Below are 60,948 nucleotides of genomic sequence, written 5' to 3' on the forward strand. Positions count from 1 at the left end.
TTTGAGCAGCCTAAGTAAGTCTACAACCACCCAATTAGAGGTCCAAAGCCTCATGGACCATAGGCATGGGACAGGTAGTGCACGCATAGGTCGAGACTTAGAATTGAATTGAATTAGAATGCTTTAGGTAAACAACTTTAACATAGTAATCGGGTAGCAGGAGATGATAGTCTGTGCCCGCTGAATAATATGAGCAACTCCTATTTAAATGGAGTTGTGAAATATTATTTATGTTACACGGGGTGATCCTTTAGGATAAAGAACTTAGGACCCCCCCCCCCCTCCCCCTCTTTCTTTATGTATTTGTTATTTACACTTAGTCATTTAACATAGATAAATGCAGTTGTAGTTATTAAGAATTGTGCCGACTCTCACGTGCCCTAATAAGACTCTTCGACTTCTAAATTTCCCTTTATTTATTTGATCAACAAGCCTAATTACATAATCCACATAGTTTAAAGTTCGATCGGGACCCACAGTTGTGGACCTCGAAGAGTGCCTAACACCTTCTCTTTTGAGGTAATTTGAGCCCTTACCCATTCTTTGGTGGCGTTGACTAGTCAAACAGAGTTATTTGCATAATAGGTGCCCTAACGCACCTCAAAACCTTTAGGTGGCGACTCTTCTATTTTAACACCCTTCCTTTAAAAGAGTTGTCCCATGTCTAAAGCCCGCTTTCATGAGAAAAAAAGGGGCGTGACAATCATTGTAAGAATCACCTTGATCAAATCCACTATCATCTTGCACTAGATTGTCCACTCTTTGATGCCCTTGTGGACTTCTTGTTCTTCTCTTGTTTACCATCATATTGACTCCCTCCATAGCATTGACTTGCCTCAGGTTTTGTACTTGTTGAAGTTGAGCCTTTGCCAATTGGTTCATGGTGGTTGTCAACTCGGCTATGGCTTGCCCATGGTCATGTAACTCTTTATGAAGAAGAATCACATTTGGATCACCTTGTAGAATATTGGCTCTAGATTGCCACGTTGATGAAGTATCCGCCATCTCATCCAAAATATCACACGCCTTTGCATAGGGCGTAGTCATGAAGTTCCCACCGGCAAGTTGGTTCACTACATATTGGTTGGTGGTATTGATCCCCCGACAGAAAGTTTGTTGAATCATGTTCTCCGTCGTATCATTGTTGGAGCACTCTTTCACCATTACTCTATACCTTTCCCATATCTCTTGCAGTGGTTCATTGGGCTCTTGCTTGAATGCTAGAATTTCATCCCAGAGAATAGCCATGTGCCCGATAGAGAAGTACTTTGAAATAAATTTCTCTGCTAGTTTATCCCAATTATGAATGGAATGATTTGGCAAATATTCCAACCAATCTAAAGCTTTTCCCCGTAGAGAGAAGGGAAAAATCCTTAGCCTCAAAGCATCCTCGGAGACATTTGTTGGTTTGTTCCCCCAACACGTATCTATGAACCCATTCAAATGTTTATAGGCATTTTGACCCGGTGCACCGTTAAAGAACCCTTGTTGCTCGAGCAAAGTGAGCATCACGTTGGTTATTTGGAAGTTGCCACCCTAATACGGGGAGGGACTATAGCACTTGCATACCTTTCATTTAGTAATACTCGGTGTGGAGCCGCTCGTGGTGGAGGTGGGGTGGAGCGGGTACATTGTCTTGAGGCGGTCAGCCTCGTCTATTGGCATGAGGTTCAAGAGGGACCTCATCCATTTGATCATCCTCAACATCCACATCCCCCCACGGCTATGTTTCCGAGATCGTTGTTTGCCATGATTGCACCTATAACACTCACACATTAGTAACAAGGAAGAAAAAGAAGATATCCCAAACACACACCTAACTATATAGCTAACACCGTTTTTTTAGTTCCCCGGCAACTGCGCCAAAAATTGATCTCGTCCAATTTCACTCCTCTCTTTGAGGTTATGAAAACGGTCGATGCAATAGTAATACCCAACAAGAATCGGGGTCGAATTCCGCAGGGAGCTATATGAATGGGTGTTAGTAGTATATATCTTAGCGCGTGAGTCCGTATATCTAAATTTGCACTTCCGCAATATTTGGTTTTGTTTAAAAAATCTAAACTAAACTACGATTGAGATTGAAAGAATGAAACTAAGAAATTGTTTTTGTTGTTTTCCAAATGATATAAAAGGCCTAGGGCTATGACCTTCATCTAGGTATTTGCCTAATGGGTTTTAAACTTTAAAGATTATTTTATTGGTCGGGGTGTATTATAGCTATCAACACTCAAGTACCCACTTAATACCTCTCGATCAGAGAGTGATTTTGAACAATTTGGCTTTCTCAAATCCAAAAGGGTATTGAACAAAATAGTTGATAAGAAGCTCAAGTCGGGTTTTACTATCTCTAGGTCCAACCCTTTAATTGGGCTTATCAATCTCTCGATTGACCCAAATTCTTGCTAGCCAAGTTTTTCTTGACTATGTCTCTCTTTCTCAAGTAGAGACTAAGTCAAATAGGCATGAATTAATGTTTGCAACCATTAGTTCTTCAATAAAAATAAGAACAAGGCTAGATAATAAACACCCAAATATAAACAAGCAATAAATCAAACACCCATTAAGTTTACACACTAGGGTTGAGTCACAACTCTAGTGAAAATTTAGCTACTCATTCTTAAACTAGAAGAAATAGGAGAACAAATGATAATTAAACCCATATTGATAATTAAAATGATGAAATCAATATTCAAAAAAAGCTCAAAATAGCAAAAACTACTAAAAAGAGTAAAAGAAACTGTCTACTATAGCAGCTGATGTCAAAAGTTAACATAAAAAAGTGAAACTCTTCTATTTATACAAAGCTAGAATTTTCGGACAAAAATGCGCTTTCGGAGGTTCTGCGGGTCCGGACTTTGCTTCAGCTTGAAAAGGTTGGAAATCTGCGGCCGCATGATAATGAAGTGTGGCCACACTGCCCTCTTTCTGCGGTCCGCACAATAATGTGTGCGGCCGCACTTTATTCTTCTGCAGTCCGTACATGGAATTGTGCGGCCCCGTAGCTCTTCTTCTACGGCCGCATAATAATTCTGAGGTCCGCACTTGTGTTGGTCTGGAGGTGCAGGCTCTCTGAAATTTTGCTCTGACCCATCTTCAGCGGCCGCACAATTCGTGTGCGGTCCGCATCTTGCAACATTCTCTGATGGAATTTCTTCACGACCTGCAGTCGCAGATGATATTCTGCGGTCCGCACTTTGAGCTTTTGTGCCTGTTTTTGTCCTTGAGTTCAGATTACTCCTTCTTGAGTTGGATTTCATCTCGGGAGCTCATCTTCAAATATTCCTGCAATTAAGTACATTTCATCAGTTTTCGGGAACACAATTAAGCGCTTTTGGACTAAAACGAAAGCTAAAAGGCGCTAATAAGTAGTCAAAATTCCCACTTATTGATATCCTAGGCCTTCAATATTCTCACCCTCCAGACAAACAGTAGGCCCAAACCACAAGCTCACAAGACAACTAGAGTGCGCCTGAATCCAGTGTTCAGGACCAACAACATACATGGCCCATTTCCCGGCCCAATGAATAACTTACTTACCCAAATAGATTCTAAATTTAGCTATGCATGTGACACAATACTCATAGAACAACTTAAACACTTCGTTCTTGGAGTTGTAACCATCAACAGCTCTAGCCAAGACATATAAATAGGATCATGCTAAATGGAAAGGCACACAAGATACATATGAGGCAAGCTTATGCTTTGTAATTCTAGGAACAGAGCTTGATAGTGACAAGATTGACCATCATAGGACAGTAAACCATTTAAAAGAGTTTCAAATTAAAGCATTATCCAAAAACAACCTAAAGACCTTTAGATGATAGTCTAACAGAATCATGAACAAGAGGCAGGTAGAGTACAGTCTTTATATGAAGGTTTTAACATGAGAACCTAATAGGAATGTGGTTGCAAACAGCATAACAACATGCTAGTGGGCACAATTTGGCAAACATATCACTTAGTTGATCATGAAATTTAACATGATGGATATTAACTATAGCACAAAGATTCTAAAGAACTCATAGTAGGTAAAATAATATGTCAATTATAGGCTAACAGGATAAGCAAACATTAGGATTCATGTCAGTCGACCCTACATGGGAGAAAAACTACGCGTTTGTGTTTATCCTAGAAGCAATGCTAAGAGTGCAAGATTGATTGGTCAAGGAACACAATTGTCAGAGTTACAAATGGCAGAAAAATATGCTTGGCTAAATGCTATAACATGGGAGAGTCAAAGATCACTTTGTAGGAAATAGTAGATTACACCTAAAGAATTCAATAGGAAGAGATTCATTAAAGCATATTCTGAGCAAGCAATTTCTACAAAAAATCCCTGAAATCCAAGGCATGAATGTGAACTCATAACAGGCAAAAGATATGACATTAAGGTTAACATGAGCATGACCAATCAGGCGAAACCTAAGAAGGCCAGAAACCACTTAAATCAGATACACAGAGTGAAGGTATACTATACATGTTGAAACCTATCAAGTTAGATACTAGAGAACATGGAACTGCAGAACATCATTGAGATAATAGAATTACAGAAAGCAAACAACAATACAATACTAGGAGTTCACAAATAATAAAGAAACTTAGGACATGCTTGTCTAAAAGTTCAAACAGTGTTGGCACGCAGAATACACAAACATGAATAAGTAGAGGAGTAATAATTAAGGTTGTAAAGGGTCAAGAATGCTAACAGTTGCGAAGATAAATGAGCAATAGAGTGAGTAACTCAGAATCTCGGCAGTGACAGCAAAAGAAAGACAACAGTGAGAACTCCAAATCCTAGTGCGTCAGAGTTCACAAGAGCTTCAGTGAGCCCCGGGCAGTTCTCGCACTAGGGAGGTTGATAAAGAAGATTCTGGTGGTCGTGGCTTTCAGCCCGCCACAATCAAGAGAGAAGAAATAATATAAAAGGTGTGAAAGTGAGAGAATAACAGTCGTTCTGAGGTCCGTCAAGGGGAATTAGGGGAAGGTTTTATATAGTGTTGAAATTGAATGAACAAACATGGAAAACAATCAATTAAGCGCAAACAAGGAAAAAAAATATCACATGCAAATCAGAATCAGTAGAGGATATGTAGAATCTCAAACCCTAGTTGGGTCCAATCGCTTAAAAATTGAACCAAAGGTGCAAATCGCTCCTTGTTGAGCGTATATAGACGGAATCATCATCCAAATTCCTAGAATCGAGTCTACTTGACTCATTTTTGTAGAGAATACTTTCCAAAATCAAACAAGTACTTAGGTGATACCATAAAGAAAGTAATGAAGGAACACAAATATAGCAAGCAAATAATGGGTGAATCCCATTGTTAACGGGATTAGGAGGGGATTGGAAAGGGCGGCGATTAGGGTTCTTCAGAGAAGAGAGGAAGGTTCTGGGGATTTTAGGGGCGGCGGATGGATAAAAATGGATTAGGGTTTTTGGGAGAGGGATATAAAGAGATAGGTAGGTTTATTATGGGTCGTTGATCATTGGAGATCAACGGCCATGATCAAAGGGGAAGTGGAGCGGGTTATTTGAACGGGTACTGACCGGGTTAGAGAATTAGAGGGGATCTGGTTTGGGCTGGGGCATTTATTTGTCTAAGGTGGGGTGTCTGGGCTGCCAAATTGGTCCGAATAAATGGTCTGGTTTGGGCCAACTTTTAAAACAAGGAAAGTAAAAGAAATAAAATTAATAAAAATAAATAAGTGTAAAAAGGGTTATTTAAACAAATAATCATTTTAAAATAATAGCTGAAAGTTGTAAACATATAAAAAAAAAATATTTTGACCCAAATAAAATAATAAATGCAATTAATTGTAAAGTATAGGCTATTACTGCAAACAATGCGTAAAATAGTTTAAAATGCAGATGAAATTATTATAAAATGAAATAAAATATTGTAGAGCATATATGTGGTCGTAAATAATAAATTTGGGCGATTAAATTATCACAAAATAATTTAAATGGGTAATTAATATATATTCAAGTAATTTAAATGCAAGAAAATCAATTTTAAAGCTTTAAAAATTATGAAATAATATAAAAAATACTTGTATGACTTTTTTTTGTAAATTAAATAATGATGCAAAATGGCATTTTGAAAGTATATATACTATTAAAAATATGATGGCAAAATTGGGTATCAACAATATATAACATACTTTACTTTTTTATTTACATATTGTAATATATGTCACACCCTTTTTTTACCCCCAAAAGATATATATGTTATGTGTGGGTTAAGGAGTTTTTTATTTTTATGTTTTATCTATCCGCTTTTATTGCTTGATTATTCGTAATTAAGAAATTATCTTAAAACGAGTCACGCGTACGTGTACCCATTTTGTTTGGGGCATTAAAAATTATGTCACGCGTGCGTGTACACAATTGATAACACTTTTATTATTATTAAGATTGTTCTGCAACCAAGCTTCATGGTTATTAAAGAAAATTTTTAATGCAAGCAAATATGTAACACAGGTAGGCCTATCAATGAGCGGGAGTCACGACCCAAAATTCAACTAGTCATGATGGCACCTAACCTAACCCACTAGGTAAACCAATTAACAACTAACCGATTCCAATGAAATTAATAAGGCAATTAATTAAAAGAAAATATCTGAAACTAATACATTTTCCCAAGAACTGGTAGTACAAATCATGAGCGTCTAAGATTAGAATTTACAAAGCTGGTATGAAATAAATACATCATCTGTTCGAAATGTACATAAATAGATTTTTATAAATCTAAGGCTACCATGAACAAGAGGCAGCTATAACCGGAACGCAGGTACGTCTTCAATTCCAGCTCTCGTCGATCACAGCAACATCAGCAACCAACATCTTCACACAAGGTGCAGAAGTGTAGTATGAGTACAACCGACCCCATGTACTCAATAAGTAACAAACCTAATCTTAGGTTGAAAGTAGTGACGAGCTGGAACAAAGGTCGGGTCCAACACCAATAGCCAACAACAGTCCATAACAACATAAAGCAAGTAGTAAAGGTAGTAACTCAGAGATAAAATGCTCAGCTTAATCATGATTTCTGAAAATAGTTCTACCTTTCAAGTGTATCAGTGAAAACCCAAGTCTTTTACCAAAATTTTCAAAAATATGAGTAAGTTTGAAAACAGTAATTTTTCCAAAAATCCTTTCAACAATAAATAAGATATTTCATTTCCTTTCCAGATAGACAGTGACAAATGCATCACTATGCCCATATGCCAATATGTGTGAGAAGTCATGAATGACGTGATACCGTACAACATGAGAAAAATACATCTCTATGCTTGTATGTCATGTGTGCATGTCAATGCAATATATCCCAGTGATAAAACCATATGCATACTCTCAGAGTATCAATTCACTCAGTCCTTACAGTCACTCAGTTCTCCCAGTCACTTTGTCCTTACAGTCACTCAGTCTTCACAGTCACTCAATCCTCCCAATCGCTCGGCACTCGCACTTGGCACTCACACTCAGTAGGTACCTGCGCTCACTGGGGTGTGTGCACACTCTGGAGGGGCTCTTTTAGCCCAAGCGCTATAACAAGCCAATCATGGCATAAATCAGTCAACCATGTTGCGGCGTGCAGCCCGATCCTATAAATAATAATATATATAAAGTCAATATGGCCTGCTGCGGCGTGTAGCCTGATCCCATAATCATCCTCACAATCAGGCCCTCGGCCTCACTCAGTCATCAATATCTCCAGTCTCTCGGACTTACAATGTCATAAAACTAGCCCAAAAATGATGATATGATGTATCATTAAATAAAAATAGAGACTGAGATATGATATGCAATGAATAAACATGACTGAGTATGAAATTGCAATGTAAGCAAATAATTCAATAGCAGTAATGACCTCAGCGGGTCCCAACAAAATAAGCATGTAATCTAGACATGGTTTCAAATACGAATCACAGTTTGATAACTCTAGTACGTAGAGATTTCATGATTACAGATAAGTTTAGGTAACTACACAGTACCACAGAAATAACGGAGTCACAGTTCACACAGTGCACGCCCATACGCCGTCACCTAGCATGTGCGTCACCTCAACACCAAATACATAACACGTATAATCAAGGTTCATACCCTCAGCTCCAAGATTAGAAGAGTTACTTATCTCGAACAAGCCGAATTCAATGCCGAGCAAGCTAAACAATGCTCCAAAAATTCCATTGTATGCGTATCCACCTCCGAACAGCCCAAACCCCGATGATTTCCTTGAAAATCCCTCGGCAAAATCGCCACGAACTGAGCTTTCTTGATTCAACTCTTTAGTGATATTAAAACCTCCAACTATTCTTACATCTTCAATCTACATCAACATAATTCAATTGGACCAATATTAGTAGAAATTTCCAGATTTTTGGCCATTTAGGCATTTTATCAAACACTTAGAGTGCATAGCATTTTACTACCTCTAATAATGGTATTTCTTCATCCAACATTTCTCCTTTCCCATCAATAAGAGATACTAAATCATCCTTTGTCTATAAATTTCCTTTTATAGAACCATTGCAATCATCAATGAACTCACATCCACCCAATTATTACTAATTAATTCATTACAAAATCTCTACAATACTCAACAATCTAGTTTAAGTATTTATGGATTCCAAGCACCATCCAATAAGTGTTAATGCTTATTTCTAGCTCATATATTCACTAACAATCCATGCTTATAGGTTTAAGAGTGAAAGATTACCTCTTGAAGACCAAATCTTGAAAGTCAACTTTTGGGGTGTTCTTGAGATTTTGAAGAAATCTTATGGAATCCAATACAAAATCTTATTGCAACTAGTGATTGAGAAGTGAAATCATCATAAAAACACTCTTAAAAACTCATCTTAAGTGTGTATTGGAAGCCTTGGCCGAATGGGTGATGGAGAGAAAAGCCCTAGTCTTGAAATCCTTTTATTCTTCTCTTTCACCGCTCATGTATTAATAGGCCCATGTACAGTATATTTTCACTGGTGCTATACTTGTGCTATAAGTCTTTAGCCCACTGGTTTGCTAAAATCGGATACAGTATTTTTTTCACTGGTGTTATCCTTGTACTATAAGGCTTTAGCTCACTGGTTTGCTAAAATTTTCAGCATCCCTCTTGTGTTATAGCTGCGCTATGGGGAGATAGCTCACTGTATTTTCTTTAGTCTAATTGGTTTGAAATTAACATTCAAGAGTTTCCCATTATTACATCACTCAAATATTAATAAATAATTATCCCCAAGTATCCAAATAACTTTATTCACTCTAGTAATTCTCATGTGGTTTGTGTCTAAATCAAATTGTATTCCTAAGCTCGAAATTGCTCAAATTAGCAATAAAATTTTTTCGAGGCTAAGACACTTAAAAAGGCCTGTCGGGTCGTTATAGCGAGTTGCTGAATATGGATCAATTTTCTATCATGCATATGTACCACAAATTGAGGGGTGAGTATCCTAAGGTACCTTGGAGAAGACTAGTTTGTAATAACTACGGTGCACTTAAATGGATATTCACACTTAGATTAGTTGCTCGTGAGAAATTATACACAAGGGATAGGTTGGCAAAATGGGGTCTACTGTACAACCAACTATGCCCTTTGTGTAACTTAGAGGAAGAAAGTATAGACCATTTGTTCTTTAAATGTGGGGTGGCAGCTGAGATATAGCACAAAATATTACATTGGCAGGGAATCTCAAGACAAGCAATGGGATGGACTGATGAGAGGAATTGGGCTATAACTCACTTTAATGGGAAGAGCTATAACGCAGAGGTGTTTAGAATGGTGTTAGCTGGAAGCATCTACTATGTCTGACAAGAAAGAAATCAAAGAGTATTCACGACCAATCAAAGGCCTACTGATATCATCACTAAGTTGATTGTCCAGGACGTGATCTTCCGAGGGAGTATGAGGCCAAGACTAGCAAGGAAGCTGCAAAGTCTTAATTTTTATCCATGAGCATGTATTGTTAAGAGTAGCCTAGTAGACATTAGTTGCTATGCTGGAAACTGGGGCTATTTGCCCAACTTTTAATTTTTTTTCTCTTTTTTTGAGCTATACATATCTTTACTTGGTAAATAAAAGTTTTACTTATCAAACAAAAAAAAAGATTGTTCTGTCAAAGTTACACGAACACATACATTGCCTTTACTTTTGAAAATAGTAATAATGTCACGCGAACGTATACATAATCACGATAATTTAAAATTAAGAGCGTGCCTAAAATCATACTAACGTATTAAAGAATCATCTCTCCCCAAGTTTGAGATTATTGTAAGGAAGGAGAATTATGGAATTGGCATTGTGGAAGAAATGTATGATTTAACTAAAAAAATATGAACAAGATCAATTATGTGCAAATCACTATCCAAAGATAAGACAAAAAGTACAATTAACTCTTAGAACTAGTCATGCAAACAGTAATGAAAGAAATTACAAATCAATAATCATGCTTTTCCATAACAAGAACATCCAGCATAGCAAATGAAAATTAAACTGATAAAACTTACTCTCAAAGCTCATTCTTTCTTCCATTGTCAAAATTACTTAAATCATAAAGATACAAAGTAATACTAGAATTTAAAAAAAAATATGAAATTGATTAAATAAAGCACAAGTATAACACATATTCACTTAAATATTTAATTAAACTAAGCTTAATATTACATGGCATTAAACTAGTTTCACATGAAAAGAATAAACAAAAAAGCAATAAAATACTTAATAAAAATAAGCCAAAAGGGACTAACAAGTCAAGGAAATAGTAGAACATGTAATTAAGGGGAAATAAACAAAACAACAATCTTATTGAAAACATAAAATAAAAGATGGACCTTTATATTATGTAATCTGATGCCAACTATTTTGGAACGCAAAAGCAGTGGAAACTATTAACCAAATTTTGGAACAGAGACCGTGAACCTTTGCCGGCGAACTTGAACGAAACTAGCGATCAACGATCGGAGCTTTAACTGAACTCGATCCATAAACGCAACTGTTTTATGAGAAAAAAAGGGTTGTTTTCGAGCTTTTTTTTTTTTTTTGAGGGGGGGGCTATTTTAGGGGGCTGATTTGGAGGTCGTTTTTCAATGGTTTAAAGGTGTTTTGGAACTAGAATTTAAAGCATTTTGCAGTGTTCATGGCTAGACTTTCATGGAGGAAGAAGAAAGTTTCAGATTTGCTTTGTGGTGTGAAGATGATAATGAATCGATGAGAAAGAAGAGGATTGTGCTCTCCTTTGTTTTTGCTTCCCAGATCTGTTTGCTTTGTGTGTTGTTCAAGAACAAAGAGCTGCTGCTTTTGTGTTTTAAGAGGAAGGAGTTACGCAGCTTTTGGGTGATAGAGCTCTTTTTGAATAAAAAAAATCGAGGGAATGGGGTCCGTCCCTCTGCTGTGAAAATGAGTGTGTGTTTTTATAGAGTGTTTTAGGGGTGTGAATTGGATAGCATGAGTCAAAAAGTGTGTGGTGTGCATTGTCTTTTTATGAGTCAAAAAGTGTATGTTGTGCATGGAAAATAAGAAAAATCCCTTAGAGAAAATGTGTGGTCCCCCAGTCCATGTGCACGTGAATTATAACCCATTTTGTCCATTTGTGAGGGGTCCACTTATAAAGAGTAGAAGTAACTTTCTTTTTATTAAGAAACGTTAGTCTAACTACATAACAAATTCATTCTTTTCTTATCTCGATTTTTTCCTTTTTGCTTTTCATCTTATATTTTTTCATTTTCTTAAATAAAATCTAAAATATCAAAATTAGATTTAAAACTATTTAAATACTAAAAAAAAATAGTAAAAAATTTAAATATAGTCAAAAATTAGGTGCTCGTAGCATGCCCCTCTTTGCTTGGAAACATAAAGAGTTTTCAAGCAAAGACAAGGTGAGCCATGTGACTAATTGTTTACCAAAATATTATTCAAAAAAAGGAAAATATACAAAAGGGAAGGGTGCAACCGAGTCCTGGTTGTGGACAACCTACATATCCCGGGTTATAAGGGAATCAGGTAGCATGTAGTTCAAGGAGAAAGATGGAATGATGAGTTGGAGAGTCAGAGTGAGGTTCCGTCGAGGCTCCGGTCCGCAGGCTTGTTTATTACATCAAAAATAAAAGAAAATTACATTAAAGAAAAGAAAAATACAATATTCCATCTATAAATCTTCTAAAACTTGATCTTGTGTCTTCACTAGTTCATCATGTTGTCACGACCCCAAATTCTCTCTGTAGGATATCGTGATGGCACCTAGTCTCTAAGACTAGGTAAGCCTATTAATGCGGAATAACGTAATAGAAAACTAAAATAAATGAAACTGCAATTCAAATACTTTCAACTCCCAAAACCAGGTAGAAATAAGTCACAAGTTTCTAACAGAAATACTAAGTGTCTCTAAACATCAGAGTCTAATGAAGATAAGGAAAAACAACATAATAAAGATAGATGGGGATTCCGAGGTCTGCGGACGCTGGCAGATGTACTTTGAAGTCTCTACGTACTGACTAGTTCACTGATACCTGGTCTGGTAGGAAGTACCTGGATCTGCATAAAAAGATGTGCAGAAGCGTAGTATGAGTACACCACAGCGGTATCCAGTAAGTGTCAAGCCTAACCTCTATAAAGTAGTAACGAGGTCAGGTCAGGGCCCTACTGGAAATAATAAAAGACAGGGCGAAAATTTTAACAATATAATAATAAATAAATGATAATGGGAATGAATCAAGTAAGTAGTATGTCACAATTTAATTACACAGAATAAGGACAAATAATACCTCGCGGAAGGAAAACAAAAATTTACAACTTTAAGGAAAACACAAAATAACCAAAGGCAATTGCAGCCATAAAGAAATATCAACAAGGGCATTTCCGTGGTACCGCCTCGTAGTCCCAAATCATAAATAAATTCACAATATCTCATTTTCCTTCTATCACCGCGGGAGCCTTCACATTTAATTTTAAAGAAAAAAAATTCCCAAAATATCATCCCACGTTTTAGCCACCCTTATCACACTGCATGACTTTTAGTAGTTCTCCTACTATCCACGCGTATCAAGCCACCCTTATCTCACCGCATGCATTTCAACACCTAGACTTTATACCACCGCATGCGTATTAATAACACAATATATCATAATTTGTACCTCAAGTGCCCAAATATTTCAACTTGCCAAAATAAATCAACAACAACATTATTTCCACAATAAGGAGCTCACGGCTCAATCACAATAAATACAAAATCTCACAAAATATTCGGAAGTGAATAACTCAACAAAAATAATATTTAACAAATTTAACACCTTGTCTCAATACCAAATTTTCAATTTCAAATACTTCATATTAATAATAATTCAATTAATAAATTCAACTTTCAAATATTGAGCACAGAATAAAAGAAATAAAGTTTCAACTAATTAGGTAAAGCAACTAGCAGGAAAAATGTCAGGCAAATTAAAAATATAAAAATAGATCAATGATGATGAATATAACCGGATAAAATAATTTAATTAATGTGTAGAAAAGATCTACACAATTTAAAATCAGAGTTTTTCACATTTAGCCCGTGTACATACTCGTCACCTCGCGTATACGACTTTCAGCACATCACAATTATCATATCAATACCAATCCTAAGGGGAATTCCCTCACACAAGATTAGACAAGTTACTTACCTTTTTGAAGTTAGGCCGATATTCCAAAATAGCCTTCTTGCTTGAACTGACCTTCGGACAGCTCAAATGTATTCTAGAAATTAATTGTATAACTTCATTAAAATTCATCAAAAATAATTCTGGATAATAAAATGTCAACTTAAAATTTCATTCTAAAAAGTCAACCTGGGGCCCGTCTCTCGGAACCCGACAGAATTTTCATGAAATCTGAACATCCATTCCGATACGAGTTCAACCATACCAATTTTATCAAATTCCGATAACGAATCGACCTCTAGATCCTCAATTTAAGGTATAGAAAATTTCTATCATTTTCGACCTAATTCACTAATTTCATGATAAAAACAACAATAGATTCATGTATTATAACCAAAATCGAGTTAGAAATTCATACCCCAATATTTTCCTTGAAAAACTCTCGAAACATCGCCTCATCCGAGCTTCCTTCGTCCAAAAATGGAAGCGTGAGACGAAGTCTCATTTTTTGACTTTATTCTGCTGCCCAGGGGTTTGTTCTTCGCGTTCGCAACCCTCCCCTCGCGTTCACGATGAACAAATTCTTCAACAACCATTTCCAAACTCTTCGAATACATCCTCTAGTATAATAGTCATAACTTTTTGTACAAAACTCCAAATGACAAATAGTTTAACTTTTTGAAAATTGACTATCAAGGGCTACAACTTTCACGTTTCACTCATCTCCCAATTCCTTATAGATTTCGAGATATAAGCTTCCAAAGTCAGCCCTGTGCAGCAGTAATTTCTTCTTTGCGATTTCCAAACTCTTCCCAGATAGCTGTGAGTGTATCCATCATAACCTTTTATACACAACTCCAAATGCCAAATGGTTAGATTTTCTGAAAACTAGACACAAAGGACTACAACTTTCATTTTTGGATCATCTCCAAATTCCTTATAGATTGCAAGATATAAGCTTCCGAAATCGGGTGACGGACAACAGGATTTCCTTCTTCGCAAAAAAATCCCAGAAGCCAAATCCTTTTTCGCGAACGCGAAGAACAACACCAGACATCAGAAAACCAATATCCAAAGTAGCCCAAAATGATTCGAAACACACCTGAAGCACACCCGAGGCCCCCGGGACCCCAACTAAATATACCAACAAGTCCCAAAACATATTACGGACCTACTCGAGGCCTCAAATCACATATAACAACACCGAAACGATGAATCGCACCTCAATTCAAACTTAATAAAACTAAGAAATTTCAACTTCTACATTCGATGCTGAAACCTATCAAATCAAGTCCGATTGACCTCAAATTTTGCACACAAATCATAAATGACATAATGGACCTATTCCAATTTTCAGAATCGGATTCCGACCCCGATATCAAAAAGTCAAATCCCCGGTCATACTTCCGAACCTTCAATTTCTTATTTTCGCCATTTCAAACCCAATTCAACTACGGACTTCAAAATAAATACCTAGACACACTCCTAAGTCCGAAATCACCATACGAAGCTGCTGGAATCATTGAAATTCCATTCTGGAGTCGTTTGCTCAAAAGTCAAACTCCGGTCAACTCTTTTTGTTTAAACTTCAAAAATAAGAATTGTTCTTTCAATTTAATCCTGAATCATATGAAAACCAAACTCGACCACACACGCAAGTCATAATATACATCACAAAGCTGCTCGTGACCTTTAGTCACTGAACGAGATACTAATTCTTAAAATCACAAGTCAGGTTGTTACACATGCAGACTCTGATCTGAAACTGGATGCTTGCTAGTTGGGATGCTTGCTAGTTGCAGGTGCTAGTTTATTCTTCTATGACTTTTTCTAATCAAAACGGGAAATGCAATGCTCGTGACTTCAGTCATGTTTTGAGCAATCCACATATTTTCATCCACTTCTGCATTTTGGATTCACTTCTTTTTATTTTATTTTCTTTATTCTGGATTGAGAATTCTTCTTTTGGTCATCTCGAACCCTGTGCCTCGAGGTAAAACCTGCTCAGACACCAAAACAAACAAACAATGAAATTCTTCTACCCCAGTTTTTATTAGGAAAATTTTGTGAGTTATTGTAACAAAATTCTAATCTGCTTCTTTATTAAAAGCACTAAAGCGTCGGGAATAGTGTACCATGGGAAAACATGATAATGATTTATTTTTTTTTGGAATGGTGTACCCTTCTTGTCAAAATGATGTCTCAACTAAGGATTGGTGTACCTTATGTTAGAAAAATGTGACTAGGGAATGGTGTACTCTATATTAACAAAGATATTAGGGAGTGGTATACCCTTCATTTAAGCTCAAATCAACTAGGGAGTGGTGTACCCTATATTACTAAAAGGAAATGTAACTAGGGGTTAGCACCCTGTATTACTGAGAAGGAATGTAATCAGGGGTTGATACCCTATATTACTAAGAAGGAATGTAACCAGATGTTGGTACCATGTATTACTGAGAAAGGAAGTAACCAGGGGTTGGCACCCTATATTACGGAGAATAAAATGTAACCAAGGGTTGATGCCCTGTATTACTGAAAAGGAAATGTAACTAAGGGTTGGTACCTTGTATTACTGAAAAGAAAATGTAACCAAGGGTTGATGCCCTATATTACTAGGAAGGAATGCAACCAAGGGTTGATACCATGTATTACTGAAAAGGAATGCAATCAGGGGTTGGCGCCCTGTAATATTGATGAAGTGCTGAGTCTCTCTAGGTGAAAAAGGTTCTACATGAGTTAAGCAACGTAAAACAGCCTGAGCGAAGAGTACTTCTACCCGAAAATATAAGTTGGATCCCCCTAGGCGAAAAGGTTCTACCCGGGTTAAGCTACGTAAAACATCTTGAGCGAAGAGTACTTCTACCCGAAACTATGAGCTGGATCCCCCTAGGCGAAAAGGTTCTACCTGAGTTAAGCTACTGTAAAACAACAAGAGTACTTCTACCCGGAACTATTGGTTAGATCCCCCTAGGCGAAAAGGTTTCACCTGGGTTAAGCTACGTAAAACAGCCTCGGCAAAGAGTACTTCTACCCGAAAATATGAGCTGGATCCCCCTAGGCAAAAAGGTTCTACCTGGGTTAAGCTACGTAAAACAGTCTGAGTGAAGAGTACTTCTATTCGGAACTATGAGCTGGATCCCCCTAGGCGAAATGGTTCTATCTGAGTTAAGCTACGTAAAACAACCTGAGCGAAGAGTACTTCTACTCGGAACTATGAGCTGGATCTACCTAGGCAAAAAGGTTCTACCTAAGTTAAGCTACGTAAAACAGCCTGAGCGGAGAGTACTTCTACCCGGAAATATGATCTTGATCCCCCTAGGCGAAAAGGTTCTACCTGGGTTAAGCTACGTAAAACAGCCTGAGCGAAGAGTACTTCTACCCAGAATATGAGCTGCATCCCCCTCGGCGAAAGAGTTCTACCTGAGTTAAGCTACGTAAAACAACCTGAGCGAAGAGTAATTCTACCCGGAGCTATGAGCTGGATCCTCCTAGGCGAAAAGATTCTACCTGTGTTAAGCTACGTAAAACAACCTGAGTGAAGAGTACTTCTACCCGGAACTATGAGCTGGATCCCCCTAGGTGAAAAGGTTCTACGTGGGTTAAGATACGTAAAACAACCTGAGCGAAGAGTACTTCTACCCGAAAATATGAGCTGGATCTCCTTAGGCAAAAAGGTCCTACCTGGGTTAAGCAACATAAAACAACCTAAACGGAGAGTACTTCTACCGCGAATATAAGCTGGATCCTCCTCGGCGAAAAGATTCTACCTGAGTTAAGCTATGTAAAATAACTTGAGCGAAGAGTCCTTCTACCCAAAAATATGAGCTAGATCCCCCTCGACGAAAAGGTTCTACCTGAGTTAAGCTACGTAAAATAGTATGAGCGAAGAGTACTTCTACCCAGAAATATGAGCTGAATCCCCCTAGGTGAAAAGGTTCTACCTGGGTTAAGCTACGTAAAACTAGCTGAGCGAAGAGTACTTCTACTCGGAACTATGAGCTAGATCCCCCTAGGCGAAAATGTTCTACCTGGGTTAAGCTACGAAAATGATTTGTATGAACAATAGTGAAGCATGCTGAAATTAAAAAAATGGAGATTTTTGCGGAAACCTACCTTTGATGACATTCGTCCTTTAATAATCGCCATTCTGCACCACTTTGTTCCTGCTTCACACAAAGAAAAATTATGAGTTTTAAAAGTGGTGGTCAGTTTGTGGCCTTGATGTCTTTCGCAGCTTAGCTTTGTGCCCATTCGCTTCAGGAAGACCGACTGTATTGGTAGTTGGCTACACTGCTGGTAGACTCTGTTGTTGCTTTCAAGAGACTTTTGCTCTTTCTACCAACCCTGATTGTGTTTGTGGCTCAATCAGCCTTATCCCAACTGGAGATCTTTGCTTAGGTGACCTTTTCTGATATCTTGAATGGCTTCTTACTTTTTGAGCAATTTGTTTGTCAGAGAGAATCGCAACTGGGTATGCGCCTTTTGCATGATGTGCACACTTCATAGTCTCTGTTCAGTACTACAGGGAACTCGTAATCAATCTTGCGGTCTTTTCTTTTCTTGTTTTTAACAAGTAGGTAGACAAAAATATCTTTTGGGGGAACCTTTGTACTGCACGAATCCTCAAGACCTGTCGACTGTAACAATTGTGTGTGCATGTTACTTATCCGATAATGTTATCTTGAATGTTATTTGCTTTGTGTAACTAAAAAGCTGGTAGCACATTTTGAAATCCTTTCTTACTTGTTTTGACAAGGACTGACTCAAAGCAAAGGATATAATGATACGAAGAAACAATATTTACATGAGATGCCTTCATCAAGAAGGAAAGAAGGAAGAGGGTTTTTTTTTAAAGAAGGAAGAGGCTTTATTTTTTTTAATTTATTTATTTATATTTTTTGAATGAGGTAACTAGCCTTAATGATCATGTCATGCATTTTGGACTCAACGGCCTGATCTATCAAACTGATCTAATCATTCCTTTCGTTATTCTTCGGGCCTTGAAGTCGGGCTTGTTTGTGTTAATTATTTTCATCAGTCTCACGACTTACTTTCGACTGATGGTGCCCCGAGAAATTTTCACTAACAAGTCTCTCTCATTTATTTATCTCTACATACCGTCGTCTTACAGTGCCAGTGAGGGTTTTCACTTGTAAAACTCTCTTTCTTTTCTTTTTTCTTTTCTTGATTCCTTGAGTGAGAACCATGACAATGTCCTCCATATGACAACCATTACTCATTGCGGATTTCCTTTGGCATTCTCAAAACTGATCAGGAGGTCTTGTTTGGAAGGCTTTTGGATATGGTTAGAAAGAAAGGAGGCATGAAGGCTCAAAGTAGACTAAATATGACGGGTTTTATACTTACAACTCTTGGAATCGACTCTTTCAAAAAACTAAAACAAACTCATGCCCCAGTTTTAGATACTGGATTTTTTTATTTTTTTTTGTAATTCTTATTTGGTTGGACCGAACCGTGTAAGGCTGCCTACGTATCCCTTTTTTAAGGAATCAGGTCAAATATAGTTCAAACATCTAACCTAACTATTTTTTTTATCTTTCTTTCTTTTTTCTTTTTTTCTCTTTTTTTATTTTCTTCTTTTCTTTTTCTTTTTTTATCAAAACAAGTTACCCCAACTTTTATTTCCTGGGGGCATGGATCTTTGACTGTTCTTTTCTTACTCTTTTTTCACTTGAACTTTCTAAGAGTTGCCCCAGTTTGTACTCTTGGGTCATGGACTTCTCTTTTCATTTTTTTTTTTGACTTTTGACTCTAAACATGATTCCAAAAGAGGGTGGTCAAAGAAAATAACACATGCTCAAAAGGGGTGACGAAGGATATAAAATGTTTGGATAGCCGAAAAGGGGCCTCCCAACCTCGAGAACACCAAACATAGTATCCTTTCGTGATCATAATATTAATGAACATGTCTGTCTTCTTGGCATGTCGTGGTCAAAAGACACTTTCCATCCATTAATGTCAAATTTTTCACCAAACTTCAATTAATTCTTCCTTAAACCCGATCTTCACAATGATTTGAAGGTAAAAATCATTAACCCCGCGGGTATGACTATTCTAGTTCCACATGAATTTGAATCGAGCTTAATTCCAAAGTGTTTCGACTGTGTATTCATCCTCAAAAATGTCTTGTTCTCAGTTAACCAGTTTAAGACTAAATCAGTTTTCTAAGATCTGGCCAAAATTTTGCATGCATGTCATGACACTAGAACTAGCATGAAAAGAACTATGCACAAAATGGACACAAAATGACTGACTATTTTTTTTAGTAAATAAAGGATAGCAGGGTCCGATAACACAAAAAGAAGAAGGAAAGACGATAAAATAAGCTACCATGTCTTCTTAATGGATAAAAGAAGAGTGACTTTTCAGTTACTAAGCGACATCTTAGCCACGGACTTGCACATCAGTATTGCTACGACATTCAACCATTTTTATTGCTATGGACTCAGCACTCAAATTTTGACTTTTGATCAAATCGCTCCCCATATTAGCTATCGGATTTTAGGACTTACAGCATGGAAACTTTCACAGTAACTAATTTGCCAAAGGACTTGGACGAATTCTGATGTCTCCCTACCATCACAGATCATCTAAGCAGAGCATGTCCTATTGCTCAAAACTGGTAGAAGTCAGCCAACATTTGCCTCCATTTTTATCACCAACTTGTCTACTTGCCTTTTCGTGACCTTAGTTGGATCAACAATAGTGGTTCTTGTTCCTTCGGTTGAGAAGATGCTTTTATTTCTGAGGGATCCTGGACTCGCCATTGCAAACCAACAAACCGACTACCTTTAATCAGATTTTATTTCAAAACAACAAGCATGTTAGAATGAACATTCTTTTTTCCTTTTCTTTTTTCTTTTTTTTTCTTTCTTTCCTCTCTTTTTTTTGTTTTTTTTAAAACCATTCGATCGAACCTAATGTAGGTTGCCTACATATCATGTGGGAACATGAATCAGATCTTTGCGTAGTTCGAGAATATCAGGTATAAAGGAAATAAACTAACCCTTTTTTTGGATTTTGATTTTTTTTTAATTTCCGAAAGAAAGGCTTATAAAGATGAAAGAAAATATTTTTGGATTTTGATTTGCTTGTTTTTTGTTTTTTTGAGAATTGTTGAAAAGAAAAACTTCAAAAGAATAAAGAAAATATTTTTTTTTTGAATTTCAATTTTATTTTCGGAGAAAGACTTCTAAAGAAGGAAAAAACATATTTTTGGATTTAGATTTGATTTTCTTTTTCGAATGAAATACTTCTAAAAATAGAAAATATTTTTGGTTTTAAATTTTTTTATTTGGAATTTTCTAAGGAAAGACTTCGAAAGAATGAATTAAAGGAAAATAGTTTTGGATTTTTTGAAAATTGGGAGCCGGAACCGATGAGGTTTGCCTACGTATCTCACATCCGATAAGAATCAGACCCGGATAGTTCGGTAAAAGTGACTATTTTTCTCTTTTTGATTTTTATGAAAATTAATATTTACACCTCACGCCAGACTATTACAAAATTTTAATAAAAAAATATTATTTGAACTAAACTAGGAGAATGATTTTTTTTTTATAATTCATGCTCAACTAATTTTCTAAAGTCGGTCAACAATGCAAGCAAGCCTTCCACATGATGTAGCAAGTAGCACATAATTGAACATGATGGTCTCAAAGAGGATACATGTCTTATATACCCGACCCCTGTGCCGAGTTTCGCTAAGTCAAATGCACGTGATGCAAATAAAGCGAACCTACTAGAGATATCCGGCATGAGGTTTGTTCTTTTAGGTTTAAATCCTAGTGGAGAAGGTATATTGACTATCTTACTCGGGCGGACAACCCAAGCCGAGGAGCATCAGCGTACCGGCTATAGAACGGTTTCGACTTTACTGGTGGTTCTCCCTGTAACACCCCAAATTTTTACTAATATTTGCATTCTCGATTGAGCATATTTATAATGAGGAGATATTTTACATCGCACTTGCTAAACGTGAAATTTACAATATATGAAAATTTCTTACTTTAGGTTGTGTTAATATTGACAAAGAAGTTCCATGGTGTTGCTATGTATAACACTTAATATTATTTTGATGAATTATTTTTAAATATATTAGATATCTAAGGTTTTGGGCTGCCACCCTTTTTTATATTTATATAAAGATATTTAGTAGTTGGGCGGCCCCTTTTAATTTATATTTATCAAAAGTTCTTAAAGATTACTTTGATTGACTTGCTTTTCCATAAACTCATCTCATATTTTATTCTTTCAAGACAAAGAAAACCCCTACCATCTTTCCTTCTTATCACCTAAAAAACTGCATGAAAACCATCATAAATCTCCACTAAACCAACCAGCAAAACTCGTTCTTGGTGAAGCTCAAGTTGCTCCTCTCTTTTGTGGTAAGTTACTAAACCCGTTTTTACACTAGACAGCTATTAGTATTTGTTTCATGTCTTTTTGTATAGAGCTCTGTTTTAAGTGATCCAAGACTTTCTGGAAAGCTATTTCATATATCTATAACTCTTATTCGGGAACTAAAATCTAGTTTTGCTTATATTTACCCAAAAAGAGATCATAAAATACAGGGCAGATGCTGCCCAGATTTTCAGTTTTAAAAATACTCCCTCTACTACTGTTAGTAATTTTAGCATAACTGTTTATAAGAAACTGATATTCGGGTGATTCAAGATCTTCTGAAATGCTAAGACATATATCTACAACTACAATGAAGACCAAATAGTCTAGTTTGTCCTTTTGTATCTTCAACACTGAGTCACAACACAAGACAGTGATATTGTCCAGAATTTTCGTTTAAAATATTTTGGGTAATTTTCACCAATATCATGTTTAGTTTGACATGTTAAATCACTGAACTTATATAGATATTTTGATTATGTATTTAAGGTGTATATACCCTTGTAAAATCTAAGGGGAAGTGTTTGAGGTAGTGGACGGATTTGGTTTGTCTATGGCGTAGACGATTCGAACGTCCTCAAATTGTGGTTGAACTGTTTTGTGGTAAAACACCAAGGTTTATGTATAAACTTTGTACTCTTTTTACTTGCTGAAATATTTTGAAATAACGTGATATTTTATTTTATTTTTGTTTTCAATTTATATCGTTGTATTCGTGTTATATCAAGTATTGTAAGATATTCGCTAAATCGCCCACTCTTACGGATTGCTTGATCGTTTTGCATTCTTGTTGGGACTTTGTCCTTCTTGTGGTAGTGACTTTGTCACTCATCTTGGCATGCCTCTTGATTTGGATCTTTTGCCATTTTGACTTTGGATTTGTAGTTCGTCTTAAATTATGAAACTTGTCCGTGTTAAGTACGAACTAGGAAGCCATTTTTAATATGGTTCTTTGATTCTCTTGACTATCGGGTTTTGACCCTACTTGATTTGGGACTTCGGTCCATATTGATATATGATTATGCTTAGTGTGATGGCATGACGTACACATTCGAAAAAATGGATATTTGGCAAACTCTCTTGGATTGATAGTATACGCTTTCTCGACTCTTGAACATTGTTATTGATATTTGGAAACACTTCAAGGTTTGATATTTGATACTTTTGATATATTTGTTTACTTAATTTAAATTATGTTAAATTTGAGCTACCTATGACTGAAAAGTGAAATTGGAGAATTTAATGGCTCCAAGCCCAAAGTTTATACGCCACTAAGCTTTCTGCTTAGCGATAGTTATTTTCTATTGTATGTAATGTACGGGATGAAATTTGAAGATGGCCTTATGAAGTAGTCTTTTGGGGAGCACTTATGGAGATTACATTTCCATATGCACCATGGTTTTGTATAGTTTTGGGACATGTACATGATATATATGTCACACTTATGTATGTTATTTGGAGGCTTGTTGGATCTTAAGACCAAAAATCTTGTAACTTGAATATGGTAACTTATTTTGCTGTTTTAAGGTATGTTAAAAACTCAAGTCTTGTAATATGCTGAATTTACACTTTGTCTTGTAAATATGTACAAAGGAGAAAACTAGTTTTTCTTTTTATACCCGATAGTTTAAAATTTATGTACAATATAAACTTGCAGTGATGTCGAATGAAAGTATAATTTTGTTAGGAAGTTGCTTTAACGTGTTGATTGTTCAAGAAGGGTTATATCATCTTTTATTAAAATTTTGACATTGTATTCCATTTTAAAAAATAAAATAAAAGTATTGCACTTTGGACCTCATCGCATGAGCCTATTTCTGCTACTAAATTATTCTGAATATTATTTTTTAATTAATAGCTTCTTAATGTTGTAGTAGTAAATTAGATTTATTTCGTAAGTAGCACCCTCCCAAATAGGGTTGCTACACTCCCCGCCTAAATATGTGTGATTAAATCCTTTACCAGGAGCAAGTCTGCACACTGGCTTTATCTCAGACAGAAAATTTTGTGGAGCTAGTCAGCACACACAATACTAATAATTATCAGAAGACTCAGATGGGGTGCGAGAGAAGACAATTTATATGTACATTTCAAATAATATCAAAACAGTAAATAAGCGACAATTAGCACATTAGGCTCAAATAAATCACAGTATATATAAGATTAATAAAGCCAAATAAAAGTCAACATGTACAATCTCGAATTCTGATTGTCCCTAGCAGAGTCTCCAGAGCTGTCACACCTCATTTTACCCCCAAAAGATATATATGTTATGTTTGGGTTAAAGAGTTTTTCCAACTTAAAGTGACAAATTTGAATAGAGATTATTTTATTTACAGAGTCGCCACTTGAAATTAATTTTTAGGTGTTCCAAGTCATCTTTTATTTGAATCCCTAGTCAAGAAAAAATTGACTCTATTTATTATTGATCTGCGAAAAATAAAGATCGGGTAAGGAATTCTGTTGACCGGAGAGAAGGTGTAAGTCTTTCTCCGAGTCCCATGATTCTAGCACGGTCGTTTTTATTGACTAAAATTGGCTTGAATTAATTTTGGACAAACTGTGATTTATTGGTTTTTATATTTTATCTATCCGCTTTTATTGCTTGATTATTCATAATTAAGGAATTATCTTGAAACAAGTCACGCGTACGTGTACCCATTTTGTTTGGTGCATTAAAAATCATGTCACTCGTACATGTACACAATTAATAACACTTTTGTTATTATTAAGATTGTTCTGCAACCTAGCTTCATGGCTATTAAAGAAACTTTTTAATGCAAGCAAATATATAACACAGACATGCCTATCAATGAGCGAGTTGCTGAATATGGACCTATTTTCTATCAGGCAGATGTACCACAAATTGAGAGGTGAGTATCCTAAGGTACCTTGGAGAAGACTAGTTTGTAATAACTACGGTGCACCTAAATGGATATTCACACTTAGATTGGTTGCTCATGAGAAATTATACACAAGGGACAGGTTGGCAAAATGGGGTCTACTGTCCAACCAACTCTGCCCTTTATGTAACTTAGAAGAAGAAAGTATAGACCATTTGTTCTTCAATTGTGGGGTGGCAGTTGAGATATGGCAGAAAATATTACATTGGCAGGGAATCTCTAGATAAGCAATGGGATGGATGATGAGAGAAATTGGGTTATAACTCACTTTAATGGGAAGAGCTCCAGCGCAAACGTGTTTAAATTGGTGTTAGCTGGAAGCATCTACTATATATGGCAAGAAAGAAATCAAAGAGTATTCACAAGCAATCAAAGGCCTGCTGATATCATCACCAAGTTGATTGTCCAGGACGTGATCTTCCGAGGGAGTATGAGGCCAAGACTTGCAAGGAAGCTGGAAAGTCTTAATTTTATCCATGAGCATGTATTGTTAAGAGTAGCCTAGTTGACATTAGTTGCTATGCTGGAAACTGGGGCTATTTGCCCAACTTCTAGTTTTTTTCTCTTTTTTGAGCGACACATATTTTTACTTGGTAAATAAAAGTTTTACTTGCCAAAAAAAGAAGAGATTGTTCTGTCAAAGTTGCCCGAACATATACCTTGCCTTTAATTTTGAAAATCGTAATAATGTCACACGAACGTATACATAATCACGGTAATTTGAAATTAAGAGCGTGCCTAAAATCTTACTAACGTATTCAAGAATCATCCCTCCCCAAGTTTGAGATTATTGTAAGGAAGGAGAATTATGGAATTGGCATTGTCGAAGAAATGTATGATTTAACTAAAAAAATATGAACAAGATCAATTATGTGCAAATCACTATCCAAAGATAAGACAAAAAGTACAATTAATTATTAGAACTAGTCATGCAAATAGTAATGAAAGAAACTACAAATCATTAATCATGCTTTTCCATAACAAGAACATCTAGCATAGCATATGAAAATTAAACTGATAAAACTTATTCTCAAAGCTCATTCTTTCTTCCATTGTCAAAATTATTTAAATTTTAGAGATACAAAGTAATACTAGAATTTAAAAAAAAATAGAAGACTATGGAATTGATTAAATAAAGTACAAATATAACGTTCACTTAAACATTTAATTAAACTAAGCTCAACAGTACGTGGCATTAAACTAGTTTCACATGAAAAGAATAAACAAAAAAGCAATAAAATACTTCAATAAAAATAAGCCAAAAGGGACTAACAAGTCAAGAAAATAGTAGAACATGTAATTAAGGGGAAATAAACAAAACAACAATTTATTGAAAATATAAAATAAAAGATGGACCTTTATATTATGAAATCTGATGCCAACCATTTTGAAATGCAAAAGCAGTGAAAATTATTAACCAAAGTTTCGAACATAGACCGTGAACATTCGCCGGCGAACTCAAACCGAACTAGCGATCAACAATCGGAGCTTTAACTGAATTCGATCCCAAAAACGCTGCTGTTTTATGAGAAAAAAAGGGTTGTTTTCGAGCTGTTTTTTTGGGAGGGGGTTCGGGGCTGTTTTAGGGGGCTGATTTGGAGGTTGTTTTTAACTGTTTTAAAGGTGTTTTGGAACTGGAATTTGAGGCATTTTCGGGATGTTCATGGCTAGACTTTCATGGAGGAAGAAGAAAGTTTCAGATTTGCTTTGTGGTGTGAAGATGATGATGAATCGATGAGGAAGAAGAGGATTGTGCTTTCCTCTATTTTTGCTTCCCAGATCTGTTTGCTTTGTGTGTTGTTCAAGAACAAAGAGCTGCTGCATTTGTTTTTTTAGAGGAAGGAGCTGCGCAACTTTTGGGTGATAGAGCTCTTTTTGAAGAAAGAAAATAGAGGGAATGGGGTCCGTCCCTCTGGTGTGGAAATGAGTGTGTGTTTTTATAGTATTTTTGGGGTGTGAATTGGATAGCATGAGTCAAAAAGTGTGTGGTGTGCATTGTCTTTTTGTGAGTCAAAAAGTGTGTGGTGTGCATTATCTTTTTGTGAGTCAAAAAGTGTGTGATGTGCATGGAGAATAAAAAATATCCCTAAAAAAAATGTGTGGTCCCCCAGTTCATGTGCACGTGAATTGTAACCCATTTTGTCCATTTGTGAGGGGTCCACCTATAATGTAATGACCCGACCGGTCGTTTTGCTTTTTAGAACCCTGTTCCCCTATATAAGAATCCTCGTACATGCTTCTACTATTTTATGGCTTGTGGTGATGGTTAGTTCGGGATTTAGGAAGGTTCGGATTGAAATCGGAACACTTGGCTCCTTAAGGTTGACGAAAAAGGCTAAGTTTGACTTTGGTCAATGTTTTAAGTAAATGATCTCGGAATCAGGATTTGACGGTTCCAATAGGTTTGTACGATGATTTTGGACTTGAGCGTATATTCGGATCGGGTTTTGGATGACCCGAAAGTATTTCGGCGCCTAATAGTGAGAGTGGGTTCGTAGAAGGTTTTTGAAGTTCTTTAAATTTGGGTTGGGGTAGATTTTGGTGTTATCGAGGTCCAAACGGAATTCCGAGACCTGGAATAGTTCCGTAGTATCATTTAAGACTTGCTCGCAAATTTTGGTATCATTCCGAGTAGTTTAAGTACGTTTTGGCACATTGGGAGTAAATTGAAGAACTTGAAGTTCAAATTTTGATTCAAACTTGAAGTAAATTGAACTTGAAGTAAATTGAAGAACTTAGTTTTGATATTGTTTTGGGTGTTCCGAGAGTTGGAGCGAGTCCGTTTTATGATTCCAAACTTGTTGGTATGTTTGGATGGGGCTTCGGGGACCCCAGATGTCGTTCGGACGATGCACGGATGGAGTTTGAATCAAATAAGGTTGTTGGTGGCACCAGTTTTGGTGTAACCACACCTGCGAACCTTGAGCCGCATGTGAGATCTCGCAGGTGCGTTGGGTGCGTCGCAGAAGCGGTTAGGGGACGTGTGGTAGTGGACCGCAGGTGCGAAGCCTTGTGCGAACCTGCGAACGCGCAGGTGCGAGTTTGAGGAGCGCAGAAGCGGACATCTCCACAGGAGCCGCCCCCTTGATGCAGAAGCGGAATCCACAGGTGTGGCTCTCCCCTCCGCAGAAGATACCTTCACTGAATTGGGGGATTCCGCAGAAGCGGCCCAAGCGCCGCAGATGCCGTACCGCAAATGCGGCCAAGGCACCGCAGGTGCGATAAATTGCTGAAGGCAGTGGGTGTTTTAAATCGGGGTTTGAGCATTTTGCTCATTTCTTACACTTCTTGGGAGCGATTTTGGAGCTGGTTAGAGAGGGGATTTTCATCAACTAATTGAGGTAATTAATTCCTATCAAATGTGAGTTAAACACATAGTTTATGGATAGATTATAACATGTAAAACAGTGAAAATCTTGCGGTTTAGGTGAAAACCTAAGTCTTGATAAAGAGGAGATTTAACCACGAAATTTATTATGGAATCTAGTGAAAATCATATATTTGAGTTCATAATATTATGTGTAACAACTTTCATAAAGAATTTTCGGAATCCGGGCACGTGGGCCCGGGGGTGAATTTTAGGAATCATGTATTAGGGGATGGGTAATCCTTTCAATAGTTGGAATATGAACTTTTAAACATGTGTTGATTTATTATTAAACCATTTGACTAGTTTTGGCTTGGTCGGCACCGAATTGAGGGTTTGAGCACCATCTTGGACCGGAAAGTAGGCGTTGAGACGAGATAAGTCTCTTTTCTAACCTTGTAAGAGGGAATTTACCTCATAGGTGAATTAATTAATATGTAATCCTAATTGTGGGGGAGGGGGGCTACGTACGCACGTGGTGACGAGAGCCCGTATGTAGCTACTAATCATGCTATTGTCCGGGTAGTCTAGGATCCATATCATACTATATTTGAAATGTTTGCACCCCACTGGTTGGTCTAATTACTTGAGTCATTTTTGAAAATGTATAAAAGAATTGTAAAAGGTTAAATTTCAATTCCTTGAAGTTGTGAACGGAATACTTGACTGTTATTGAGTATTTGTGTTTCTTTAAAGTATTTGTGGAGCGGGCCGAGCGCCTCGGTAGCAGATAGATGCATCTATGGTTTGAGCCGTTCGACCCTCGGCAGTGCATAATTTAAATATTCATGTTGGATCGGGTCATACAACCTCGATATAATTTGCTCATGATACATCTTTGGAATCATTTATAATTGATATTGTTTCATTGGCTTGATATATAAATTGTTAAATGATGAAAATAAATTCGGGACTTAGTACTTGTGAAAGGATTATTTATTATTTCAAGTTATTAAGTTTTTCAGTATTATTCACGAAATTCATGCTTATTTGTACATTTGGCATATTATTTTTAGCCCATAGTAAGTGTCAAAGTCGACCCCTCGTCACTACTTCTTCGATGTTAGACTAGATACTTAGTGGGTATATATTATTTATGTACCCATGCTATACTTCTGCACTTAATGTGCATGATCTGAGGCAGGTGCATCTGGGTATCAATCTGGCACGCACGTTTGATTCCTATTATGAGACTACACGGTGAGCTGCCTTTGAGCCGTTCTGCAGCAGCTGGGGTCTCTCTTTTGTTATTGTTCTGTCTATTTCATTTCAGTCAGTAGAGTAGTAATCTTCTGTATATTCTACTAGTAGCCCATACACTCGTGACACTAGGTCTTGGAACAAATTACTAGATTGGTGGTTTTGGCTTTATTTCTACGGTTATGATTGCATTTAGCTGCTTTCGTTTTAATTATTCTAACTCTGTTCTTTATCAAATCTTTTAAATTAAGGAAAGTTAATTACTTGAAAAACTTATTAAAAATGGGATTCACTAGATTGGTTAGGGTTGGCTTGCCTAGCAACGATGTCGGCGCCATCATGGCCTAAAAATAGAATTGGGTCGTGACAACATGGTATTAGAGCCCTAGGTTCACGTAGGTCTCACAAGTTATCGGCAGACCTAATAGAGTCTTGCGGATCGATGCAGAGGCGTCTGTACTTATCTTCGAAAGGCCATAGGGTGTTAGGAAACTACTCTTTATTCATCTCCTATCGTGTAGTTGGTGGTGTACTAAGTTTCTTCCTCTTATTCTCTCACAAATGGTAAGAACGCGCACGACAGACGTTCCTGACGCGGGAGGGGCTGCTCCCCCTATTGCTAGAGACTAAGGCAGAGGCCGGGGAAGGGCACCCGCCCGAGGTAGGGGACGAGGACATCCCAGAGTTGCCCCAGTTGTACCATCAGCAGATCCATTAGAGGATCCCATTGTTGAGGAGCAGGATGAGGTGCCCGCAGCAGAGCCAACCCCGGTCGATTTTATGTCAGCACCGGGCTGTCAGGAGGTCATGGGTCATATGCTATGGTTCATGGATACTATGACCCAGGCTGGTTTATTTCCAGCAGACCCAGCCACATCTCAGGTGGGAGGGGGAGCACATACCCCTACTGCTCAGGCTCCGGGGCATGTGATTGTCGTATATCAGACCCCGGGTGCACTACCCATGGGCGGCGCTCAGCTAGTTGCAGCAGCGACACATGAGCCTAGACCAGCTATGGCTGGTGAACCGCAGAAGCTACTGGACAGATGGACTAGGCTACACCCTTCTGTCTTTGGAGGTGAGCGACATGAGGATCCCCAGGACTTCAGTGATCAGTGCAGGGACAAACTGCACAACATGAGGATATTAGAGTCCCATGGGGTGGATTTTACTACTTTCCAGTTGAAGGGCAGGGCCCATAGGTGGTGACAGTCTTATCTTCTTGGCAGACCGATAGGTTCTCCTCCCATGACTTGGGACCAGTTTACACGTCTATTCTTGGACATGTATATCCCACCCTCTCAGAGGGAAGAGTTGTGGTTCCAGTTTGAGCAGCTCCAGCAGGGTCAGATGTCAGTGACCGATTATGAGGCGAGATTCTCTGAGTTGTCTCGCCATGCACTTATGATACTTCCTACTGAGGCGGAGCGAGTGCGGAGGTTTGTTACGGGGTTGCACTCAGGTATTCAGGATACTATGGCTCGGGAAGTTGAGATGGGGACTTCCTATCATCTAGTAGTGGAGATTGCTTAGAGGATTGAGGGTTACCGTCAGAGGGGTAGAGAGCATATGCAACGGGACAAGAGGGTCCGTTATTCTGGTGAGTTTAGAGGTGCCCCCGGCTGGGGGCAAAGTTCAGTTCATGAGGGGTCAGCCCAGCAGGGCCATATATCCAGCACCGCCGCCTCCTCGGGGTTCTCCAGTGCGACCCTATTTCAGTGCCATGCCAGAGAGTTCTTACTGCCCACCATCCATTCAAGGTTCCTCCAATGGGTATTCAAGCCATCAGGGTCAAACTTTGGGATATCAGATCGTTGTACCGAGAGGTTGTTTTGAGTGCGGGGATCCCAGTTATGTGCGAAGGTTTTGCCATAAGCTTCGGGGCAAGGCAATACAGCAAGGTCATCAGCCCATGATTTCAGCACCAGTTATCCGGCCGCCTAGAGGCGGAGGGCAAGAGGGTAGGGGCCTTCCTAGAGGTGGAGGCAAGGAAGGGGAGGTCAACCAACTACTGTTCAGACAGGCGGAGGCCAGCCAGTTGGCGCTCCAGCTAGGTTTTATGCTTTTCCGGCCAGACCAGATACAGTGGCCTTAGATGATGTGATCACATGTACTATTTCTGTCTGCGGTGGGGATGCTTCAGTATTATTTGATCTAGGATCTACCTATTCATATGTGTCATCTCTGTTTGCCTATTTCCTAGATATTCCTCGTGAGTCCTTGGGTACTCTATTTATGTGTCCACTCATGAGGGCAATTCTGTTGTTGTGGATCAGATCTATCAGTCCTGTGTGGTCACTTTCTGTGGTTATGAGACAAGAGCAGACTTCCTGTTGCTCGATATGACCGACTTTGAGGTTATCCTGGGCATGGACTGGTTATCTCTATATCACGCCATCCTTGATTGTCATTCCAATATTGTTACCTTGGTGATGCCCGAGTTTCCTAGATTAGAGCGAAAGGGTTCGTCTGTCAGCACACTTAGTCGGATCATCTCTTTTATGAAGTCTCGACACATGGTCGAGAAGGGTTACTTGACTTATTTAGCTTATGTTCGGGATACTACCGCAGAGTCTCCAACGATTAATTCAGTACCAGTAGTTCGGGAGTTCTCCGGTGTGTTTCCTTTTGACCTTCCAGGCATGCCACCAAATCGTGATATCGATTTCTGTATTGATTTGACTCCAGGTACCCAGCATATATATATCCCACCGTACCATATGGCTCCGAAAGAGTTGAAGGAGTTGAAGGAGCAGCTTGAGGAGTTGCTAGCAAAGGGGTTTGTTACGCCGAGTGTATCACCTTGGGGTGCACCAGTGTTATTTATGAAAAACAAAGATGGGACTATGCGGATGTGCATTAATTACCGCCAGTTGAACAAGGCCACCATTAAAACAAGTACCCGTTGCCGCGTATTGATGATTTATTTGACCAGTTGCAGGGTGCTAGGGTGTTCTCTGAGATCGATTTGAGATCGGGGTATCATCAGTTGAAGATTTGGGACTCGGATGTTCTAAAGACTGCATTTCGTACTCGATATGGCCATTATGAGTTTCTAGTGATGTCCTTCGGTTTGACTAACGCCCCAGCGACGTTTATGGATTTGATGAACAGGGTGTTCAGGCCTTACATTTATTCGTTTGTCATTATCTTCATTGATGACATTTTGATTTACTCACGTAGCATGGAGGAGCACGAGCAGCATTTGAGAGTGGCGCTTCAGATCTTGCGGGAACAGAAGCTATATGCTAAGTTCTCCAAGTGTGAGTTTTGGCTAGATTCTGTAGCATTCTTGGGGTATGTTGTATCAGGCGGGGGTATTAAGGTAGATCCCAAGAAGATTGAGGCAGTTCAGAGTTGGCCTCTCCCTATTACGGCAACTGAGATCATGAGCTTCTTGGGGTTAGCAGGCTATTATCACCGGTTTGTGGCGGGTTTCTCATCTGTTGCAGCACCTTTGACTAGATTGACCCAGAAGGGTGCTCCGTTCCGTTGGTCCGATAATTGTGAAGCGAGCTTCCAGAAGCTCAAGACAGCTTTGACTATAGCGCCCGTTCTAGTGTTACCTTTTGGCTCGGGGATGTATACTGTGTATTGTGACGCTTCACGCATTGGTTTGGGTTGTGTATTAATGCGGGAGGGGCGAGTTATTGCATATGCTTCGCGTCAGCTGAAGCCCCATGAGAAGAATTATCATGCGCATGGTTTGGAGTTGGCCGCGATTGTTCATGCTCTTAAGATCTTGAGGCATTATCTTTATGGAGTGTCCTGCGAGGGTTACACTGATCATTGCAACTTGCAGCATTTGTTCAGGCAAAGGGATCTCAATTTGAGGTAACGCATATGGCTTGAGTTACTGAAGGATTATAATATCACCATTTTTTATTATCCGGACAAGGCGAATGTGGTCGCGGATGCCTTAAGCAGAAAGGCAGAGAGTATGGGTAGCTTGGAATTCATCTCAAGAGAGGAGAGGCCACTAGCTTGGGACATTCAGTCCTTGGCTGACAGGCTTGTGAGGTTGGATATTTCAGAGCGCAGCCGAGTTCTTGCATGTGTCGTTGCTCGATTTTCACTAATGGATAGGGCCCGATAGTTTGATGATCCGCACTTGATGGTTCTCAGAGAGACGATGCTACAGGGTGGTGCCAAGGAGGTTACTATCGGCGAGGATGGTGTTCTGCGACTCCAGGGTCATCTATGTGTTCCCAATGTCGATGGCTTGAGGGAGAGGATTCAAGAGGAAGCACACAACTCTCGGTATTCCATTTATCCAGGTGCTACGAAGATGTATCGTGACCTGAGACAGCATTATTGGTGGCGGCGGATGAAGAAAGACATAGTCGAGTATGTATCTAGATGCCTAAATTGCCAGCAGGTTAAGTATGAGCACCAGAGACCAGGTGGCCTACTTCAGTAGATGACTATACCTGAGTGGAAGTGGGAGTGCATTACTATGGATTGCGTAGTTGGGTTGTCGCGGACCTTGCGGAAGTTCGATGCAGTTTGGGTCATTGTTGACAGATTGACCAAGTCGGCACACTTCATCCTAGTTGTGACTACGTATACTTCAGAGAGGTTGGCCAGATTTATATTCAGGAGATAGTTCGGTTGCATGGTGTGCCTGTTTCCATCATATCAGACAGAGGCCCTCAGTTCACCTCATATTTCTGGAGAGCAGTACAGAGTGAGTTGGGGACCTGCGTAGAGCTCAGCACAACATTTCACCCGCAGACCGACGGACAGTCGGAGCGGATAGTTTAGATCCTGAGGGACATGCTCAGAGCATGTGTGATTGACTTTGGAGGGCAGTGGGATTGATTCTTTACCTTGGCTGAGTTTTCCTACAACAACAATTATCATTCCAGTATCGAGATAGCTCCATTTGAGGCTTTTATATAGTCGTGATGTCGTTCTCCCATCGGGTGGTTTGAGCCCGGCGAGGCTAAGTTATATGGTACTGACTTGGTAAAGGATGCCTTGGAAAAGGTAAAGTTGATTCAAGAGCGACTTCGCACGGCACAGTCCAGACAGAAGAGTTACGCGGATCAGAAGGCACGTGATTTATCATTTATGGTGGGTAAAAAAGTTCTCTTGAAGGTTTCGCCGATGAAGGGAATCATGAGGTTCGGGAAGAAGGGCAAGTTGAGTCCAAGGTTTATAGGCCCATTTGAGGTATTGAAACAAGTTGGGGAGGTTGCTTACGAGCTTGCTTTGCCGCCCAGTCTATCAGGAGTTCATCCGGTTTTCCATGTATCCATGCTCCGGAGGTATCATGCCGACCTATCACATATGTTGGACTTCAGCACGATTCAGTTAGATGAGAGCCTGGGTTACGAGGAGGAGCCAGTTGCCATTGTTGACAGGCAGGTTCGCCAGTTGAGGTCCAAGAGGATTTTCGCAATAAAGGTTCAGTAGAGAGGCCAACAGGTCGAGGAGGCGACTTGGGAGTCTGAGGAGGACATGCGAAGCAGATATCCACACTTATTCAGCACTCCAGGTATGATTCTAGACCCGTTCGAGGATGATGTTTGTTTAAGAGGTGGAGAATGTAATGACCCGACCAGTCGTTTTACTTTTTAGAACCATGTTTCCCTAAATAAACTCCCCGTACGTGCTTCTACTGTTTTATGGATTGCAGTGATGGTTATTTCGGGATTTGGGAGGGTTCGGGTTGAAATCAGAACACTTGGCTCCTTAAGGTTGGCTAAAAAGGCTAAGTTTGACTTCGGTCAACGTTTTGAGTAAACGACCTCAGAATCGGGATTTGACGGTTCCAATAGTTCGCACGATGATTTCGGACTTGGGCGTATGTTCAGATCGGGTTTTGGATGACCCGGGAGTGTTTTGACGCCTAATAGTGAGAGTGGGTCCGTTGAAGGTTTTTGAAATTCTTTAAATTTGATTTGGGGTAGGTTTTGATGTTATTGTGGTCCAAATGAAATTTCGAGACCAGGAATAGTTTCGTAGTGTCATTTAAGACTTGCTCGCAAAATTTGGTGTCATTACGAGTAGTTTAAGTACATTTCAGCGCATTGGGAGTAAATTGAAGAACTTAAAGTTCAAATTTTGATTCAATTGGTTTGGGGGTGTGATTCTTAGTTTTGATATTGTTTTTGGTGTTTCGAGAGTTGGAGCGAGTCCGTTTTATCATTTCGAACTTGTTTGTATGTTTGGACCGGGTCTCGGGGTCCCCGGATGCCGTTCGGATGATGCGCGGATGGAGTTTGAATCAAAGAGGGCTGCTGGTTACACCAGTTCTGGTGCAACCGCACCTGCGAGCCTTGGGCTGCAGGTGCATTGGGTGCGTCGTAGAAGTGGTTAGGGGACGTGTGGCAGTGGACCGCATGTGCGAGGCCTTGTGCGCACCTACGAACGCGCAGGTGCGAGTTTGAGGAGTGCAGAAGCGGACATCTCCGCAGGAGTGGCACCCTTGATGCAGAAGCGGAATCCGCAGGTGCGGCTCTCCCCTCCGCAGAAGCGACCTTCACTGGATTGGGAGATTCCGCAGAAGCGGCCCAAGCACCGCAGATGCGGTACCGCAAATGCGGTCAAGGCACCGCAGGTGCGATAAATCGCTGAAGGCAGTGGGTGTTTTAAATCGGGGTTTGAGCATTTTGCTCATTTTTAACACTTCTTGGGGGCGATTTTGGAGCTAGGTTAGAGAGGGAATTTTCATCAACTAATTGAGGTAATTAATTCCTATCAAATGTGAGTTAAACACATAGTTTATGGGTAGATTATAACATGATTTAAATCATGTATTTGGGGATGGGTAATCCTTTCAATAGTTGGAATATGAACTTTTAAACATGTGTTGATTTATTATTAAACCATTTGACTAGTTTTGGCTTGTTCGGCACCGAATTGAGGGTTTGAGCACCATCTTGGACAGAAAAGTAGGCATTGAGACGAGATAAGTCTCTTTTCTAACCTTGTAAGAGGGAATTTACCCCATAGGTGAATTAATTAATATGTAATCCTAATTGTGGGGGAGGGGGGGCTACGTACGCACGTGGTGACGAGAGCCCGTATGTAGCTACTAATCATACTATTGTCCGGGTAGTCTAGGATCCATATCATGCTATATTTGAAATGTTTGCACCCCACTGGTTGGTCTAATTACTTGAGTCATTTTTGAAAATGTACAAAAGAATTGTAAAAGGTTAAATTTCACTTCCTTGAAGTTGTGAACGGAATACTTGACTGTTATTGAGTATTTGTGTTTCTTTAAAGTATTTGTGGAGCAGGCCAAGCGCCTCGGTAGCAGATAGATGCATCTATGGTTCGAGCCGTTCGACCCTCGACAGTGCGCAATTTAAATATTCATGTTGGATCGGGCCATACGACCTCGGTATAATTTGTGTATGATACATCTTTGGAATCATTTATAATTGATATTGTTTCATTGGCTTGAGATATAAATTGTTAAATGATGAAAATAAATTCGGGACTTAGTACTTGTGAAAGGATTATTTATTATTTTATGTTATTGAGTTTTTCAGTATTATTCACAAAATCCATGCTTATTTGTAAATTTGGCATATTATTTTTAGCCCATAGTAAGTATCAAAGTCGACCCCCCGTTACTACTTCTTCGAGGTTAGACTGGATATTTAGTGGGTACATATTGTTTATGTACTCACGCTACACTTCTGCACTTAATGTGCAGCATCTGAGGCAGGTGCGTCTGGGTATCAGTCCGACGTGCACACTTGATTCCTGTTACGAGACTACACGGTGAGCTGCCTTTGAGCCGTTCTGCAGCAGCCAAGGTCTTTCTTTTGTTATTGTTCCGTCTATTTCATTTCAGTCAGTAGAGTAGTAATCTTCTGTATATTCTACTAGTAGCCCATACACTCGTGACACCAGGTCTTGGCACACATTACTAGATTGGTAGTTTTGGCTTTATTTCTACGGTTATGATTGCATTTAGCTGCTTTCTTTTTAATTATTCTAAATTTGTTCTTTATCAAATCTTTTAAATTAAGGAAAGTTAATTACTTGAAAATCTTATTAAAAAGGGGATTCACTAGATTGGTTACGGTTGGCTTGCCTAGCAACGGTGTCGGGCGCCATCACGATCTAAAAATATAATTGGGTCGTAACATTAAAGAGTAGAAGTAACTTTCTTTTTATTACAAAACGTTAGTCTAACTTCATAACAAATTCATTCTTTTCTTATCTCGATTTTTTCCTTTTTGCTTTTCATCTTTTCTTTTTTTTTTTTCTTAAGTAAAATCTAAAATATCAAAATTAAACTTAAAACTGAATACTAAAAAAATGGTAAAAATTTTAAATATAGTCAAAAATTAGGTGCTCACAATATATGGTCATATTAAATCACAAATCCAATTACAATATTTGAGAAGCGAAACATAGATAAGATACTTAAATGTATATATTGAAATTAGCATTAACTTGTACTATAATTTATAAGATCGTTTAAATTATAACTTTCTACATATATATATTTTTAAATCTATACTTATTTGAGTAATATAGGAATTCAAATAATATTATTCATGTGATTTTTTAAAATTTATTTCTATAGATAAGGATTCATGCGCAACGCTTGTACTGTAAATTAGTACTAACCAAGTGTTTAAACAACAAATCCGTTGTAGTCTAGTCGGTTAGGATATTCGGCTCTCACCCGAAAGACCCGGGTTCGATTCCCGGCAACGGAATATTTTTGTAAATCCTATTTTTCTCTTTTTCTCGCTGACGAGCCTGTGAAAGTGGCGGGGAAAAAAAAAACCAAAGAGGCACCAGGCGTGAGGGAAACTCGTTTCTTCCTAGGGTTTTGAGAAAACGAAAAAGTCGGAGAGGAAATCGAAGGGAGAATGGAAAAGCGAAAGAGCGGAGGAGGTGGAGGAAGGAATAATGGAGGAATTGAGGAGAACACAATGGCAATTCTCGATACTTCTGGTTTCAATCGACACTCTCACCACCGCCTTGACGACAGTACGCCTTTTTCACTTTTCTTATTTCTTTCATTTGTTCATCCGTTAATTATTTCAATTCTGATTTTTTTTCGTAGGGCTTGCTTTTCTGGAAGCTGTTCGCTCTGCTTCGTTACTTCCTGATAATGGAACTCCGCCTACTAGGTAAGTAATCTTTTCTCCCTTTCTGTTTTGTCATGTTTTTTCTGTTTGTATTAGAGTATATAGTAGGACTAGTCTATGTAAGTTTTTAATCTGAAATTTGAGATGTAATGATTCTTACATCTAATTAATGGATATACTGGAACAGCACGATGTGGCAGGCAATTTTCCAAATTTTGAAGGAAGAGACTTCCCTTGAACTAATAATGGGAAGTTATCAACTTTTAAATGAGCTGGATAAGGTACACGTTTGCTTTATTCATCATGTTTTATGTTTAAGTTTAAAAGAGCTATGGGATCAGTCACTATGCTTGCATCAGGGTAGGCTACATACATACACCCCTAGGGGTGCGGCCCTTTTCCGGACCATGCATGAATGCGGGATGTTTCATGCTCTAAGCTGCCCTTTTTTCTTTTATTACCGCATTTGACATTTTTACTTGAATGGAATTTCTTGTGAATGTAGCGCTTTCCTAGGTTGTGCTTGCCCAAAATGGAGAAGACAGAATCATGTCTGCCACCAACCATTTCGAATGAACCTGTTGTGGTTGAAGAGGTATCTCCACCCTCTCATAGTTGACGACTCCGTGGTTCCTAGACAGAGTTGTTTTGTCAATAGTAATGATTGGGTACTCTATTTCAGGCCTGGTGTCCATTTACTCTTGGGTTGGATAAGGATGATGAAATAAATAAAGGTTCGAGTGGATCAATTGACTCCTTGGTGAGTCAGATCTTATGTAATGGCTATATCACACATTCACATCAATTTCTTATTGTGTTTTCCTATTCTACTGAATCTTGTTATTCCTCTCACCTGTATCTTGGTGATGGTAATCTTTCTGGTGATTTTAGGGCTTTCATTCACTAATACAAGAGCTTGGGAAAATGGTCAACCAGAAATCAAAAGCATTAGAAACAGAGGTTGGTACCACATTGAAGCTTTCTTTCCATTTCTGTGACTTGTAATAAATATGTTCTCCTTTTATTATCATATAGATTGTGAGTTCAGATCCAGTAGTAATTGCAATTTCAGCTATACTTAGTCCGGTAGCCGGGTTCTTTTCACATTTTTCTTGATTTATGAGCATATATTGCATTTCCTTGAGCATATAAGAAGTATATAAGTTATTATTTGTTTTTCACATTTTTCCATTGAAGCAGTATCTCATGGTGAGCATGTATCAATTAACCAAGTGCTAGTACAGTTAGCTTCTGACCATTCTTTTTCACCAATAGTGTGTATTTCTGTATTGAGCTTTTAATTTAGATATATAGTTATGTCGAATTCCTTTGCGGGCTATGCATTTAGTTGAACATGCCTTTCTGACAATCTTGACTAATAAGTTAATTTCACGGGTCAATGTTGTACTTATTTCTTTTAGATTAATAAGATAATTCACAGGTCAAAGTTGTACTTAAATCCTTTGTCAGCCATTTAGTTCATCAGTTTGTGCGTATTGTCATCATTGAAGAATTACCTTGTCTTTCATCTTTCATCAGATAGTCTGACAAGATCAATTGCAGATTTTAAGGAAGATGTTACTACTTCACTATCTTGTCAGCGTGCTTGAAGCAGACTTTGTGCCTTGTAATTATGCATTTAAAGGTAATGATTTTTTGAGGATTCTAATTCTAATGAAGTGTTATGCACCTTAAGAAATCTTCTTGAAATGTTAAGAGGTTCATCTTGCAGAGAAGATGAGATGGACCCTTTTGCGAGATTCATTGCTCAACGTGCTTCTGGTATATTTTTCGTTTTCAAATGTTACCATTATTTATTTGTCTGTGATATTGCTAATTAGAAGTGTTAGTTTGCTGAGGTATGCACAGGATGCCATTACTTATTTGTCTTCCGCTCATTGTTCAGGGGTCAAGAAAAATAATCTACAAAGGCTTAGTCAAGGACTGCCTGTCGGTTATATGTGATGTGTTCTCTGATTTATCTGACCAATCTGAGTCCACCTCTGATCTGGATTCAGTGGCACCTCCCTCAAAGGAGATATCATATATTAACACTTCTGCTTTTGCACTAGCTTTACCTGAACTCAAACGATCTACTTGCTTCTATTTGAAGAAGCTCCTCATAATGGTGAATTCTTGTGCATTCTATTCCTTAAAATATGTATTTGACCAGTTCTAACGGTGACTTGTTTCACAATTAGATGATGGAGCTGGATACATCACGGGATGTGGCAGATGTTCAAGGCCTTACCACCAGAGCTGATGGTGTGAGGTATTTCCTTCAATAAATTATTTTACTTTTAATAAAGCCATCAGATTAAGAAATATAATTGATATCGGAGATGGTGCAGAACACCTGCTGCAGAGATCATTTTGGATGAACTTGCTTACAATTCTGACATGCTCTCCCCCTTTTTTCAGGTAATGTCCTTTCCTCTTTTAGTAGGACAATGAGGTTATACTTTTGTGTCTTTACTGGGAAGATAATAACATTTTCTCTACATGGTTCCTGGAAATCTTATATCACAAATGTGCAATCAGACTTTGAGCATTTGTTACATGTTTCTTTGTCATTCTGACATAACCTTGGTTGTCAAGGAGAATGTTACCTAAATGATGAAATAAATTTCTACAGGTCTTTGATGACCCCAGGTGGAAGCTAAAAATGATCATGCCGTATTTTCAGAAGTACATTCCTAAGGTAAATGGATTCTTCTGTCATCATGACAGATCTTAACAAATGTAAAAACAGACACTGGAAGTATCTCCACTTAATTCACCTGGTAGGAATTATGTAGTGGAAGGTAGGCTAGATACAAGAATTGGGGCATTGTTTTAGTCTATCAAATTTAGTTTCATTATGAAGCTTAGTATTTTGTTGTTGGCATTCTGTTGTTATTGTTGCTCTGTTTTGTTTTCTTTTGTCTTTGGAGTCTTTATAACTTTTTGGTGATAGGATACATGTAATATGTTGGGATGTTAGACAATATGCTCTTGATACATACCTCCTTTTCTGCTTTCGAAAATACTTCTTCGAACCTTTTCTACTAACTTCTTCTATCCTGCCAACCTTTCTGCCTTTTTGATTACTGGGTTCATGCTGCAATCTTTATGTGGCGCTTCTAATGGCAGGCTTATGTCATACGAAGTGTCCTACCCTGCAATTGAACAGTTATGCTATTTGTTCAATGCTGTCCAACTATTCCACCGGGATAATCCACACTTCTTTAAGTTAACGCTGTTGGAAAAGCATAAAGTGTCCACACTTTTTTCTCCATCTTGTAGGATATTTTGCATGTTTTCATGAGATGAGGACATGATCATATTTTGATTCTTGCTGCAGCATAAAGTCAATTTCTAGTGACTTGGTACTTGTACATGTTCGAATGACAGTTGAGACTTGTCTGTAGTTACATTTTTCTGGATGCTATCTAGATGTTCTCAGTCCTATTTTTGTTGCACAGCATGACACATTCAGTTTTAAGGCCAGAAGTACACTCTTTTATATATAAATACAGGGATGAGTTATTAGTTTATTTGTTAAGACAGTATGTTCGCTAGATGTCCAAGCCGCCATGTCAAAGACTCATAACCTTGTTTGAGAAGTCCTTGGACTCTGTAGATATTGAACGTGAAACTTTTTATTAGAGGCATTAGCATATAGAAGATGACCTGTTTCTCATTCTAACATTCCTTATACTTCCTAAACACAACTTACCATTTGTGCTGTCTTAGTCCACGTTGAGCCGGTCTCTTCATTTTATTTTGATGGCAGAAATGTTAAGTTGTCCATGAATGCATAGGGTAATTCTTGACAAGATGTTTACCTTTAACCACACTTATCATAAAAGATTTTTACCATTAACCCAATCTCTTTTGAATTTAATCACGAATTCCCTACAGATATATAGTCTCTGGTCGATACGTTGCTGAAATACTAGTGCATGGATTGTGGAACCACTCTGTTGCTTAGTGTCTTGATAATGATATTCGGGAGCTTTTGTTTCAATTCTACCACATTCAAGGAGTAGAGACAGAAATTGCAGCCTACTTTATGGAAGATATTTACTGTGAGTTGGGAAAATCTGGGGCATAAATTTCTCTAATCTCCTCGATGGGAATGGTGTTCAAGCAAGTTCCTTGGAGTTTGCAGAAGTCCTTAGTTGCGACACTTGAGCTTTTTCAACAAATGAATTGTTTGCATTTCCCTTTTTTAGGAATTGCAAAAGATTCATGCCCCAATTTCATTTTTGGTTCTGTCGGTGGTTTTCCTGTACATTATATTGTTGAGGTGTCATCTCAAAAAGCTTGGCCTGGTTTAATACAAAGGTTACAAGCTAGAATTTTGAGAAATTAAAATCACTTTAATGTACTCTATGTTGCAGTCTTATTAAAACTACTTTAATTTAATTGATGTTGCAGTCTTCTGTTCGTACTAGGAGATCAAATAGTCCAGGGAATGATTCCACATTTGAAGGTGTTCTGAAGTGCTTCTCAAACAGCAGCAGCACAAAGAATATCATCAAAAAAATTGGAGCTGATGTTGCTCAGCTTCTTCTAGGACATGCCTTTTTGGTGATTATTCTTACTAGCAAACAAATTCGTTTAATATCCAATTTAGATTCCTAGAATAGTTCTTTACTTACAGAATTTCCAGAAGATGTTGCTGCAAAAGGGCTTTGAGTTCAGTTATAGATAATCATTTTGTCCTAGTCTGACCAGGATAAGTATTTCATTCTCTTACAGGCTTACTTGTCAGTATCAGTGGAATCTTCTGCTGAATATGTTGATGATTCCGAAGAGATAATGAAAGGAAGCTCTCTCCCTGAAATCTGCAAGCACATAATAGCCGCTTTTACTTCTATCAGAAAAGAAGACAAGTAAGATTTACTTGATGTGTGTTGATTGGTTGCTCTCACCTGCTGATAAATATGCTTAATTTCTTCAAAGATTTTCTGTCGCCTTCGCATATTATTTTTGAACCAGCCATTGCACAAGCTTCGTAATGAATTAGGCACCTACTGGCTTTTAGATTTCCCTAATATCTGGGTATAGATCATAAGAATCTGCAACATGACAATTGAAGTAGCATATTTGTCTTTTTTCCGTGGATTTTGTATGTATCATGTTCCTATTAGAGTTTAGCTTAAACACCTTACCCGAGTTACGCAGTTCCATATAGAACCTAAACTGGATGAGGTAAAAATCTATTCGGAAATAAGATCAGAAAGGCACATTTGGTCCAGATAATTATGATTAGAATGACTACTTTTGATTTGGATTAGTGCTATAGTTGTTAGAAAATCAACCGGACGAACAGAAGTCCACTAAGAATTTTTTTAGATTTCTTCGTATATTTGATAACTTTTTAGAGCTAGAAAAGAAAATGATTAAAAAAGCAGCACAAGAGGGTTACAGGGTTGATCTGTCAGCTATTCCTTCTGTATCTTCTGACAGAGTATTGAGAAATCCATTTTCGCCAGCAAGTGTGTTCGAGTCGGGATTTTCTCTCCTTATTTAAAATGCAACTTTTATTGATGCCTCAACATATGATATACTAATGTGGTAATAGACCGTTGAAGCAATTTCTTCATTTCTTTATAAAAGCTTTTCTTGTGTCTAGCTCTGCATCAGTTAATAAGTTGGCATATGATGCAGGAACACAGAAATTCTATCTTTTGGTAAAGAAGCGGTGTTTACAGCAGCAACCATTCTCTCAACTAAGTCATAGGAGAAACGGCAGTTAATATTTGTTGCTGGTAATGTATATTTTTTTCAAATGGACGCCAGTAGTAACCTCCTATCTCTTGAAGTCGGTCAGGTGATGCTTCGCACACAACGGATAAGGATAAAAAATTTTGGTCGAGGAAACCTTAGTGGTTAGGTACATTTGTGCTTTCTTTCTACGATGATAGGTGATCAATTTTTACCTATAATCTTGTAACGACACTAGATGACAGCATATTAGTTTTGAACTATTGTATTCTATATCTGCTGGTTGGTCTGATTAAGGTCTTAAATAGTAGAAGGAACTGATGGAGGCACTCTTTTGTAGCTTAAGGAAACCTAAAAAGGGTAACACTGTTAAGGAAATTGTCGAATGAATATCCATAGCTCTAAACTACGCAATATGCATTAGTGAAAAAACTGGGACACTCTAATGTTGTTAAATCCTATCGAATGATAGTCATGAAAATACAAACAAAAAAACAAAATTGGACACCAACGACGCATCTATACTGACGATTGATGAAATAGTTGAAGCGTCACAGGCTGATGAGAGGTAGGCGACGTGCTCTGTTAGGCAATTTGCGGTATGTTCTCCAATTATTTTGGTGCGATGTATTATCCAATTAGGGTTCCAGCTATTGCAACAAGCGATAACAACCATAAACTGAAGGTTCATATCCATGACACTTAAATCCAAATGAAAGAGTTTGGAGTATAATCATGTGCGAATAATAAAATTCCACCTGGGTACTTTCTTTACATTTCTTGTTAAGGTAGGGGAAGAAATTGTTCTTTTCCCCCTTTTTGACTCCTTTCGAGATTTCAGGTTACAAAATTTTTATGAATGAATAACCCAACACTTGTTGGCTTTCAGGATATGAGATTTATCATCCAAACTGCTACAAAAGCGCATAGGAATCACTTCATCAATTGTTTCATGTCTCATTTTGACGGTTGTGCTGAATCAAGATGCATCGTGACAGGACCATCATTAACCAAGTTGACCTACCAAATTAAACGAATAGACAAGTCTGAGCACAACTGCCCGGTTCAACAGAAATTTAAAGCTAAAGTCATAATTTTTTCATGGAATCTAACCTTCATCATTGCTCCAAAGATACCATCTGCAATAAAACACAAAAAGAAACAAAAAATAATATAGATGGGCACCTCGTATATAGCATCAGAGCCAGTCAATTTTTTGACTGTTGCAGAGACAACATTCATTGCACATACACAAAAAGCCAGAAAACCATCTCAAGAGAACAGTGATACCAATGAAGAATTGATTTTTTGCTTACAGAGACTAGAATATCTTCAAGAATTGGAGTTTTCAAATGAAAGCAGATAATTGTTCAGCTTTAAGGTCTATGATGCGGATCTATGCATGTGATGTTTTTCAACACCAAGCAAATATAAGAGCCTCAACAATGAGATAGTTGACATGGAAACACCACAGATGCAAACCAACAGCCTTATTCAGTGAAGTAGTTATCAGATGTCTTTACTATGACTGCATGGATGATGTTGAACGCAACAAGTGAAACACTTCAAAAACATAGCAGAACATCCTACAATGGCTGGAAAAGTTTGATCTTATATTCCAGATGTAATGATACAAGTATTCTTGTCTTAGGAAATTATTCTTTAATGTTTTTTTCTCACAGCAGGGGCTACCTACTACATCACGCCATTATGGATTAAAACATATTAAAAAATTCCACACAATTTCTTTAGTTTAAGGGAAATTCTGCACTAAATTTCTGCCACCTCCTTTCTACAGCTGAAATTGCTAGGGGAAAGTTAAGGAAAATAGAAAACATTAGCATTCCGTATTAGAACCTTGAAAGATAAGTTGTCAACATGTATAGTCTGCAAATGGAGTAAAGATAAGCAAGTAATCCACATCGGGGGTGATGAGTGCCCCCAGTAAGCAAAATAGTTATGCTGACAGCCTGAAACTGATGCTAACTTGTTATGTAAGTACATAGGAGTTGAGTCAAGAACATAGAAGCCCGTCAGCAATAAAACAAGAGAGACGGAGAGAAATGTCCATTTTTGTCTTTCCATGGACCTTCACTAACAAAAAAGGAGATCAAAACTGAGAATTTACTGAAAAGAAAATTATTCACCTTTGACTGCATCCTGTTTGTAAGCTTTCTGAAATTTCTCAACCAAAGAGGCATAGAAGGGTTTTGCTTTCTCAGGAGGCATTGCAACGTGAAAATCCGGCTTGTTTCCCTTCAAAATCCCGTACAGTGTAAACTGACTCACTGCATCATCCGACAGTATTAGACATACAAGTAAATCATTATACACCCTGATCAAAGTTTAACTTATTTTCCAATCATTGAGATAGCAGTGTTATCAAAGGCGAAAAGCGCAAAAAAACTCTAAGGTCTGTTGGAGCTTTAAGCGCAAATAAAGCGTGAGCTTTAATGAAAAAAGGCGCAACGGGAGAAAAAATAAAAATATGCACGTAGTCCAAGACCAATCATTATAAGCATGAATAACAATTATATGGACAAAGAAATTGAAAAACAAATCATGATAAAGTGAAATATCAATTGTTTAAGGTTGCCTTTTCAGGATTACACCCATTGACAAGGAAGAGTACGCCTTAGAGCTTTGATGCGACACTAAAACGCCCACATAGCGAGGCGAAGCGCTCAACGTCTTTTGAGCCTCGCTTCAGGGCTTAAGCGCGCCTTTGACAACACTGTGAGATAGTCAAAGCATCATCTTTAAAGTCATTTTACATTATTTTCCCATCATACAAACTTCCAAAGCGTCATTGTTAAGACTTTGACCATTGTGACAACTTGTAAAGAAAAGCAGTTACCTAACAGAATTTCATAACTCTTCTGAACTACCTGCCAATGGAGAATAGAAGCCAATAAACTTAATACTGAAGCCATGGCGTTAAAGTAATTGACAATTTGAACAGTAAACAATACAATTCTCTTTTTCTAAATGTCCAAGCCATGCAACATTACCATCATTTATCTTGCATCAGAATATCTGACATTGGAGATATGAAATGGAATAACAATATTCTATAATCCTTATAAATTCCCAAACCCAGAATAACCAATATGGTAAAATACCCAAATTAGTCTTAGTACGAGAGTTGAAACACCAAACTAGTTGGGGTTGGTGATACATATCCTCTATATATTCCGCCTCTTTCTTTTCCCATAATAAAATGGAAATAGTATGACATAGCCAATGAACTCTTCTGTGCCAATGCTTATCGGTGGTAAATTTCTAAGGTTCAACTAGCTTAGGAGGTCAACTTTTTAAGGAAAGAAAAACATTTTACTCAAGCAAAAATTTTCGATATCAAATCAGACAGTCAGTAATTCTTACTAAACAGGAAGCTGACAACACTAAAAGTCAGCACAAGGAAACCACACATATTTTATCAGTCATGAACTAAATATGCAATACAACTAGAAGTTTCGCAACTACATGGAGAGAAAAAATAAATGAATTGATAAAAAAAATATAAACTATTCCATTGGTTTCAAGTTATATAACACTCATTCCATTGAGACATGCTGCAAAACATTTGACATCACTTCATTGAACTTTTACAACTTGCAAGAGTTCAAGTTCATTTAACTATTCAAGATTTAACCTTTGACGTGAATATTTGTTAAGGAGCTTCAGCCATGGCAGAACTTGAAGATTCTAGAAGAAGGAATGAGAAGAAAGCAATCTCTGTTATTAGCTAACGAAGAAGAGCAAAATGAATAGTTGTATAACACTATCAACTAACTAACTTAGGTAGTTATAACTAATTACTCCTAACTAATAAATAGCTGGGACCCACTATACTCAACACTCCCCCTCAAGCTGAGGGTTGAAATACATCTTTCATTCCCAGCTTGCCTAATAGGTATTCATGTTGTGGCTTGCATAGACTCTTAGTAAATTTGCTAGCTGCTCAGTTGTTCTGATGTGTTGGGTTTTAATCAGACCTTGAACAATCTTTTCTCTCACAAAATGGCAATCAATGTCAATGTGTTTGGTTCGCTCATGAAAGATTGGATGAGCTGCAATTTGTATAGCAGCCTTGCTATCACAATGCAGCTGTATAGGCTGCACTAGTTCAGTTCCCAGCTCCTTAAAGAGTCCTGTTATCCACACCACTTCTGCTACAGTAGAGGCCATACTTCGAAATTCAGCCTCAGCAGAGCTCCTAGACACAGTTCCCTGTTTTTTGACTTCCATGATATCAGTGCTTCACCAAATTTCACTGCATAGCCTGTCACTGATCTCCTTAACTCTACACAAGCTCCCCAATGAATCACAATATGCAAACAGAGACTTAATTACTTTTGCATGCATAAACAGTCCAAGTCCAGGAGCAGTTTTGATATACCTCACCACTCTTTGGGCAGCTTCCATGTGAGACACCTTAGGTGCATGCATATACTGACTGAGCACTTGAACTACAAAGGCAATGTCAGGCCTTGTCATGGTTAAATACAGCAATCTTCCAACTAGTCTCTGATAGCTTCCCTTGTCTTCAAGTTCCTTATCAACTGTAGAACTACCATTTGGTATTTGCTTGTCAAACTCAATGGATGTGAGCTTATGATTGAACTCCAGAGGTGTTGCTGCTGGCTTTGCACTTGCTAGTCCTAGTTCAAAAACTAGTTCTAATGCATACTTCCTTTGGCACATAACTATCCCTTCCTGAGATCTAGAGAACTCAATCCCTATAAAGTATTTAAGTTCACCAAGATCTTTCATCTTGAATCTCTCCTGCAAATCCTTTCTGACTTGTTTGATCAGCCGTAGACTGCTTCCAGTTACTAGGTCACCCACATAGACTAGAATGACTACTAACTCTGAATTCATCTTCTGAGCAAAACAAAGAACAGTCATAGTGACTTTGAGCAAATCCCATATCTACGAGAGCTTCAGTTAGTTTCAAGTTCCACTGCCTAGGTGCATGTTTTAATCCATAGAGTGACTTATGTAGTCTGCACACATGTTGACACTCCTCATGGCTTGAAAAACCATTAGGAACCTGCATATACACCTCTTCAAGAAGATCTCCTTGAAGAAAAGCATTGTGAACATCCATTTGGAACACATACCATCCTGAAGCAGCAGCTAATGCAACTACATCCCTCACACTAACCATTTTAGCTACAGGAGAGAAGGTTTTTGTGTAGTCCAACCCTTCTTGTTTACTGTAACCCTTGGCTACCAGCCTGTATATCTCTCCACTTCACCAGATGACTTGTATTTGACTTTAAACACTCACTTGCAACCTATAGGAACCTTGCCAGGAGGAAGAGGAACAATAGACCAGGTGTTGTTTTCTTCAAGAGTTGTGATTTCAGCTTGCATAGCCTCAACCCACTTGGGATCCCTACTGGCTTCTGAGAAGGATTTGGGTTCCACAATAGCTGAGAATGCAACAAGGGAAGCTTTATAAGTGGAGGACAACTGATTATAAGCCACATAGTTTGACATTGGATATGCAGACTTCTTTGGTGGAACAACATAATCTGCTAGCCACACAGGTGGCTTGGTGGTCCTAGAGGACTTCCTAAGTGCTATGGAGGGAGCAGATGGTTCACAGACTGAGACATGAGGAGAAGTTGGTGAGGATAGATTAGACTGACCATGATCTTGAGGAACTAAGATAGAAGGAGAGGAGGTCTCAACTGTATCAGTATAGTGCTGGCTAGGAGAGGCTGCAGGGAAGGCAGAATCATCAGAAGAAGCAACTGATTGTGAAGGTTGTTCTACAAACTCCAAAACAGGAAATAAGGGAGAAGCACCAGAAGACATATGCTTGAAGGGGAACACTTATTCTTTGAACACAGTGTCCCTGCTGACAAAGAACCTTTTGGAGCACAAATCATAGAGGATATAACCCTTCTGAGAGGAGGAATAGCCCATGTGAACAGCTGAAATTGCTCTGGGGCAAAACTTATCCCCTTTCTTCACAGTGGTAGCATAACAAAGACTGCCAAATACTCTCAGATGTTGTAATGAGGGACTTCTTTGGAAAAACTTCTCAAAGGGAGATTTGCCTTGTAGTAGGACAGTAGGCAATCGATTTAGAAGGTAGACTGCAGTAGAGACACATTCTCCCCAGAATTTGAGGGGCTGGAAAGCTTGAAATGTGAGTGCTCTAGCCATGTCTAGGATAGACCTGTGTTTTCTCTCAACGACCCCATTCTGTTGAAGGGTATATGTACAAGAGCTTTGATGTACTATACCTTGAGTCCTCAACAAGGGTCTGCATCTGATCATTAAAAAACTTTGTGCCATTGTCTGTTCTTAGGCACTTGAGTCTGTGATCAAACTGTGTTGAGGATCATCTCAATAGTATCTGATTTAGAATGTAATAGAAATAGCCAGGTATATCTAGAATAATCATCTACCAAGGTCAAAAAATACTTCTTGCCATCATGCGTAGGCACCCTATAGGGACACCAGACATCACCATGCACAATGTCAAAGATAGATTTAGAACAAGGAGAGCTAGTAGGAAAAGGTAGTCTTGATTGCTTGGCTATAGGACATACAGTACAATGATGTTCCCTTAGCTGCATACTATGCAAAGCATCTATAGATCTCAAGACCTTTAAAGGAGCATTACCTAATCTTTGATGCCATAAAGAAGATATAGCACAAGTCTTATTGTTTGCTAGATTACTACATTTATTGGTGTCACCTGGAATGGTATGTACAATTGAAGAAGAATGAGTGCCTTGGTGATTGAGTATTGCTCTGTCATCTGCCTTGAGAATGTACAGACCTAGCTCTTCCTTACCAATTCCCAACACCTTCCCACTTGAGAGTTCCTAAAAGACACAGAAATCAGGGTAAAATGTTGCTAGACACTGCAACTCCTTTGTGAGTTTAGACATTAAGAGGAGATTATATTTAAACTCTGGAATGTGGAGAATGTTCTGAACTTTCTTATCCTTGAAAAAGAACAAATATCAGTATAAGTAATAGACACTTGTTCTCCAGTTGGTAAATGGACTTTACTCCTAACATTTTCTGGTATTTCATCATACTTCTCTAGCAGGTGCAACCTATGAACCATATGATTTGTTGCTCCTGTGTCTATAATACAGTTACTATGCATCTAGCTTGTCATAAATGCATGTATACTACCTGTTGTCCCTGCAGTTACAGAATTGGCAATAGGTTCAGCCTCCTTGTCCTTATTCAGCAGGTGCATAATCTGCTGGTACTGCTCCTGAGTAAAGAAGTGAGCTGGAGAAGTTGGTGTCTGATGTCGTCGACCTTGTGACTCTGAAGTTGGAATACCAGAACTTGTCACATTGTTAACCTGAGCATTTTGTGCCCCTCCTTTTCTCTTGTTCTTAAAGTCAGAAGGATAGTCATGAAGCTTAAAACAGTTCTCTCTAGTATGACCCTTATATTTGCAGTAATCACACCAAACTGCAGCTTTACCAAAGGAGTTTCTAGGTCTATAACCTCCATTAGAATTAGTATTAATGTGTCCTCCACCATTGTAACTTCCAGTATAACCTCCATTAGAGTTATTGTTAGTCTGTCCTCCACCATTGTAACCTTCAGACTCCAGTATACACCTTATTGCTCATCATAGCAGCTTCATTACTCTCAGCATATACACATTTTTCCATTAATTCTCTGACTCTCCACATTAACTATCATAGCATAAGCTTGGTTCAGATTAGGCAAGGGCTGAGTCATGTGGACCTGATTCTTTGCATTCTCATAGGATTCATTTAGCCCTATGAGGAACTAATACAACTTCTGTATCTTATAGTATTCTACATGTTTCCTTGATTCAGTACAACCACAAGTAGGTGATGGAGTTAAGGTTTCATACTCGTCCCACAACTCTCTCAGTTTAGTGTAATACATAGACACACAGAGGATATGCCTTAAGTTAATGTGGCAATTTCTTTGTGCAAATAGCAAGCCCTAGATGCATTATCTTTATCAAATCTTTCCTTAAGATCCTCACACATTGTGTATGCATTGGAAGCATAGATCACTGAACTAATTAAACTTGGTGAAACTGTATTCATTATCCAAGCAAGTACAATAGCATTGCATCTATCCCACAATTCATGCAAACTAGTATCATATCTGTTTTTTCTACAAGTGCCTAGGACAAAGCCTAATTTATTTTTACCATGCAATACGATTTTCATAGATCTACTCCAAATATAATAGTTTTCTGAACCTTGAAGTTGAATAGAAATGAGCACACAGCCTTGAGTATCGGAAGGATGAATGTAGAGAGGGTGATTGTGGTCGACAAGTTTTGTAGTAGGTGTGGACATTGAAACAGCAACAGGAGAACCAACTACCTCTTCATTGATCGACATTATCACAGTAACAAATGCTTTACCGGAGATCTTCACAATTTTATCAAATCCACACAAATTTAGACACGATCTGACCGCGATTCAACCAGAAAATAAAAAATTCCCAAACTTTAGGTTGAGCAGAGAGATTTCTGTGTTGAGAAATTGCTCGATCAAATCAATGAAAGGTTGATGCTTCGATACAGTTGGATTATTCAAGTTCTCTCACAGCTGAGCTTGAGGAGATCGAGCACCGAGCTCTGATACCATGTTAAGGAGCTTCAGTCATGGCAGAACTTGAAGATTCTAGAAGAAGAAGGAATGAAAAGAAAGCAATTTATTAGCTAACGAAGAAGAGCAAAATGAATAGTTGTACAGCACTATCAACTAAATACTCTATTTATACAATATCAACTAACTAACTTTAGATAGTTATAACTAATTACTCCTAACTAATAAATAGCTGGGACCCATTATACTCAACAATATTTCCCTATCAACCACTACTTTATTATTATTCTTCCTCAATTACTATATATTACTATATAATACACAAGTCAAAATAACATTTTAAACCTCGTGTCCCATCAAACAACGGCATACAAAATGAAACAGAGGGAGTAAGTGTTATAAATATTAATAAACCAGCACAACAGGGAGCGAAACGGAGTGAAAATTACACTGTGATCCCATGTCTTTCCAGTTTCCTCATTTGGGAACAGTCTCATATTCAACACTTTGCGACATCTGCAAATTACAGACATTAACGGAACCAAGTAGACAAAACGAAAGGAAAATATAAATTCGCTTTAGAAAATATTTCCTACTACTCTATTAAGCATTTCAAAGTACCAATGTTTACTGTCACAGTTAACTTACATGTAGTCAGCATCAGAGTCAACGTCAGATTCATGAAGCCCGACCAGAACCAGCAAGCCCGGCCCGATTGCTGATACTATACGCCCTTCTACCTGCAAAATTGCTATTATGCGCTAGGTGAGTAGTGAGCACCATTATTCCTAGCTATATAAATAGGAAAAAAAAAATCAAGGGTTTACCTCTACACTAGCTGAAACAACACGCTGAACTACAGCCCTCATTTTGGATCTCCGTCGACGGCGACAAGTGCGGCGTCCGATTACGGCGCAATATTCGGGTTATTTGGGTTTTCCTTCTTATATTAGTTCAAACTTAAGGAAGGAGGAAAATGGTTTTGACATTTTGACTTTCACTAACCAATGCGGATATACTATTTGGCTGCCAAGAAAAGAAAATTAAAGATATTAGAAAGTTTACTATTTTTATTTTTATATTTTTGTGCGACAAGAAAATTGTAACAAAAAAATAACTCAATTTAATCTATATATCACGAAATTATTAATTTATCTTTGTAACAAAAAAGTCTTTCAACTTTGCCTAATTATTAACTTCTCTCCTAATAACTTTCTATGGTATTTAAGTATACACTAGTCACGTGGAAATCACGTCTCATAATAAAAGAATTATATACATTAAGTATAAATTGTGTATAGTAGAAAAACGTCCAAATAAATGCAATATGTATTTAAATGAAAAATAAGTTTAATTATATTTTAGCGCAATAGAATTTAAAATTATTCGATATTTAGAAGAACATCCGAAAAAAGAACCTTGGATATAACTAGTGTCATTTTTTTGTCTTGCGCTTTCATATGATTAGTACACTGATACAACATGATTTTCGAACATTTATCAATGTACTACTTTGATTAATCTATTTTAAATAAGATTCTTATTTGAAAATCAGATTTATTAAAACGTTACTTGGAACACGTTCGTTTGTCAATTTTATTTCAGTTGTCATTGCGAGTATACCTGAAATCAACTGTACACAAGTATTTTATTACCAACAAGACAGTAAGATTGTAAAAGTCGATCAAAATATTTAAAATTCTATTCAAAAGAAGATTCAATAAAAATACTTGAATGCTAAATAAAAATTGAACAAAGTAGGAAAATTTGTCTCCTAATACATTGGCGCCACAATATATAGTACTTAGTTTACATGGGTTAAACAACACCATATCATGCTGCAAGTCTGTCCATTATCTCTGTATAGTTTATTTTTGGCTTTTCTTAATAATACAAAATAAAAGTTTATTTACAAATAATTTAACTTTGTCAACTTTTTAATTAACCATAAGTTTTACGCCTATTAGGTTATACAACAAAAGTGACTACTATGACGTTATACTCCTATCTTCATCATGAGAACAAACAATTTTTAAGAATACACGAATAGTATAAATATTAAAGAAAGGTAAAACAATTAAATTATCCGAAAGTAAATTAAAGTAAATTGCTATTTCAGAAAATTTCAGTCTCTTAAGATCAAAGATTGGAAAAAAAAAAAATCGTAGCCGAACTTCAACAAAGACATATAACTTTCAAAACGTAATAAGTTTGTTTTCGTGTCAAAGCAATTTTATTGTTTAGCAAAATTTAAAATTGTAAGTGAGACGGAAAAATCACACACCACACCTTAAAATTAATATTTCTTAAAATTTTATAATGAAAAATCTAAAATATTACCATAATGTTCTATAATGACTATTTTTATGAGATGAGGAGAATTGTTTACTTGAACCGATCAAATCGTCAAAATTTGGGACGCCACTTGTTAATGGTTATTCTTTATAAGTAACACAATTTTTAGATCATGTAATATCTATAATAAAATCAATTAAAAGAGGTAATAAAACAAATTCTTAGAAAATATGAGCAACTTGAGCTGGCACAACAATTAGCAGTTTTAATTATAAAACATAAGGCAAAATAATCTTGAATTAATAAGATCTTGAATTGATATTATGAGTTAAAATGTCTAACATTTTTTTTGTTACCGAAATAAATGATCTAAAATCTAAATAACTTGTACTAAATCTATAAATAAGTCATTAAACTGATAATCATATATGAAAAATTGTAAACAAAAAATACAAAACTAACAACTTTTCAATTTATATTGTCTGTCAAGAATACATGAACCATAATTATTACTTAACTTCCAAAACACACTAAAGATAGGTTTACCTCAAATACAAATAACTTTTGCCTCTAGAGACTGTTGTCACTGCCGTATCCAAATCCACGAAATTTTAAGAGCTTCTTCCAATGATCAATTGTAGGATACCTACAATAATTAAAACGAAAATAAAACTTGTTAACGAAATAAAACTACATACAATATTTAAAACGAAAATCAAGATGTTATAAAAGATCTGTAGCATAAGAAAATTTTGACAAAGGATCCTAAATCTAAACAAAGAAAAGACACAACTAAGTAAATATTTATTGGTAAAAGAATTCTATACTAAAAGTGAAACCTAAACCTAAACAAATAAAAGTCGTATGCAACAAAAACGGAAATAAACGGCAACTTTTAGTTTTATTCCATAGGAAAAATTTATTAGAGTTTATAATTACAATTTTATCCAAAATAGAATAAACTTACGATGGTAAAAATATTTCGCTAAATGCCTTCGTGCTTTTAATATAGTATAAATATAGATGAGTGGTTCTTTAATTACAAAAATAATTTAGTGATTTATGCGACCAAATATGATCTAGCAACTTTAATGCAATAACGTAAAAATTGAGCGATCGTTCATAAAATTAACCTAATCTTTTGTCATACTAATACCAAGGATCAAGTTGGGGAATCCATTCTGAATTTATTAACGGAAAAAAAACTAAATAAAGGAGGGAGAGAAAATCATCATTAATTTACAGAAGGCTGAAAAAGATAACTCCAATCACCCGTTAATAGTGAAAATAAAAACCCCCGTTAAGGCCAAAAGAAATTATGTTTTTCCTTTTTTATTTGCTTTTAGTCACTATCATAGATGTGTACAAGATTCCTTCAAAATAAAAAGGAAAAAAAGGACCAAGAAATAACAATCAAATGAAAAAAATGAAGAATTAGGAGAAATTAGATCCAACAACCCAAGACTCACATATGCATAGTGCAATCCTTTCTAAATTCCCCATGCTTTCTACCCCTTTTCACCCCAATATTTCCCATTTTCTCCATAGCAGCAGCAAAAGCTTGGAAAAAATTATGCTTATCATTTGCCAAATCTTGAACAAAAGACTTGGTTCTAGGGTCCAAAGACAAAGCTTGATCAGAAGCCAGCAATCCCAACTTAGCTTCCAAATTCCCATAATAAGCATTATCAAATGAGAAAGGAGTTGTCACATCAAATGGTGCTACAATATCAACATTGCCACCAAATTGTGGACAAGACAATTTGAGAGCCTTGAGAAGCCTAGGATCCATATAAGGGTCAGGTTTCTTGGTCCCTTTGTAGTCATAGAGTCTGTTCACAAATTGTTTGCAATGTGCAAAACCAATGGTGTGCGCGCCGGAGAGGACCACAAGGTCTTCTGGTGTGAGTCCTTTTGAGGAAAAGATTTTCAAAAGTTGATCCACCGTTGAGTTTGATTGGGGAAGATTTTGATGCACCCTTGATGCCTTTGATATTTTTCCGTCCCATCTTCCTTTCTTCACTTGATAATATGGTCCTCCAACCTATTCAAAGCATATAAATTTATATGATATTAGGCTATAACATATAAATTTATATAACTAGATCACTTATATAAAGTAATTATAAATAAATTATTATAATTAACATTTGTTAATAATTTTTTAGAGACGATATCTAAGCGTGCTATTACACATGTTACATTACACGGATAGTATACAAAGTTTTGATGCCATCAACCTATAATAAAACTTAATTTAGTAAATCGATTTAATATATATTCTGACAGTATGTGCGCTTTCACATACTGCAACATATTAGTGTAACTAATTTACAAGTAACAATGTATATAGAACTTCATAATTTCCAATTTCATGAGATTAAGCTTCCCAAGATTCCATTCCCGTAGTCTACTGTTTTTTGGCCCATCAATAGTCAATGTGGAGCAAAAGGTGACAACAGTTGGTGGGACAATTCTAACGATCTGGCCCTTCTTCAAATCATGCAGTGTGGCTCTCGAAGAAAGACAAGTCAAAAGCTTGTTATTATCCCAAGAATTCATTTTGGAGCCCACGGAATTACATTAAAATATGTAGCTGTTCACATGTCTTCTGTCTTTCCATATCTATTTGATCAGCTCGTTACTATCAAATGAACGATGTTTATTGCAATTTGGTACCTTAGCTTGGAGAAACTCAAATCTTCGGAAACCACATACAATATATAGATGAAAATATGACCTTTGTTTTGCTTCTCATATCATGCCAAAATTTGGACAGCTATTTTGAGCTTTTATATGTACACAAAAAAATGCACGATTTTGGACTATTGCTCCCTATATATTAATCAATCGAGAACCGTTTGATTCTTCTCTTGGAAATTTGGATAGAGGGATAAGACATCTTGATATCATGCATTAGATTTCTGCAGATGATATGAGAAGGAGACAATTTCGATGAAAAAGAAGCAGACCAAATGACTCTTTCCTTTTTATCCAGACATATTTTGTGGTGCCTTACGTACGAAATTAGGTACGGGGCAACAGGGCCTAGGCTTTATTGAAGCGAAAAATAGGAATAAGTTAAGAGCTGTACATCTATTGGAGAATAAAGTAAAACTACCAACTTTTACATATTGACATCATTTTAATTCAAGACACTCGTGTATTTTCATTCGAGACTTTTTCTAACTTTAGATAAGAGGTAAAAAGTAGTTAATTTACACTACGGACTTATGCACTTTTTTAATCTTGGAAAATGATGAACTTACTGTATGAATTTTAGCCACAGACTTTCGAATTTTGATTCCAATGAGAATTCTGAAGTTGCCTGTGAAATGCTAATCAATAAAACCCTACTCTGTATTAATCTTCTGGTATTTAAACTGCTGCTGACATCAAAAAGAATGCTGACGGACTGAAACCCAAAAACAGTCGCACAAGAATACTCTTTTTTTTAAAAAAAAAATTTTTTAGATGAGGACCATTATTAGCATTATAATGGAGCTACATGCCCATGGAAAACCAAAAACGGAAAAAAGGGAAAATAAAAAGTAAAGTACATGGTACCATTTAAAATTAGTAGACTAATTTCTGTAGTATTTGATTTACTTACTAAGTGGACAAAATCTCTGGTAGCAATGGCAAGAATGTCTGCACAGGAAACAACACCTGGACACTTGCTTTCCACCACAGCTTTGGCTTTGTTTATGCCCTCAAATGCCTCCTTAGCTAAATCCTTATTATCTTCTGCATCTTTCTCTGCTAATTCTTTGCTTCCTGGTTTACTTGATATCAATATTGACCCATCACACCCCTGCATTTAATTACATAAACATAATGAAAAACAATTCACAAGCCAAAAAATGTAGCACACAGAGAATTCATACGGTGGATAAGCTAGTATCTTAGAGATAAATAATCAGAGGCGGATGGAGCCTTGTTTAGTGAGTTCAAGTATTTTTGAAATAGAACATAAATATATGCGAAAACATAATTTCAAGAGTACAACGAAGTCATCAAATTTAAATTTTGAATTCGCATACACTTGGAATTGTGACTTACTTCAACAAAGCAATCATGGAAGAAGAGGCGAATGGTGGCAGGGCCAGAGGCAGGGGCATCTTTGAACATCTGGGAGGTTACTGAGCCAACGAGAATTTCAACTTTAGGACAAGTCTTGGCATAGTAATTAACGGTGAGTTTTCGAGGCTGTCGCCGGAGGGTGGCATTGATGGATAGGGAGTTGAGCAAAGAATTGGAGGAAGGTAAAATGAGGAAGAAGAAGAGGAACATAAAAATGGTGAGAGAAGAAGAAAATGTAGAGAAAGACATGGTCAATTGGTTTAGTGACTAAGACAAAATAGCAAACAGTAATGGACAAGTATATCGAAAGGTGACTGCTATAGACAGACAAGAAGTAGCCATGTTCCGAAGAGAATCATCACCCGTGAGAAGATTGCCCAATATAATATTCTACATAAACAAATATGATCAGGTGAATATTTCTCAGCCCATTTTCCATTTTTTCCTCTTTTGTTACGGTAGTTGTGAAATTGTGATCATTGTTGAATAATTTAACTTTTATCCAAACACATACATTTTTATTTATATGTATCGACCACTTAAGTAGTTAAGCCGAGCGGAGTGATAATTGTTTAACAAGGGTCAGTTTATCTCAAGTATCTCGACAGGACCACACGAGCAATTTTTACGAATTTGTTGTCGCTAGCTCCTTGATAGTAGCTTTAGTAGTAAATCGACAACTCTTTCAGCTGCCTCAGCATCTGCAGCAGTGTGTTCTGTTCTCAATCTTTTTGCTGACTCCTCTTCCAAAGTTTCCTGGGGGGTGGGGACAAATGGGATGAATCGTACGTATCATTGGATGGGCAGTGCTGTTATAGATGACCTTAAAGTTATGTTGTGCACTGGATAAGTAAAAAGGCAAGTAAAAGGTGAAAGATAAGTGGAGCAGTGACTAAGCTTTGGGGTCATAAACACAAAATTTTAATTGATTTTGCTTTCTACGGTGAAGAAAAGAAAGGGTGAAAAGTAAAGGTAGCTAGGTCTCTGATGTAATCAGTCAAGCATGAAGAAATTCTAATGATATGTCCATGTGCAGTTGATTGTTAATTCTTTCTCATGTTATCTTTTCAAGGCCAATGTTTTGACCCTTTTTTTAATTATTATTTTATAAATAACCAACACCATAAAAAGAGGTAGACAAGACAGAAACTAAAGCAAAAGCAACTTGTATTTCAAGCGAGAAGCAGTTTGGCTAATGATTGTCCCTTCCGTTTCACCATCTAACGGCCCCAAAAATAATGAGTCTTGGAACCAGAAATTTTGTGAGTTTTTTCTCTGGGGTTTGCTTTAGTGAAACTATTTTGGGCGTTGTTACGAGAGAGCCGGTGTATTTTTACAACATACAGGTTTCCAATTGGACCTACCAACCGGAGAACTAAAAGGAGTGACCTAAACGTTAAAGAAGTGAGTGAAAATCATGAGAGATCATGAAAAAAAATAGATGATTTCTTTTAATTTTCCTAAGTGGCACATATATTTGATATATATACCTATGAAAAATAGCAGTTTCTTTTTTTATTATATAAGAAAAAATATTGCAACAAAAGGAACTCCATTCAACCGCAGATAAAGTAGAATTCTGGAAAGATCTTTTCATGGCTCACTTAAATGCCTTAAATGTAGAGTGTGCAAGTGCAAAAAGGGATCTCATCTTTACACA

At 37.5% G+C, this 60,948-nt stretch overlaps 3 protein-coding genes, 1 long non-coding RNA gene and 1 other non-coding gene across 5 annotated transcripts; 2 read left to right on the forward strand and 3 right to left on the reverse strand.

The window, feature by feature from the left end:
* Positions 1-38,153: 38,153 nt before the first annotated feature.
* Positions 38,154-38,226, forward strand: TRNAE-CUC (transfer RNA glutamic acid (anticodon CUC)). Its single transcript has one exon. It is a non-coding gene; the product is annotated as a tRNA-Glu (tRNA).
* Positions 38,227-38,272: 46 nt separating this feature from the next.
* On the forward strand, positions 38,273-44,648 carry LOC107784660 (negative regulator of systemic acquired resistance SNI1). The gene is made up of 15 exons (XM_016605819.2): positions 38,273-38,503; positions 38,580-38,646; positions 38,792-38,885; positions 39,110-39,199; positions 39,287-39,364; positions 39,496-39,564; positions 40,168-40,249; positions 40,337-40,386; positions 40,511-40,732; positions 40,806-40,876; positions 40,956-41,025; positions 41,240-41,305; positions 43,027-43,179; positions 43,351-43,484; positions 44,263-44,648. Exons 1-15 carry the CDS (start codon positions 38,383-38,385, stop codon positions 44,333-44,335), a joined length of 1,440 nt encoding a protein of 479 aa, XP_016461305.1. The 5' UTR covers positions 38,273-38,382; the 3' UTR covers positions 44,336-44,648.
* Positions 44,649-44,994: 346 nt separating this feature from the next.
* Positions 44,995-53,903, reverse strand: LOC107784668 (uncharacterized). The gene is made up of 7 exons (XM_016605826.2): positions 53,738-53,903; positions 53,559-53,650; positions 53,360-53,426; positions 47,177-47,207; positions 46,467-46,607; positions 45,433-45,458; positions 44,995-45,339 (listed from the first exon to the last, which is right to left on the reverse strand). The coding sequence occupies exons 1-7, from the start codon at positions 53,777-53,779 to the stop codon at positions 45,277-45,279; spliced, it is 462 nt and encodes a 153-aa protein (XP_016461312.1). The 5' UTR covers positions 53,780-53,903; the 3' UTR covers positions 44,995-45,276.
* Positions 50,496-51,626, reverse strand: LOC142171624 (uncharacterized). Its single transcript, XR_012701445.1, has 2 exons — positions 51,490-51,626; positions 50,496-51,170 (listed from the first exon to the last, which is right to left on the reverse strand). It is a non-coding gene; the product is annotated as an uncharacterized LOC142171624 (long non-coding RNA).
* A 2,602-nt stretch (positions 53,904-56,505) lies between the features above and the next one.
* LOC107784680 (peroxidase 19) lies at positions 56,506-59,752 on the reverse strand. Its single transcript, XM_016605846.2, has 3 exons — positions 59,268-59,752; positions 58,819-59,019; positions 56,506-57,249 (listed from the first exon to the last, which is right to left on the reverse strand). The coding sequence occupies exons 1-3, from the start codon at positions 59,535-59,537 to the stop codon at positions 56,671-56,673; spliced, it is 1,050 nt and encodes a 349-aa protein (XP_016461332.2). The 5' UTR covers positions 59,538-59,752; the 3' UTR covers positions 56,506-56,670.
* Positions 59,753-60,948: the final 1,196 nt, after the last annotated feature.

Source organism: Nicotiana tabacum, chromosome 17, assembly GCF_000715075.1.
Source record: "Nicotiana tabacum cultivar K326 chromosome 17, ASM71507v2, whole genome shotgun sequence".
Lineage (NCBI taxonomy): Eukaryota > Viridiplantae > Streptophyta > Magnoliopsida > Solanales > Solanaceae > Nicotiana > Nicotiana tabacum.

Excerpts from the sequence above, each read along its gene's own strand:
- LOC107784660 (XM_016605819.2), top strand. The coding sequence starts at position 38,383 with ATGGAAAAGCGAAAGAGCGGAGGAGGTGGAGGAAGGAATAATGGAGGA. Across the intron at positions 39,365-39,495 it reads GTGGATCAATTGACTCCTTG|GGCTTTCATTCACTAATACA; the intron begins GTGAGTCAGATC and ends TGGTGATTTTAG. Across the intron at positions 41,306-43,026 it reads TTCAGAAGTACATTCCTAAG|TCTTCTGTTCGTACTAGGAG; the intron begins GTAAATGGATTC and ends TTGATGTTGCAG.
- LOC107784668 (XM_016605826.2), bottom strand. The coding sequence starts at position 53,779 with ATGAGGGCTGTAGTTCAGCGTGTTGTTTCAGCTAGTGTAGAG. Across the intron at positions 53,651-53,737 it reads TTGTTTCAGCTAGTGTAGAG|GTAGAAGGGCGTATAGTATC; the intron begins GTAAACCCTTGA and ends GCAATTTTGCAG. Across the intron at positions 45,340-45,432 it reads TCTTTGGAGCAATGATGAAG|GTCAACTTGGTTAATGATGG; the intron begins GTTAGATTCCAT and ends TTAATTTGGTAG.
- LOC107784680 (XM_016605846.2), bottom strand. The coding sequence starts at position 59,537 with ATGTCTTTCTCTACATTTTCTTCTTCTCTCACCATTTTTATGTTCCTC. Across the intron at positions 59,020-59,267 it reads TCCATGATTGCTTTGTTGAA|GGGTGTGATGGGTCAATATT; the intron begins GTAAGTCACAAT and ends AATTAAATGCAG. Across the intron at positions 57,250-58,818 it reads CCAGAGATTTTGTCCACTTA|GTTGGAGGACCATATTATCA; the intron begins GTAAGTAAATCA and ends TGCTTTGAATAG.